Source organism: Salmo salar, chromosome ssa24 (genome assembly GCF_905237065.1).
Source record: "Salmo salar chromosome ssa24, Ssal_v3.1, whole genome shotgun sequence".
Classification (NCBI taxonomy): domain Eukaryota; kingdom Metazoa; phylum Chordata; class Actinopteri; order Salmoniformes; family Salmonidae; genus Salmo; species Salmo salar.
In genome coordinates, this window is record NC_059465.1 from 43,593,476 (window position 1) to 43,664,636 (window position 71,161).

General features: G+C 47.7%; 2 protein-coding genes and 1 long non-coding RNA gene across 6 annotated transcripts in view; 1 reads left to right on the top strand and 2 right to left on the bottom strand.

Annotated features, from left to right (window-relative positions):
• Positions 1 to 10,549: 10,549 nt before the first annotated feature.
• LOC106585938 (E3 ubiquitin-protein ligase KCMF1) lies at positions 10,550 to 50,905 on the top strand. Its single transcript, XM_045706998.1, has 8 exons — positions 10,550 to 10,709; positions 13,059 to 13,226; positions 15,446 to 15,585; positions 23,386 to 23,487; positions 24,830 to 25,010; positions 48,572 to 48,660; positions 48,934 to 49,148; positions 49,294 to 50,905. Exons 1-8 carry the CDS (start codon positions 10,694 to 10,696, stop codon positions 49,565 to 49,567), a joined length of 1,185 nt encoding a protein of 394 aa, XP_045562954.1. The 5' UTR covers positions 10,550 to 10,693; the 3' UTR covers positions 49,568 to 50,905.
• A 1,203-nt stretch (positions 50,906 to 52,108) lies between these two features.
• LOC123730410 (uncharacterized) lies at positions 52,109 to 60,280 on the bottom strand. Of its 2 annotated transcripts, XR_006761804.1 has the most exons (3): positions 56,145 to 60,279; positions 55,706 to 56,104; positions 52,109 to 55,647 (listed from the first exon to the last, which is right to left on the bottom strand). It is a non-coding gene; the product is annotated as an uncharacterized lncRNA (long non-coding RNA). The 2 variants fall into 2 exon arrangements; XR_006761803.1 differs by having other exon boundaries at positions 55,706 to 60,280.
• A 1,478-nt stretch (positions 60,281 to 61,758) lies between these two features.
• Positions 61,759 to 71,161, bottom strand: part of LOC106585937 (sodium-dependent phosphate transporter 2) — a 120,923-nt gene continuing 111,520 nt past the window's right edge. The window contains exons 10-11 of one of the 3 annotated variants that reach the window (XM_045707000.1): positions 70,165 to 70,249; positions 61,759 to 62,253 (exon numbers count right to left, since the gene is read on the bottom strand). In XM_045707000.1, the coding sequence (XP_045562956.1) occupies positions 62,089 to 62,253; positions 70,165 to 70,249 (250 nt within the window). In that variant the 3' untranslated portion in view covers positions 61,759 to 62,088. Of the gene's footprint in view, positions 62,254 to 70,164; positions 70,250 to 70,688; positions 70,774 to 71,161 lie in introns of all 3 variants that reach the window. The other 2 variants (XM_045706999.1, XM_045707001.1) reach the window with 2 other exon arrangements.

The following is a 71,161-nucleotide window of genomic DNA, read 5'->3' on the forward strand; positions in this document are numbered from 1 at the left end:
CTGTCACAGTGTGTAGTAGAGTCCTGTCACAGTGTGTAGTAGAGTCCTGTCAGAGTCCTGTAAGAGTTTGTAGTAGAGTCCTGTAAGAGTTTGTAGTAGAGTCCTGTCAGAGTCCTGTCTGTGTGTAGAGTCCTGTCAGTGTGTAGAGTCCTGTCAGAGTGTAGAGTCCTGTCAGTGTGTAGAGTCCTGTCAGAGTGTGTAGAGTCCTGTCAGTGTGTAGAGTCCTGTCAGAGTGTGTAGAGTCCTGTCAGAGTCCTGTCAGAGTGTGTAGAGTCCTGTCAGTGTGTAGAGTCCTGTCAGTGTGTAGAGTCCTGTCAGAGTGTAGAGTCCTGTCCGAGTGTGTAGAGTCCTGTCAGACTCCTGTCAGTGTGTGTAGAGTCCTGTCAGTGTGTAGAGTCCTGTCAGTGTGTAGAGTTCTGTCAGTGTGTAGAGTCCTGTCACAGTGTGTAGTAGAGTCATGTCACAGTGTGTAGTAGAGTCCTGTCAGAGTCCTGTCTGTGTGTAGAGTCCTGTCAGTGTGTAGAGTCCTGTCAGAGTGTGTAGAGTTCTGTCTGTGTGTAGAGTCCTGTCAGAGTGTGTAGAGTCCTGTCAGTGTGTATAGTCCTGTCTGTGTGTAGAGTCTTGTCTGTGTAGAGTTTTGTCTGTGTGTAGAGTCCTGTCAGAGTGTGTAGTCCTGTCAGAGTGTGTAGAGTCCTGTCAGTCTGTAGAGTCCTGTCAGTGCGTAGAGTCCTCTCAGAGTGTGTAGTAGAGTCCTGTAAGAGTGTGTAGTAGAGTCCTGTCAGAGTCCTGTCTGTGTGTAGTGTCCTGTCAGTGTGTAGAGTCCTGTCAGTGTGTGTAGAGTCCTGTCAGTGTGTAGAGTCCTGTCAGAGTGTGTAGTAGAGTCCTGTCAGAGTCCTTTCTGTGTGTAGAGTCCTGTCAGAGTGTGTAGAGTCCTGTCAGAGTCCTGTCTGTGTGTAGAGTCCTGTCAGAGTGTGTAGAGTCCTGTCAGAGTGTGTAGAGTCCTGTCAGTGTGAAGAGTCCTGTCACAGTGTGTAGTAGAGTCCTGTCACAGTGTGTAGTAGAGTCCTGTCAGAGTCCTGTAAGAGTTTGTAGTAGAGTCCTGTAAGAGTTTGTAGTAGAGTCCTGTCAGAGTCCTGTCTATGTGTAGAGTCCTGTCAGTGTGTAGAGTCCTGTCAGAGTGTAGAGTCCTGTCAGTGTGTAGAGTCCTGTCAGTGTGTGTAGAGTCCTGTCAGTGTGTAGAGTCCTGTCACAGTGTGTAGTAGAGACCTGTCAGAGTCCTGTCTGTGTGTAGAGTCCTGTCAGTGTGTAGAGTCCTGTCAGAGTCCTGTCAGTGTGTAGAGTCCTGTCAGAGTGTGTAGAGTCCTGTCAGAGTGGGTAGAGTCCTGTCAGAGTGTGTAGAGTCCTGTCAGAGTGTGTAGAGTCCTGTCAGTGTGTAGAGTCCTGTCAGTGTGTAGAGTCCTGTCTGTGTGTAGAGTCCTGTCAGAGTCCTGTCAGTGTGTAGAGTCCTGTCAGAGTGTGTAGAGTCCTGTCAGAGTGTGTAGAGTCCTGTCAGAGTCCTGTCTGTGTGTAGAGTCTTGTCTGTGTAGAGTCTTGTCTGTGTGTAGAGTCCTGTCAGAGTGTGTAGAATCCTGTCAGAGTGTGTAGAGTCCTGTCTGTGTGTAGAGTCCTGTCAGTGTGTAGAGTCCTGTCAGAGTGTAGAGTCCTGTCCGAGTGTGTAGAGTCCTGTCAGAGTCCTGTCAGATTGTAGAGTCCTGTCAGTGTGTAGAGTCCTGTCAGTGTGTGTAGAGTCCTGTCAGTGTGTAGAGTCCTGTCAGTGTGTAGAGTTCTGTCAGTGTGTAGAGTCCTGTCACAGTGTGTAGTAGAGTCATGTCACAGTGTGTAGTAGAGTCCTGTCAGAGTCCTGTCTGTGTGTAGAGTCCTGTCAGTGTGTAGAGTCCTGTCAGAGTGTGTAGAGTTCTGTCTGTGTGTAGAGTCCTGTCAGAGTGTGTAGAGTCCTGTCAGTGTGTATAGTCCTGTCTGTGTGTAGAGTCTTGTCTGTGTAGAGTTTTGTCTGTGTGTAGAGTCCTGTCAGAGTGTGTAGTCCTGTCAGAGTGTGTAGAGTCCTGTCAGTCTGTAGAGTCCTGTCAGTGCGTAGAGTCCTCTCAGAGTGTGTAGTAGAGTCCTGTAAGAGTGTGTAGTAGAGTCCTGTCAGAGTCCTGTCTGTGTGTAGTGTCCTGTCAGTGTGTAGAGTCCTGTCAGTGTGTGTAGAGTCCTGTCAGTGTGTAGAGTCCTGTCAGAGTGTGTAGTAGAGTCCTGTCAGAGTCCTTTCTGTGTGTAGAGTCCTGTCAGAGTGTGTAGAGTCCTGTCAGAGTCCTGTCTGTGTGTAGAGTCCTGTCAGAGTGTGTAGAGTCCTGTCAGAGTGTGTAGAGTCCTGTCAGTGTGAAGAGTCCTGTCACAGTGTGTAGTAGAGTCCTGTCACAGTGTGTAGTAGAGTCCTGTCAGAGTCCTGTAAGAGTTTGTAGTAGAGTCCTGTAAGAGTTTGTAGTAGAGTCCTGTCAGAGTCCTGTCTATGTGTAGAGTCCTGTCAGTGTGTAGAGTCCTGTCAGAGTGTAGAGTCCTGTCAGTGTGTAGAGTCCTGTCAGTGTGTGTAGAGTCCTGTCAGTGTGTAGAGTCCTGTCACAGTGTGTAGTAGAGACCTGTCAGAGTCCTGTCTGTGTGTAGAGTCCTGTCAGTGTGTAGAGTCCTGTCAGAGTCCTGTCAGTGTGTAGAGTCCTGTCAGAGTGTGTAGAGTCCTGTCAGAGTGGGTAGAGTCCTGTCAGAGTGTGTAGAGTCCTGTCAGAGTGTGTAGAGTCCTGTCAGTGTGTAGAGTCCTGTCAGTGTGTAGAGTCCTGTCTGTGTGTAGAGTCCTGTCAGAGTCCTGTCAGTGTGTAGAGTCCTGTCAGAGTGTGTAGAGTCCTGTCAGAGTGTGTAGAGTCCTGTCAGAGTCCTGTCTGTGTGTAGAGTCTTGTCTGTGTAGAGTCTTGTCTGTGTGTAGAGTCCTGTCAGAGTGTGTAGAATCCTGTCAGAGTGTGTAGAGTCCTGTCTGTGTGTAGAGTCCTGTCACAGTGTGTAGTAGAGTCCTGTCACAGTGTGTAGTAGAGTCCTGTCAGAGTCCTGTAAGAGTGTGTAGTAGAGTCCTGTCAGAGTCCTGTCTGTGTGTAGAGTCCTATCAGTGTGTGTAGAGTCCTGTCAGTGTGTAGAGTCATGGCAGAGTGTGTAGAGTCCTGTCAGAGTCCTGTCTGTGTGTAGAGTCCTGTCAGAGTGTGTAGAGTCCTGTCAGAGTGTAGAGTCCTGTCAGAGTGTGTAGAGTCCTGTCAGAGTCCTGTCAGAGTGTGTAGAGTCCTGTCAGTGTGTAGAGTCCTGTCAGTGTGTAGAGTCCTGTCAGAGTGTGTAGAGTTCTGTCAGTGTAGAGTCCTGTCCGAGTGTGTAGAGTCCTGTCAGAGTCCTGTCAGAGTGTGTAGAGTCCTGTCAGTGTGTAGAGTCGTGTCAGTGTGTGTAGAGTCCTGTCAGTGTGTAGAGTCCTGTCAGTGTGTAGAGTTCTGTCAGTGTGTAGAGTCCTGTCACAGTGTGTAGTAGAGTCATGTCACAGTGTGTAGTAGAGTCCTGTCAGAGTCCTGTCTGTGTGTAGAGTCCTGTCAGTGTGTAGAGTCCTGTCAGAGTGTGTAGAGTTCTGTCTGTGTGTAGAGTCCTGTCAGAGTGTGTAGAGTCCTGTCAGAGTGTGTAGAGTCCTGTCAGTGTGTATAGTCCTGTCTGTGTGTAGAGTCTTGTCTGTGTAGAGTCTTGTCTGTGTGTAGAGTCCTGTCAGAGTGTGTAGAGTCCTGTCAGAGTGTGTAAAGTCCTGTCAGTGTGTAGAGTCCTGTCAGTGCGTAGAGTCCTCTCAGAGTGTGTAGTAGAGCCCTGTAAGAGTGTGTAGTAGAGTCCTGTCAGAGTCCTGTCTGTGTGTAGAGTCCTGTCAGAGTGTGTAGAGTCCTGTCAGAGTCCTGTCTGTGTGTAGAGTCCTGTCAGAGTGTGTAGAGTTCTGTCAGAGTGTGTAGAGTCCTGTCAGTGTGAAGAGTCCTGTCACAGTGTGTAGTAGAGTCCTGTCACAGTGTGTAGTAGAGTCCTGTCAGAGTCCTGTAAGAGTGTGTAGTAGAGTCCTGTCAGAGTCCTGTCTGTGTGTAGAGTCCTGTCAGTGTGTAGAGTCCTGTCAGAGTGTAGAGCCCTGTCAGTGTGTAGAGTCCTGTCTGTGTGTAGAGTCCTGTCAGTGTGTAGAGTCCTGTCAGAGTGTGTAGAGTCCTGTCAGTGTGTAGAGTCCTGTCAGTGTGTAGAGTCCTGTCAGAGTGTGTAGAGTCCTGTCAGAGTGTAGAGTCCTGTCAGAGTGTGTAGAGTCCTGTCAGAGTCCTGTCAGAGTGTGTAGAGTCCTGTCAGTGTGTAGAGTCCTGTCAGTGTGTAGAGTCCTGTCAGAGTGTAGAGTCCTGTCCGAGTGTGTAGAGTCCTGTCAGAGTCCTGTCAGAGTGTAGAGTCCTGTCAGTGTGTAGAGTCCTGTCAGTGTGTGTAGAGTCCTGTCAGTGTGTAGAGTCCTGTCAGTGTGTAGAGTTCTGTCAGTGTGTAGAGTCCTGTCACAGTGTGTAGTAGAGTCATGTCACAGTGTGTAGTAGAGTCCTGTCAGAGTCCTGTCTGTGTGTAGAGTCCTGTCAGTGTGTAGAGTCCTGTCAGAGTGTGTAGAGTTCTGTCTGTGTGTAGAGTCCTGTCAGAGTGTGTAGAGTCCTGTCTGTGTGTATAGTCCTGTCTGTGTGTAGAGTCTTGTCTGTGTAGAGTCTTGTCTGTGTGTAGAGTCCTGTCAGAGTGTGTAGTCCTGTCAGAGTGTGTAGAGTCCTGTCAGTGTGTAGAGTCCTGTCAGTGCGTAGAGTCCTCTCAGAGTGTGTAGTAGAGTCCTGTAAGAGTGTGTAGTAGAGTCCTGTCAGAGTCCTGTCTGTGTGTAGAGTCCTGTCAGTGTGTAGAGTCCTGTCAGTGTGTGTAGAGTCCTGTCAGTGTGTAGAGTCCTGTCAGAGTGTGTAGTAGAGTCCTGTCAGAGTCCTTTCTGTGTGTAGAGTCCTGTCAGAGTGTGTAGAGTCCTGTCAGAGTCCTGTCTGTGTGTAGAGTCCTGTCAGAGTGTGTAGAGTCCTGTCAGAGTGTGTAGAGTCCTGTCAGTGTGAAGAGTCCTGTCACAGTGTGTAGTAGAGTCCTGTCACAGTGTGTAGTAGAGTCCTGTCAGAGTCCTGTAAGAGTGTGTAGTAGAGTCCTGTCAGAGTCCTGTCTATGTGTAGAGTCCTGTCAGTGTGTAGAGTCCTGTCAGAGTGTAGAGTCCTGTCAGTGTGTAGAGTCCTGTCAGTGTGTGTAGAGTCCTGTCTGTGTGTAGAGTCCTGTCAGTGTGTAGAGTCCTGTTAGAGTGTATATCCCTGTCAGTGTGTATATTCCTGTCTGTGTGTAGAGTCCTGTCAGTGTGTAGAGTCCTGTCAGAGTGTGTAGAGTCCTGTCAGTGTGTAGAGTCCTGTCAGTGTGTAGAGTCCTGTCAGAGTGTGTAGAGTCCTGTCAGAGTGTAGAGTCCTGTCAGAGTGTGTAGAGTCCTGTCAGAGTCCTGTCAGAGTGTGTAGAGTCCTGTCAGTGTGTAGAGTCCTGTCAGTGTGTAGAGTCCTGTCAGAGTGTAGAGTCCTGTCCGAGTGTGTAGAGTCCTGTCAGAGTCCTGTCAGAGTGTAGAGTCCTGTCAGTGTGTAGAGTCCTGTCAGTGTGTGTAGAGTCCTGTCAGTGTGTAGAGTCCTGTCAGTGTGTAGAGTTCTATCAGTGTGTAGAGTCCTGTCACAGTGTGTAGTAGAGTCATGTCACAGTGTGTAGTAGAGTCCTGTCAGAGTCCTGTCTGTGTGTAGAGTCCTGTCAGTGTGTAGAGTCCTGTCAGAGTGTGTAGAGTTCTGTCTGTGTGTAGAGTCCTGTCAGAGTGTGTAGAGTCCTGTCAGTGTGTATAGTCCTGTCTGTGTGTAGAGTCTTGTCTGTGTAGAGTTTTGTCTGTGTGTAGAGTCCTGTCAGAGTGTGTAGTCCTGTCAGAGTGTGTAGAGTCCTGTCAGTCTGTAGAGTCCTGTCAGAGTGTGTAGTAGAGTCCTGTCAGAGTCCTTTCTGTGTGTAGAGTCCTGTCAGAGTGTGTAGAGTCCTGTCAGAGTCCTGTCTGTGTGTAGAGTCCTGTCAGAGTGTGTAGAGTCCTGTCAGAGTGTGTAGAGTCCTGTCAGTGTGAAGAGTCCTGTCACAGTGTGTAGTAGAGTCCTGTAAGAGTGTGTAGTAGAGTCCTGTCAGAGTCCTGTCTGTGTGTAGAGTCCTGTCAGTGTGTAGAGTCCTGTCAGTGTGTGTAGAGTCCTGTCAGTGTGTAGAGTCCTGTCAGAGTGTGTAGTAGAGTCCTGTCAGAGTCCTTTCTGTGTGTAGAGTCCTGTCAGAGTGTGTAGAGTCCTGTCAGAGTCCTGTCTGTGTGTAGAGTCCTGTCAGAGTGTGTAGAGTCCTGTCAGAGTGTGTAGTGTCCTGTCAGTGTGAAGAGTCCTGTCACAGTGTGTAGTAGAGTCCTGTCACAGTGTGTAGTAGAGTCCTGTCAGAGTCCTGTAAGAGTTTGTAGTAGAGTCCTGTAAGAGTTTGTAGTAGAGTCCTGTCAGAGTCCTGTCTATGTGTAGAGTCCTGTCAGTGTGTAGAGTCCTGTCAGAGTGTAGAGTCCTGTCAGTGTGTAGAGTCCTGTCAGTGTGTGTAGAGTCCTGTCAGTGTGTAGAGTCCTGTCACAGTGTGTAGTAGAGACCTGTCAGAGTCCTGTCTGTGTGTAGAGTCCTGTCAGTGTGTAGAGTCCTGTCAGAGTCCTGTCAGTGTGTAGAGTCCTGTCAGAGTGTGTAGAGTCCTGTCAGAGTGGGTAGAGTCCTGTCAGAGTGTGTAGAGTCCTGTCAGTGTGTAGAGTCCTGTCAGTGTGTAGAGTCCTGTCTGTGTGTAGAGTCCTGTCAGAGTCCTGTCAGTGTGTAGAGTCCTGTCAGAGTGTGTAGAGTCCTGTCAGAGTGTGTAGAGTCCTGTCAGAGTCCTGTCTGTGTGTAGAGTCTTGTCTGTGTAGAGTCTTGTCTGTGTGTAGAGTCCTGTCAGAGTGTGTAGAATCCTGTCAGAGTGTGTAGAGTCCTGTCTGTGTGTAGAGTCCTGTCACAGTGTGTAGTAGAGTCCTGTCACAGTGTGTAGTAGAGTCCTGTCAGAGTCCTGTAAGAGTGTGTAGTAGAGTCCTGTCAGAGTCCTGTCTGTGTGTAGAGTCCTATCAGTGTGTGTAGAGTCCTGTCAGTGTGTAGAGTCATGGCAGAGTGTGTAGAGTCCTGTCAGAGTCCTGTCTGTGTGTAGATTCCTGTCAGTGTGTAGAGTCCTGTCAGAGTGTGTAGAGTCCTGTCAGAGTGTGTAGAGTCCTGTCAGAGTGTAGAGTCCTGTCAGAGTGTGTAGAGTCCTGTCAGAGTGTGTAGAGTCCTGTCAGAGTTTGTAAAGTCCTGTCAGAGTGTGTAGAGTCCTGTCAGAGTCCTGTCTGTGTGTAGAGAATAGGAGACAGGGTTAGACAGGATGGAACAGCAGAGGTTAGGGAGGAGGAGACAGTATGGAACAGCAGAGGTTAGGGAGGAGGAGACAGTATGGAACAGCAGAGGTTAGGGAGGAGGAGACAGGATGGAACAGCAGAGGTTAGGGAGGAGGAGACATTGTGTAGAATATGTGATGCCACCCTTGGATCACTACTCATAAAGAACATTACCACATGGGTCATAACTAAACATTACCATGTGGGTCGTAACTAAACATTACCATGTGGGTCGTAACTAAACATTACCATGTGGGTTGTAACCAAACATTATCATGTGTGTCGTAACTAAACATTACCATGTGGGTCGTAACCAAACATTACCACGTGGGTCGTAACCAAACATTACCATGTGGGCTGTAACCAAACATTACCATGTGGGCCGTAACCAAACATTACCACGTGGGCCGTTACTAAACATTACCACGTGGGTCGTAACTAAACATTACTACGTGGGTCATAACTAACATTACCACGTGGGTCGTAACTAACATTACTACGTGGGTCATAACTATCATTACCATGTGGGTCATAACTAAACATTACCATGTGGGTCATAACTAAACATCACCACGTGGGTGATAACTAAACATTACCATTTGGGTCATAACTAAACATTACCACGTGGGTTGTAACTAAACATTACCACATGGGTCATAACTAAACATTACCATTTGGGTCATAACTAAACATTACCATGTGGGTTGTAACTAAACATTACCACATGGGTCATAACTAAACATTTCCATGTGGGTCATAACTAAACATTACCACGTGGGTCATAACTAAACATTACCATGTGGGTCATAACTAAACATCACCACGTGGGTCATAACTAAACATCACCACGTGGGTCATAACTAAACATCACCACGTGGGTCATAACTAAACATCACCACGTGGGTCATAACTAAACATCACCACGTGGGTCATAACTAAACATCACCACGTGGGTCATAACTAAACATTACCACGTGGGTCATAGCTAAACATCACCATGTGGGTCATAGCTAAACATCACCATGTGGGTCATAACCAAACATTACCACGTGGGTCATAACTAAACATTACCACGTGGGTCATAACTAAACATTACCATGTGGGTTGTAACTAACATTACCACGTGGGTTGTAACTAACATTACCACGTGGGTCATAACTAATCATTACCATGTGGGTTGTAACTAACATTACCACGTGGGTCATAACTAAACATCACCATGTGGGTCATAACTAAACATTACCATGTGGGTCATAACTAACATTACCACGTGGGTCATAACCAAACATTACCACGTGGGTCATAACTAAACATCACCACGTGGGTCATAACTAACATTACCACGTGGGTCATAACTAAACATCACCACGTGGGTCATAACTAAACATCACCACGTGGGTCATAACTAAACATCACCACGTGGGTCATAACCAAACATTACCACGTGGGTTGTAACTAAACATTACCACGTGGGTCATAACTAACATTACCACGTGGGTCATAACTAAACATTACCATGTGGGTCATAACTAAACATTACCGAAACAATAATGACAGTACTAAAGTTCAATCCAGACTCACACACGGTAGGAGCATGGAGATTCTCATGGCTTTCTAAATTACAGGAGTCGCTGTTGGAATTATAATTCTTGACAGAGTACTGGCTGGAAGTGGGCGCATCTAGACCATCTAGACCGGCAGGACCAGCAGGACCATCTAGACCGGCAGGACCAGCAGGACCATCTAGACCGGCAGGACCAGCAGGACCATCTAGACCATCTAGACCGGCAGGACGGGCAGGACCATCTAGACCGGGAGGACCATCTAGACCGGCAGGACCGGCAGGACCATCTAACCGGGAGGACCATCTAGACCGGCAGGACCGGCAGGACCATCTAGACCGGCAGGACCGGGAGGACCATCTAGACCGGGAGGACCATCTAGACCGGCAGGACCGGCAGGACCATCTAGGCCGGGAGGACCATCTAGACCGGCGGCAGGACCAGCAGGACCATCTAGACCGGCAGGACCAGCAGGACCATCTAGACCGGCAGGACCGGCAGGACCATCTAGACCGGCAGGACCAGCAGGACCATCTAGACCGGCAGGACCGGCAGGACCATCTAGACCGGCAGGACCGGCAGGACCGAGTTTGGGAAACCCTGATCTAGAACATTGTCTGTCCTCGTACCAGATGTAGGTGGGGTTGGGGTTGTCACTCATGTAAAATGTATGTTTATTCAGTATTTTCTGGTTGTACCCAGAACACCAAAAATACAAAAGTAGTTTAAATCAATGTATTATTTTTTAAATCAGCTGATTCAGAACTGAACAATACAACCTTAGTGATAGTAATAACACGTGTGCATGTCATGTTCCCATGAAACAGTATCTTGGAAACAGTCCTTGCACATCACTGGACCATTCCTATGAAAACGTTAGGTAGTGACCTAATGCGACTCTTAAAGGGAACATTCTCTAAAGTTGTGGGAACGCTTGTTGTTAACTGTGTAGGCAAGGCAAGGCTGTACGTTGCAATATGAATGTTCAATACACACAATAGACTGACTGGAAAGTTGATATTCCCACAGTTAACGTTCCATAATAAGAGCTACAATGCTAATATTTGTGAAAACTCCCCAGAGTAGGCTGATACCCCATTTCATGAACCCCAAAATCCATAGGTAAGGCTGTGTACGTTGCAATCAATATAAGTATGCCCCCAATGCAATTCTGAAGTACATATATCCCATAGTGTGATTTCAACAGATATTTTTGTTTGTTGTGTGTGCGTCAAATGAACGGATTATTATTATTTTTTTAAATTGAATTTATATAACAACATTCCAACTTTGTTTAACACTTTCTGGTCCAATTGCGGGATGTTTTCATCTGGTTTGCGTCAGTTTCAAAATGTGGAACTTTTATTTTGGAAAGACGAACCACCGATTCCACTATTGTTTCTCACAACACTTCTCCGCCGAGCCCCAGACCGGATCCTCCATGAAGGGGGAGAGGTCCCGGTAGAGGTCCCGGGGAGAGACAGCTAGGTTGGCTGGTTCAAGCTAGAGTGAACCCGTGTTTAGTGTCCATAGGATGTCCCGTCATGAAGGTAAGAAGTAAACTCGGATAAAAAAAAAAGAGACCGGCGGCGAAGCGATAGCTGCCGGTTTAGTTACATGGAGGGTTTTTCATGTGTTTTATATTGAACTGCATGATGGCGGACCCCTTTTACATTTCACCACTTTATCCAGCCCCCCCCCCCCCCCCCGGAGCTTCTGTAGTTAGCTAAAACAGCTTTCCAACAAATAAATACTTGTAGTTACCCGCAAGGACACTGCCAAAAGAAAGAAGCGAATATTTTTTTCCAGATTTAAATGAGTTACTATAGCTAGCTAACGTTAGTTCGCACGGTAGCAGCTAGCTACGCTAGTTACCACAGTAACTAAAAAATAAAGTTAGCGTTAGTTGACTTGCTAAGTTAGCTAGCTAACAACCATTTTTAAAACCTAACGTTAGCTAGTTTTATTAGGCTTAGGTAGGGCAAAAAAAAACAATTACAAATTGAAATGTATTTCGACACTTTGGCAAGGTTTTGTTGTTGTTTAATAACTTGCTTTTGTTTCACTTTTCCTTTGTATCTTGCCAAAGGTTACAGTCGCAGGTTGTGAATGAATGCACTGTCATCAAATTAGCCATGGACCAGGGCCCTGTAATGTCTTCACAGATAGATAGTTAGCTAGCTCAATTTAGCATGTCAAAAAAACAACTACCAGCTTAATGTACAAGTCCAAATGATTTCATTGGTTTTCTAAAAAAAAAAAAACAGATAATGGACAACCTTGCTGGCTCAGTTCTGACCTCTGCTAGTTAGGTACAGTATTGTTGACATGCTGTATTTGGCATAGCCTGGAGATCTGACGTTGGATTCAATGTATGGGCATCATTGAGAGAGTGGATTAGGAAAGTTAACTCTCACGACCTTTTTACAAGTCCATAATGTTTAATCAAATGATATTTTAACGTACTTTACCGTTTTTTGTTTTTTTTTGCAAGGAGGAATGAGATGGAACAATGTCCACAAAAGTATAACTATAAACTTTTCAAAGTGCTGGTTAGTGCAGTTAAAATGTCTTATCACCTGGAGGAAGGGGTCCCCAACCTAGGGTGTACAATATTTCGTGGGGGGTGCGGGACCCTTCTTGTTTTGAGGGGTACATTATTTAAAAAATGATTTACTATTCACGGTTGTTTATACCGATCATGCTTTAGTCTAGAAACAAGCAGTGAAATTGTCACGAGAATTTTCAATCCCAATGATAATAACTAACAATCAATAAGCTTTGACCAATCCCCGAGGTTTGTAAGAAACTGGGTTTAATAATAACTAGGCAAAGATTCAGCTTCTGCAAAAGGTTCGAACAGTTTATTCACGAGAACGTTCTGAAGTCCATAATACAGAGACATTCATTTTATAACTCACTCCCTATTTACGCACATACCTCCACACAAACAGTAGATATCCTACGCACATACATACATACATACACACAAACAGTAGGTGAGTTGTATCCACTGTTTATCACTACCAATCCGACAGTTCCATTCCCCTGAGAGTAGAGGAACCTTGAAAGGGCTTGATAAGGACTCCCTGTCCTATAATAAGTTTCTCAGAATTCTAGCCAGGTCGGGTCAAACACAGTTGAATTGTTCTCGGTATTTTCTTAGACACACACACATTTCTATCCCTCACCTGTCTCTACCGAACCTTATTGGACTTATGTTTAGTACTTTAATTATTCATTATACATGCTACATAAACTGATAATCACTAATTAGTTACGTTTCAGGGTGGAATATTTTAATCATTACCTTTTTTAAGCATATAATTCCCTTATCAGAAATCCAAATTCAACGTTGGATTTCCAGGCTGTTTGGGAATGTTTGGCTCGCTTTGCAAGCTAGCTAGCTTTTAACCCGACGTAGAAAGACGCCTGACAAGTTAGGTTGAAAATCTTGTATCCCTGAAAACCAGAAACATCCGCTTTCTACCAACGCCGCTCAGGGTGACTTTTTTTTTTTTTTAGCAAGACTGTTGTAGTCAATCAATTTCCTGCTGTCAAAGTTGGAAGTTCACATAGCTAGCTGGGTATAGCTAGCAGTCACTCTAGTGTTTCATAACGACGGCCATCAGTCCTTCACTGGCATTGTAGCAATGTTGGCTTTTGATAACTCATGTGGACCCTGGAAATGTGAACCTGCTATGTGTCTGTGTAGTAGGTTAGGTCAAGTGTGTTATGGCTAATTATGATGGATAAATTATGCAACATGTAGGCTTTGTGTGTGTGTGTGTGTGTGTGTGTGTGTGTGTGTGTGTGTGTTGTGGGGTTTGACCAATACCCTCTGTGCGTGTGTGGTGTTGGGTTTGACTCGGTCCTGTTTCTGTTGTGTTCTTCCCCAGGTGTGAGCTGCGACGCGTGTTTGAAAGGTAACTTTCGGGGGCAGCGGTACAAGTGTTTAATTTGCTACGACTACGACCTGTGTGCCTCGTGCTACGAGGGCGGAGCCACGACCACCAGACACACGGCGGAGCACGCCATGCAGTGTATACTAACCAGGGTCGACTTCGGTGAGTACACACAACTACACGCCACAAATCACCCGGTGTACTGCATACTTACCAGGGTCGACTTCGGTGAGTACACACAACCCTTTCAGACACACACACTTGCATATAAACCACAGACACACAACTACACGCCACAAATCACACGGTGTACTGCATACTTACCAGGGTCGACTTCGGTGAGTACACACAACCCTTTCAGACACACACACTTGCATATAAACCACAGACACACAACTACACGCCACAAATCACACGGTGTACTGCATATACTTACCAGGGTGGACTTCAGTACGTACATAGCTAATACAACCATACACCACAAGCAGACCCACTTTAATCAGACCACAAAACGCCGCAACTACAAACCCCGAGAACTGATTGTCTTAAGTCATATAGAGCGTTGATTCTGCCTGCACTGATTTACTGTCCTCTGTCCTTCCAGAGATCTGTTCCATCCAGTCTAATCCTGTCTCCTCCTCCCTAACCTCTGCTGTTCCATCCTGTCTCCTCCTCCCTAACCTCTGCTGTTCCATCCTGTCTCCTCCCTAACCTCTGCTGTTCCATCCTGTCTACTCCTCCCTAACCTCTGCTGTTCCATCCTGTCTCCTCCTCCCTAACCTCTGCTGTTCCATCCTGTCTCCTCCTCCCTAATCTCTGCTGTTCCATCCTGTCTCCTCCCTAACCTCTGCTGTTCCATCCTGTCTCCTCCTCCCTAACCTCTGCTGTTCCATCCTGTCTCCTCCTCCCTAACCTCTGCTGTTCCATCCTGTCTCCTCCTCCCTAACCTCTGCTGTTCCATCCTGTCTCCTCCTCCCTAACCTCTGCTGTTCCATACCGTCTCCTCCTCCCTAACCTCTGCTGTTCCATACCGTCTCCTCCTCCCTAACCTCTGCTGTTCCATCCTGTCTCCTCCTCCCTAACCTCTGCTGTTCCATCCTGTCTCCTCCTCCCTAACCTCTGCTGTTCCATCCTGTCTCCTCCTCCCTAACCTCTGCTGTTCCATCCTGTCTCCTCCTCCCTAACCTCTGCTGTTTCATCCTGTCTCCTCCTCCCTAACCTCTGCTGTTCCATCCTGTCTCCCTAACCTCTGCTGTTCCATCCTGTCTCCCTAACCTCTGCTGTTCCATCCTGTCTCCCTAACCTCTGCTGTTCCATCCTGTCTCCTCCTCCCTAACCTCTGCTGTTCCATCCTGTCTCCTCCTCCCTAACCTCTGCTGTTCCATCCTGTCTCCTCCTCCCTAACCTCTGCTGTTCCATCCTGTCTCCTCCTCCCTAACCTCTGCTGTTCCATCCTGTCTCCTCCTCCCTAATCTCTGCTGTTCCATCCTGTCTCCTCCTCCCTAACCTCTGCTGTTCCATCCTGTCTCCTCCCTAACCTCTGCTGTTCCATCCTGTCTCCTCCTCCCTAACCTCTGCTGTTCCATCCTGTCTCCTCCTCCCTAACCTCTGCTGTTTCATCCTGTCTCCTCCTCCCTAACCTCTGCTGTTCCATCCTGTCTCCTCCTCCCTAACCTCTGCTGTTCCATCCTGTCTAATCCTGTCTCCTCCTCCCTAACCTCTGCTATTCCATACCGTCTCCTCCTCCCTAACCTCTGCTGTTCCATCCTGTCTCCTCCTCCCTAACCTCTGCTGTTCCATACCGTCTCCTCCTCCCTAACCTCTGCTGTTCCATCCTGTCTCCTCCTCCCTAACCTCTGCTGTTCCATACCGTCTCCTCCTCCCTAACCTCTGCTGTTCCATACCGTCTCCTCCTCCCTAACCTCTGCTGTTCCATCCTGTCTCCTCCTCCCTAACCTCTGCCGTTCCACCCTGTCTCCTCCTCCCTAACCTCTGCTGTTCCATCCTGTCTCCTCCTCCGTAACCTCTGCTGTTCCACCCTGTCTCCTCCTCCCTAACCTCTGCTGTTCCATCCTGTCTCCTCCTCCCTAACCTCTGCTGTTCCATCCTGTCTCCTCCTCCCTAACCTCTGCTGTTCCACCCTGTCTCCTCCTCCCTAACCTCTGCTGTTCCACCCTGTCTCCTCCTCCCTAACCTCTGCTGTTCCACCCTGTCTCCTCCTCCCTAACCTCTGCTGTTCCACCCTGTCTCCTCCTCCCTAACCTCTGCTGTTCCACCCTGTCTCCTCCTCCCTAACCTCTGCTGTTCCATCCTGTCTCCTCCTCCCTAACTCCTGCTCTTTCCGTACTGTCTAACCATTACACCGTCCTCTTTCCATCCAGACCTGTATTATGGGGGAGAGTCCTTCTCGGTGGAGCAGCCCCAGGCTTTCACCTGTCCCTTCTGTGGCAAGATGGGCTACACGGAGACGTCTCTACAGGAGCACGTGACTGCAGAGCACACAGAGACCTCCTCAGAGGTGGTGAGTATACACGGAGTGGACAAAACATTAGGAACACTGGCTCATTCCATGACACCCTGACCAGTTAAAAGCTATGATCCCTTATTGATGTCGCTTGTTAAATCCTCTTCAGTCAGTGTAGATGAAGGGGAGGAGACGGGTTAACCTGTTGGGTCTAGGGGGCAGCATTTGCACGTCTGGATAAAAAAAATGTACCCGATTTAATCTGGTTACTAATCCTACCCAGTAACTAGAATATGCATATACTTATTATATATGGATAGAAAACACTCTAAAGTTTCCAAAACTGTTTGAATGGTGTCTGTGAGTATAACAGAACTCATTTGGCAGGCAAAACCCTGAGACATTTTCTGACAGGAAGTGGATACCTGATGTGTTGTATTGACTTTAAACCTATCCCATTGAAAAACACAGGGGTTTAGGAATATTTTGGCACTTCCTATTGCTTCCACTAGATGTCACCAGCCTTTACAAAGTGTTTTGAGTCTTCTGGAGGGAGATCTGACCGAACAAGAGCCATGGAACGATGATGGCCCATTAGACACCTTGCGCGCGAGTTCATGTTGGGTACCCTCGTTCCAATACGTTATAAAAGAGTATGCATTCGTCCACCTTGAATATTATTCATGTTCTGGTTAAAAAAGGCCCTAATGATTTATGCTATACAACGTTTGACATGTTTGAACGAACGGAAATATATTTTTTCCCCTCGTTCATGACGAGAAGTCCGGCTGGCTTACATCATGTGCTAACGAGACGGAGATTTTTGGACATAAATGATGAGCTTTTTTGAACAAAACTACATTCGTTATGGACCTGTGATACCTGGAAGTGACATCTGATGAAGAGAATCAAAGGTAATGGATTATTTACATAGTATTTTCGATTTTAGATCTCCCCAACATGATGTCTAGTCTGTATCGCAACGCGTATTTTTCTGGGCGCAGTGCTCAGATTATTGCAAAGTGTGATTTCCCAGTAAGGTTATTTTTAAATCTGGCAAGTTGATTGCGTTCAAGAGATGTAAATCTATAATTCTTTAAATGACAATATAATATTTTACCAATGTTTTCTAATTTTAATTATTTAATTTGTTACGCTGACTTGACTGCCGGTTATTGGAGGGAAACGATTTCCTCAACATCAATGCCATAGTAAAACGCTGTTTTTGGATATAAATATGAACTTGATAGAACTAAAAATGCATGCATTGTCTAACATAATGTCCTAGGAGTGTCATCTGATGGAGATTGTAAAAGGTTAGTGCATCATTTTAGCTGGTTTTATGGTTTTGGTGACCCTGTCTTTGACTTGACAAAACATTACACACAACTCTTGTAAATGTACTGTCCTAACATACTCTAAATTTATGCTTTCGCCGTAAAACCTTTTTGAAATCGTAAAACGTGGTTAGATTAAGGAGATGTTTATCTTTCAAATGGTGTAACATAGTTGTATTTTTGAAAAATTTGAATTTTGACATTTATTTGGATTCAAATTTGCCGCTCTTGAAATGCACCTGCTGTTGATGGAGTGCACCACGGGTGGCACGCTAGCGTCCCACCTAGCCCCAAGAGGTTAAAGAAAAAAATAAGATTTTTCAGCCTGGAGATAATTGAGATATGGATTGTGTATGTGTGCCATTCAGAGGGTGAATGGGCAAGACAAAATATTGAAATGCCTTTGAACGACCTATGATTATTATTATTTGACCCTGCTGGTCATCTATGAACGCTTGAACATCTTGGCCATGTTCTGTTATTAATCTCCACCCCGGCACAGCCAGAAGAGGACTGGCCACCCCTCATAGCCTGGTTCCTCTCTAGGTTTCTTCCTAGGTTCTGGCCTTTTCTAGGGAGTTTTTCCCTAGCCACCGTGCTTCTACATCTGCATTGCTTGCTGTTTGGTGTTTTAGGCTGGGTTTCTGTACAGCACTTTGTGACATCGGCTGATGTAAAATAGGCTTTATCAATAAATTTGATTGAGTATGGTAGTAGGTGCCAGGTGCACCGGTTTGTGTCAAGAACTGGAACACTGCTGAGTTTTCACGCTCAACAGTTTCCCGTGTCAAGAATGGTCCACCACCCAAAGGACATCCAGCCAACTTGACACAACAACGAGAAGCATTGGATTCAACATGGGACCAGCATCCCTGTGAAACACTCAACACCTTGTAGAGTCCCTGCCCTGATGAATTGAGGCTTTTTTTGAGGGCAAAAAAGGGGGTGCAACTCGATATTAGAAAGGTATTCCTAATGTTTTGTACACTGTGTATATTACTGTATAGTATTATATAAGGACACAGAGACTTCTCTACAGGAGCATGTGGCTACAGAGACCTCAGAGGTGGTGAGTGGACCACTAACCTTTTTTGGGGCCTTGGTCATAGCCATGAAAATAGAAAAGTCTTGAGTCTTTAGGCCAAGGACCGGGGTAAATCCCTACAGTGGAAAAGAGATATCAGTGTTTTCTCTAGATTATTTACAGGCGGGAGGGGAGGTGCAGAAAATGTCCACAAAGCAATCAAGGCCATGTTCAGTAAAACAGACGATCACCTATAAAAAGACAAGTCTGGTTGTAAGTTAAAGCAATCAAGGCCATGTTCAGTAAAACAGACGATCACCTATAAAAAGACAAGTCTGGTTGTCAAGGTTTCGTGGAACAGAAACTAAATATTTTCGAAGAACAAAATCAAACCCGTTAAGGAAAGTGATCTATACTGTTCCAGAACTGTTATTTTAAAAGCATGTGAACCGGTTAATAACGTTAATTTACGTTCCGGCCGTTGTTTTTTTGTTTTTATTTTTATTTTTGTGTACCAACAAAAAAAGTGTCTCTGCAAAGCCCTCACTCTGTCACTCAAACTTATTCCAGTGCCTGCCTGCCGGCTGAAAATCTTTGCCTGTTTGTGCACGATAGGGCTGACCCCAATTAGCCGACTGGTCGACCAAGATTTTTGTTTTGTTGAGCACTAGCAAATATATATAAACGCAGCAAAAAATGAAACGTCCCTTTTTCAGGACCCTGTCTTTCAAAGATAATTCGTAAAAATCCAAATAACTTCACAGATCTTCATTGTAAAGGGTTTAAACACTGTTTCCCATGCTTGTTCAATGAACCATAAACAATTAATGAACATGCACCTGTGGAACGGTCGTTAAGACACTAACAGCTTGCAGACGGTAGGCAATTAAGGTCACAGTTATGAAAACTTAGGACACTAAAGAGGCCTTTCTACTGACTCTGAAAAACACCAAAAGAAAGATGCCCAGGGTCCCTGCTCATCTGCGTGAACGTGCCTTAGGCATGCTGCAAGGAGGCATGAGGACTGCAGATGTGGCCAATAAATTGTAATGTCCATTACGGCTGGGTGATATATCAATAATTATCGAGGTAATTACTTCCCTCAATAACGATAAAAAAAACGCTTAGATTAATTTTCGATAATGTCGATATAGAATAATTAGGTACAGCAGTCCATTTCACCTCTGATGCAGCAGGAACGTGCGGAGAAGTGACTATGCACGTGGAGAGGTATACACCCACTAAAAACCACTTAGCACCTCGAGTGATGGAGTAGCTATTATTAACCACTAAATGAGTGATGGAGTAGCCACTATTAACCACTAAATGAGTGATGGAGTAGCCACTATTAACCACTAAATGAGGGATGGAGTAGCCACTATTAACCACTAAATGAGGGATGGAGTAGCCACTATTAACCACTAAATGAGGGATGGAGTAGCCACTATTAACCACTAAATGAGTGATGGAGTAGCCACTATTAACCACTAAATGAGGGATGGAGTAGCCACTATTAACCACTAAATGAGGGATGGAGTAGCCACTATTAACCACTAAATGAGTGATGGAGTAGCCACTATTAACCACTAAATGAGGGATGGAGTAGACACTATTAACCACTAAATGAGTGATGGAGTAGCCACTGTTAACCACTGAATGAGTGATGGAGTAGAAACTAACCACAAATGTGTAATGTAGGTGCAAACAGTGGCAGTGATCGCCATGGAGAAGGAGCAGCTTCCAACAAATAAATAACTGATAAAAAGGGTTAAACTGTTTCAGTAATTTGGAAGTGGTTCGGCTTTTTGAAGTCCGACAAAGAGCAGAGCAATGTTCGGTGCAAATTGTGCCGTAGACAGGTGGCTACAAAGTCTGGTAATTACGACAAACCTTTTTCAACATCTGAAGCAAAAATCACTCTTTGGAACATGCAGGAAGTTTGAGTTTGCACCACGGTATTGATAAACGCCCCTCAAGCACCAGCCAATCTAGGGATGTTTGCCCCGAAGCAGTCAACACGGACAGCGTTTATGCCCTACAAGCAAACATCGAAAAGACAAAAGACATCACAAATGCTATTATGCATTGCATTGCTAAGGACATGCTGCCAATTAGCACAGTTGAAAAGGAAGGTTTCAAGAGGCTTTCATTGACCCCAGGTACGTGCTCCCTGGCCGCAAACATGGAACAATGTTCCTTAAGGTATAATTTTATGTGTAGCTCACATAATAATAAAAAATGTAACCTTTATTTAACTAGGCAAGTCAGTTAAGAACAACTTCTTATTTACAATGACTAACTGCCTTGTTCAGGGGTAGAACAAGACCCTGACATGACCCTCCAGCATGGCAATGCCACCAGCCATACTGCTCGTTTTGTGCGTGATTTCCTGCAATACAGGAATGTCAGTGTTCTGACATGGCCAGCGAAGAGCCCGGATCTCAATCCCATTGAGTATGTCTGGGACCTGTTGGATCGGAGGGTGAGGTTCTAGGGCCATTCCCCCGAAGAAATGTTCGGGAACTTGCTGGTGCCTTGGTGGAAGAGTGGAGTAACATCTCACAGCAAGAACTGGCAAATCTGGTGCAGTCCATGAGGAGGAGATGCACTGCAGTACTTAATGCAGCTGGTGGCCACACCAGATACTGACTATTACTTTTGATGTTGACCCCCCCCCCCCATTTGTTCAGGGACAAATTATTCAATTTCTGTTAGTCACATGTCTGTGGAACTTGTTCAGTTTATGTCTCAGTTGTTGAATCTTATGTTCATACAAATATTTACACATGTTAAGTTTGCTGAAAATAAACGCAGTTGACAGTGAGAGGATGTTTATTTTTTTGCTGAGTTTATGTGTGTATGTATGAGATGTATTTGTATTTTTTTTTCACACGAGAGACACCTGTCTGATTCACATTGGACTAATCCATTGCCGGAGACCTTGTGGATGGCACCGTCTAAGAAGGGGAGTGTGACTAAAATGCACGTCTCTCCAGAATGTTCTCTCTCTCTCCCGCCAATTTGTGCCCCTCCATTGTTTCGTAACCTCATTGTGTGAATTGTTTGCCTTGGCTGTTAGTCTATCAATTCCCCATTTACATGTACCACCAGTAGTAACGTTTACCATTAATTCCTATCATTTCTAACCTACAATGTTTGTTTAGTTATGCTAATTGCTGTTAATGCATTCAATATATTATTATTATTCTAGTCTTTTACTGTTCTAATTGTCACAGAGTGTAGAAAGCTACCTGGCATATAAATGTCATGTTCTGATCGAGTGGAAACATCATAAAGTAGGTATACCTGATGAGGTCTTAGCCTTGCGTAAAATAGCCTACAGCTGTGTCTGTCCTGACCTCACTGGCTCAGGAAACTGAGGGCCCACGATATTTGATACAATGTTGCAAGTGTGCTAATGCAAGCTTCAGCTGGCACAAGTTGATCGTTGTTGCAAGTTGGTTGCAGACAGGCCATGTGTAGCCAATGTGATTTATAGGATATTCTATTTTTATCAGGATATTTAATTTTTTTACCAGCAGGCTGCAATGTTTTTATTTGTTGGCTTTATGTAGTTTATTTTTACATAGTTGGTAATGGCAATAGAAGTTACTTTTTAAGTTTATCATTTTTAATTTGGATAGAATTATGAGTCACACCACATGACAATGATTATGAAATACTCTTCCATGGAAAAATGTGAAAAAACCATGACTGGCACACAGATTTGGTAGAAATGGTAAGATATATTGGCGTCTCCTCGTGTAGTCTAATACCGGCAACTTCAGGAGAGCAATGGCAGAATCTGCGAAAGCCAGTAGGAGTGGGAGGAGGATGGTCTGTCAGGTTAAGATTTGTCTCTCTATTGGTTATCTTGATCTCTGGCTCCCTCTTGAGTCATTTGTCTTATTTCATCAAGCAGCACCAGACAAGCAGATAGTTGATTTTATTAAAACACATGATATATATACAGAGCATTCGGAAAGTATTCAGACCCCTTCCCTTTTCCACATTTTGTTACGTTACAGCCTTGTTTGAGGAAAAACATTTATTTAATCAATTTTCAATCTACACACACTACCCCATAACGACAAAGCAAATAGTTTTTTATTCGTTTTTGCTAATATTTATTTATATATATTTATTTATATATATATATATATATATTAAAAAAAAGAAACCTAATGTAAATAAGTATTCAGACCCTTTGCTATGAGACTTGAAATTGAGCTCAGGTGTATCCTGTTTCCATTGATCATCATTGAGATGTTTCTTCAACTTGATTGGTCCCCCTGTGGTAAATTCTATTGATTGGACATGAAATGGAAATGCACACACCTGTCTATATAAGGTCCCACAGTTGACAGTGCATGCCAGAGCAAAACCAAGCCATGAGGGCGAAGGAATTGTCCGTAAAGCTCCATGACAGGATTGTGCCGAGGTACAGATCTAGGGAAGGGTACCAAAAAATGTCTGCAGCATTGAAGATCACCAAGAACACAGTGGCCTCTTATCATTCTTAAATGAAAGAAGTTTGGAACCACCAAGACTCTTCCTGTAGCGGGCCGCCCGGCCAAACTGAGCAATCGGAGGAGAAGGGCCTTGATCATGGAGGTGACCAAGAACCCGATGGTCACTCTGACAGAGCTCTGCACCACTCCACCAATCAGGCCTTTATAGTAGAGTGGCCAGACAGGCCTGATTGGTGGAGTGGTGCAGAGCTCTGTCAGAGTGACCATCGGGTTCTTGTTCACCCCACTGAGGAGTGGCTTCATGATAGTCCACTTGGAGTTTGCCAAAAGGCACCTAAAGACACTCAGACCATGAGAAACAAGATTCTCTTGTCTGATGAAACCAAGATTGAACTCGTTAGCCTGAATGTCAAGCGTCACATCTGAAGGAAACCTGGCACCATCCCAACGGTGAAGCATGGTAATGACAGAATCATGCTGTGGGGATGTTTTTCAGTGGCAGGGCCTGGGAGACTAGTCAGGATTGAGGCAAAGTGGAACGGAGTAAAGTAGAGAGCTCCTTGAACCTCAGACAAAGCTCTAACCACTAGGATACCTGCCACCAGAACCTCATAGAAGCTGCTCCTCCGTAGGTACACTTCTGTGGGCCAGATAACGCATGTCATAACAACAAGATGCCCAGTGCTTCAAGTCAAGCCTTGTCTTCCACCCTTTCTCGCTCTTTTCCCACCCGCAAAAATTCATTTGCATCTAGTGCCCTACACTTGTCTGTCCAATGCATGTAAACTGCTTGCCCACTCCATAGCAAGCTGCTCTGTCTGCACTGATTGTTAGATCATTTTAATGTCGAGGAAACACTTTTTTCCCCTAACATTTACCGAGTTTTAAAAAAGGAATTATATAAAAGTTACTTTTCGGGTTCATAACTTCTTCAGAACATTTATTTTGCTGGTCGGAACAGGACAAACGATTGGAAAATAATTTTGGTTCCAACTCTTGGTTCTCTCTCTCTCTCCCTCTCCAGATCTGTCCCATATGTGCTGTGCTGCCTGGCGGAGACCCAAATCACGTGACGGACGACTTTGCTGCTCATCTCACACTTGAACACAGAGCACTCAGAGATTTGATATCCTTTACACTCAGTGTGTTTTCTCAATAACTATACTACCGTTCTCCCAGCATGAATCAGTCAGAGAATGAGTCCAAATCAAAGTATTCAAAATGGAGGCCTTTCTTGAATCCGTACTCCGCTTGGAAACATGTGTCGACGTAAGCTTCAATGAAAAGCATGGACATTAAAATATGATGTAACCACAAAACACAATGCAAAGTTTCTCTAAATCAGTGGCGAACATTGTTTGGGCTGAAGAGAGAAAATAAACTGACTTTGCCCATTCACATCTCATATCTTGCCTGCCTACAATATTAATGAATATTCTCTTGATATGTTAATAAATACACGGTGTTTCATTTTAGCATGTTTACCTGCCTATAATACCCACTGACGTGTGTAGATCACAACCCCATAGTAAGTCAATAGGGCTGGCTAGCTAGCCAGCCACTAAGAATTGGTCGGTTTTTCGCGTCCCGACTCCCGCCCTCACACTTCAAAAAAAATGTAATCTGACAGAGAGGATGGCGACCAGCAAACCACAACTGAACTGTAGTCATTGGGAAGATGTGTGTGTAAACTGAACAAAAATATAAATGCAACAATTTCATAAGGAAATCAGTCAATTGAAATAAATTCATTAGGCACTAATCTATGGATTTCACATGACTGGGAATAAACATATGCATGTGTTGCTCACGGACACCTTAAAAAAAAAAAAAACATGGGCCTCATCTCGTCACGTTATCTCTGTGCATTCAAATTGCCATCGATAAAATGCAATTGTTTGTTGTCCGTAGCATATGCCTGCCCCATACAATAACTGCATCGCCACAATGGTGCATTCTGTTTACAACATTGACATCAGCAATCCACTCGGCAACACGACTCCATACGCGTGGTCTGCGGTTGTGAGGCATGTTGGACCTACTGTCAAATTCTCAAAAAAAAAAATTATATAAATATAAAACACGATGTTGGAGGCGGCTTATGGTAGAGAAATGAACATTAAATTCTCTGGCAACAGCTCTGGTGGATATTCCTGTAGTCAGCATGCCAATTGTGTTGTGGCACAACTGCACATTTTAGTGGCCTTTTTATTGCCCCCAGCACAAGGTGCACCTGTGTAATGATCATGCTGTTTAAATCAGCTTCTTTAATGTGCCACATTTGTCAGGTGGATGGATTATCTTGGCAAAGGAGAAATGCTCACTAAACAGGGATGTAAATAAATCTGGGCACAATATTGATAAAGTCTGTGCGTATGGAACATTTCTGGGATCTTTTTATTTACAAGTTGCGTTTTATGTGTATATTTATGACATGTCCATGATGTTCCTTGACGGTGTTGCTCCACGATGAGTCGAGCGGGGTGCGGCACGTGCGTCGGATGATCCACCCGGGTCGGGGTCTGGGGGGCCAGAGGGCCCGTCGATCCAACATGCAGTTCACCTCGTCAACCTCCGGGGGGAGCTCTACCACACAGACCTCTACACAGAGCTCCAACTACAACAGGGAGGATATGGATCCTATAGGAGGTAGGACGGGACGGGGGGAGGGGACGGGGGCTGGTTTGGAGATGTGACACAGCCTAATACAGAAGCATGTCTGTTCTACAAAATATAATATTTACAATGCCTTCAGAAAGTATTCACACCCCCTTTGACTTTTTCCCCACATTTTGTTACATTACAGCCAGAATTTAAAATGGATTGAGTCCACTGGTCTACCCACAATACACCATACTGTCAAAGTGGAATTATGATTTTAGACTTTTTTTTTTAACTTATTAATTACAAATGAAAACTTTAAATGTCTTGAGTCAATAAGTATTCAATTCCTTTGTTATGGCAAGCCTAAATAAGTTCAGGAGTAAACATTTTCTTAACAATTTAACATAATATGTTGCATGGACTCACTCTGTGCAATAAGTGTTTAACATTATTTATTTTCATTTGTTTATGACTACCTCATCTCTGTACCCCACACATACAATTATTTGGAAGGTCTCTGTCAAGTAGTGAATTTCAAACAACAGATTCAACCACAAAGACCAGGGTTTCCCAATGCCTCGCAAAAAAACAAACATTGAATATCCCTTTGAGCATGTTGAAGTTATTACACTTTGGATGGTGTATCAATACACCCAGTCACTACAAAGATACAGGCGTCCTTCCTAACTCAGTTGCCGGAGAAGAAGGAAACTACTCAGGCATTTTACCATAATGCCAACGGTAACTTTTTAAAACAGAGTTTAATGGCTGTGATAGGAGAGACTCAAGGGTGGAGCAACAACATCGTAGTTACTCCACAATACTAACCTAAATGACCGTGTGAAAGGGAAGCCTGTACAGAATACAAATATTCCAAAACATGTAGCCTGTTTCCAATAACGCACTAAAGTAAAACTGCAAAACATTTTGGCAGAGAAACTAACTATGTCCTGAATACAAAGCGTTACATTTGGGGCAAACAACAGCGAATCCTAAACTTTTCAAACTGACACTAAAACACAAGGCTAACCAAGACGACATTGAATGTTCCTGAGTGGCCTAGTTAGTTTTGACTTAAAAACCGGCTTAAATCTATGGCAAGACTTAAATGGCTATGACTTCCCCCCCTTTCTCTGCTGATAACTACTTTAAAATGTACAGTACATTCGGAAAGTATTCAGACCCGTTGACTTTTTCCACATTTTATGTTACAGCCTTTATTCTAAAATGTATTAAAGGAAAAGTTTTCATTCTACACACAATACCCCCATAATGACATCACAATACCCCACAATGACATCACAATACCCCACAATGACAAAGCTTAAATAGGTTTTACTTTTTTTTTTTCCCCTCGCACATTTATTAAAAATAGAAACTGAAATACCTTATTCACTTAAGTATTCAGACCCTTTGCTATGAGACTTGAAATTGAGCTCAGGTGCATCCTGTTTCCATTGATCACCCTTGAAATGTTTCTACAGCCGGATTGGAGTCCACCTGTGGTAAATTCAATTGATTTGGAATGGCACCCAGCTAAGGCTTTGCCGGTCACGAAATTTCGTCCTCCGGTTATTGTCAAGCAAATAACGGTCTGTCTCTATGGTAATTTACTTATTCAACAAACGCATTTAGCATCTCCGGGCTTCCACACATAGCCTACATGCCATTTTAAAAAGTCTAAATCCATGTACTATAGCCATTATTTATTTTAGACAGGTCTAAAGAAAATATAGTCTATTTCAGAATAAAAGAATAGCATACTCTGAGTTGTCCTGATGTGGCTATGCCAAATGGCTTTGGGGCAGCAGGTATCCTAGTGCTTAGAGCGTTGGACTAGTAACCGAAAGGTTGCAAGATCGAATCCCCGAGCTGACAAGGTAAAAATCTGTCGTTCTGCCCCTGAGCAATGGCAGTTAACCCACTGTTCCTAGACCGTCATTGAAAATAAGAGTTTGTTCTTAACTGACTTGCCTAGTTAAAGGTCAAATAAAAATAAAATGGCTGTGGGCTTACACTAGTTCATTTAGCAGACAAGTTCTGCTTCTAATTCTGTGGCATTATTTTATAGTATGAAGAATACAAATTGAACAAAGCTGAATAACATAAATATTTTCTCAATTATTTGATGGAGTGTGCACATTCGGCTATTCTGTATTTATTTAACTAGGCAAGTCAGTTAAGAACACATTGTTATTTACAATGACCACCTACCGGGGAACAATGGGTTAACACTGGGCAGAACGACAGATTTTTTACCTTGTCAGCTCGGGGATTCGATCCAGCAACCTTTTGGGTTACTGGCCCAACCCTCTAACCACTAGGCTACCTGCAACCCAGTGTTGAGCGGTTAAACAAAGAAATAGGTATTCCTATATGCTTCATTTAGTTATTTATGTAACTTTAATTGTTCTACAAATGTTGGTCTATATGTTTAGATGTTTAATACATTGTAAGGCTGCATGATGAGACTAATGATGATTTGAAAAAAGTCCCTTGAAAGGGATGAGCTCTGCTTTGTTTATTTGCGCAGGCTGTACACACTTCATCAGTCTCTCATTCACAATTTGACAAGCACTTGATAATACCTCGAATTTCACAGCGGCATCCCCTTTGTGGCCGTAATGCACCATTTAAAAAAAATATATAAATAAATAAAATCCATGCCCTTTGCGGCATTGTGACCACACTCCTCAGTAAAATGACGTAAATGTAAAAGGCACATGACAACCTGCTTGGAGTTTCCTTTATGTGCCTTTTAGCACTCTCAGAATTGAGGGAAAGATGAACGGAGAAAAGTACAGAGATCCTTGATGAAAACCTGCTCCAGAGTGCTCAGGACCTCAGACTGGGGCGAAGGTTCACCTTACAACAGGAGAACGACCCTTACCATACAACCAAGACAGGCTTTGGGACAAGTCTCTAAATGTCCTTGAGTGGCCCAGCCAGAGCCCGGACTTGAACCCGATCAAACATCTCTGGAGAGACCTGAAAATAGCAGTGCAAAGTGAGTGTCTACTAAAATGTAAATCAACCAGAATCATTTAAAGAATGTGCAAATATTGTACAAACCAGGTGTGCCAAGCTCTTAGAGACTTACCCAGAAAGACTCACAGCGGTGTTTGCATACATTTCTACAAACACGTTTTCACTGTCATTATGGGGTATTGTGTGTAGATGGGTAAAAAAAAATATATATATATTAAATCAATTTTGAATTCAGGCTGTAACACGGCAACATGTGGAATTACGTCCAGGGGTTTATGAATACTTTCTGAAGATTACGCCGTGTGTGATTGTTGCTAACACTGATTTTCAGTTGAAGAGTATTTAAATAGTCTTATCTTGGGCACCACCACAGCTCCCAACTCAAGCAGCAGTGTATAGCCTACTGTAGCTGCTGGTAAAGTCATTAAAATCCTCTACTTTATCACTCTGGATGGAACTTTCCAATGCTACTATTTTTTTGTTGTTGTTGCCAGGTAATGTTATTTAATACAAAATTAGACAACCCCCAGAGTACTATAGTTATTGACCTAGTCGACTTGTGTGTTCTGCGTGACAACTTCCTTTCCAGGCACATTCAAGTTGCGAGAGCTATAGAAGGGAAACAACGATTCTGACAAGCAGTCAAGGCACAAAAATCCTTAATGCAAATGGTGGGAAACACTTTTCAAAGCAGTTTTGTTTTTTAACAGAGAGGCATCCCAGTTTTCCATTGCTACCGTGTTTATTACGCTATTCCTACAATTGCGCACGTGGCCACCTAGGGCTGTGATAGTCATGGAATTTTGGATGGCGGTAAATGGTTAGCCACATGACCGTATTACTAATAACCCTTTGAATCAAACAAATGAAATCTATACATTTTCTCCTCTCTACTCCTGTCTGCATGTGCTGCAGGCTAGGTTGAAGGGGGGGGTTAGTACAAGTTCTGATTCCGTGTGAAAGCTTTTATAAAATAAACATATTCATGGGACGATCGTTTAGAATACTAGAATGGAAATGAAAACTTCTTATGATGGTCCATTGGTCAGCCATGTTGGTCAGGGAGTTGGTCAACCATGTTTGCCAGTGCTGTGATTTATTAAGATTTGGTGCAAAAACAATGAATGTGAAGAATTTATCTGCACTGTGTTTGTTGGCTAGCTAGCCAGATAGTTTAAGAGGAATTATTCCATACATTTTATTTTTTTTGCAATTTAACTGCCAATATTCCATTCAAACAACGCTGTCAATTCACAGCCATACACTGGCTGAAATCACTTGATTAGGACTAAGACAAGTTGGAAATACAACAAATTATTTCCAAAGAAAACAAAATCCAAGACAGTTATGGTCTTTCTACAGATGTTAAATTGGTATAAAACCTATAACTCGATTTATAATTATGACAAGATTTTAGGTTGTCTACAATTTCTGATACATTGCATGCTTTGTATTGTAAAAGCAGTACATGCCTCACCTACGCCTACTGCCATTCATTAATTCCAATTAAACTGGTTTTGGATTTGTCCGTGACCAAGATGGCTGCCACTTTCGCCCCATTATGTAACTAAGTGTTTTATGACATTTCCCCTCAAGTAATTTAATAGAATCTCTACAGGACTAGCACTGTTGCTAACTACCATTGCTAACTAGCATAGCTGGTCCCATTTCGTTTCAGAGTTATGGGATAATAGAATCCTCGTCTTAAACCTTTTGTCATCTTCAACCTAGGTTGCAGGGAAGGGTTAGGGGGTGTTGCCTAGGCAGCCCGAAGACTTTGTTTGCTATAACACCTTGCATGTTTCAGCGAGGAGTAAGGACGTTTCATCGCCTTGTAGAGTCCGTGTTACAGTAGAAATGGACGCGACCGCTCGAATGCCCGACCGTCCAGTCTTTATTTAGCTGTTCATTACACACACACACACACAAAAAAAGTGTGTAACTGCCAAAATAAAGGAAACACCAACATGTTTTTAGGGCATCGGGCCACCACGAGCCAGAACAGTTTCCAATGCACCTTGGTTGGCATAGATTATACCAGTGTCTGGAAGTCAAATTTTCTTCCATGAAAAATTCCATCATTTGGTGTTTTTTGTTGATGGTGGTGGGGGAAAAAAAATGCTTTCTCAAGGGCCAACTCCAGAATCTCCCATAAGTGTTGTATTTGGTTGAGCTCTGGTGACTGAGACGGCCCCAGGGCATATGGTTTATATAGTGTTCATGCTCATCAAACCATTCAGTGACCACCCCTGCTCTGTAGATGGGGGAATCTTAGCCATGGGAGCCAAAATAATGGCCTGCCCAGCAGTTTTATACATGACCATAAGTATGATTAGGATTTTAATTGCTTAATTAACTCAAGAACCACACCTGTGCGGAAGCACCTGCTTTCAATATACTTTGTATCCACCCGTTTACTCAAGTGTTTCCATTATTTGGGCAGTTACGCGTGTGTGTGTGTGTGTGTGTGTGTGTGTGTGTGTGTTTATCCACCCTGCTGCATCAGTTGGGCGACAGGAGATAATTCTTATTGCTTATAGCACATCTGATAATGTAGCCTATAATGCAATATGTCCAATATGTTACAAATAATTTATTCTAATATGTTATTTTTGCTCATTTCTTGAGGTCGAAGTTATATTTCGTCGTACTTTTTACTTTCATAAAATTTGGAGTAGAACACACGCACGAAACAGATTCTTTAAAAATAATGTGCAAAACACACCCTTAGTACATAACCCCCCAGGCCCTAATAGACCAGTCTAGACAGTAACCCCCCCCCAAGGTCCTAATAGACCAGTCTAGACAGTAACCCCCCCAGGCCCTAATAGACCAGTCTAGACAGTAACCCCCCCAGGCCCTAATAGACCAGTCTAGACAGTAACCCCCCCCAGGCCCTAATAGACCAGTCTAGACAGTAACCCCCCCCCAGGCCCTAATAGACCAGTCTAGACAGTAACCCCCCCAGGCCCTAATAGACCAGTCTAGACAGTAAACCCCCCCCCCAAGGCCCTAATACACCAGTCTAGACAGTAACCCCCCCAGGCCCTAATAGACCAGTCTAGACAGTAACCCCCCCTCCCCAGGCCCTAATAGACCAGTCTAGACAGTAACCCCCCCCCAGGCCCTAATAGACCAGTCTAGACAGTAACCCCCCAGGCCCTAATAGACCAGTCTAGACAGTAACCCCCCCCCCCAAAGGCCCTAATAGACCAGTCTAGACAGTAACCCCCCTCCCCAGGCCCTAATAGACCAGTCTAGACAGTAACCCCCCCAGGCCCTAATAGACCAGTCTAGACAGTAACCCCCCCCCAAGGCCCTAATAGACCAGTCTAGACAGTAACCCCCCCCAAGGCCCTAATAGACCAGTCTAGACAGTAACCCCCCCCCCAGGCCCTAATAGACCAGTCTAGACAGTAACCCCCCCCCCAGGCCCTAATAGACCAGTCTAGACAGTAACCCCCCCAGGCCCTAATAGACCAGTCTAGACAGTAACCCCCCCAGGCCCTAATAGACCAGTCTAGACAGTAACCCCCCCAAGGCCCTAATAGACCAGTCTAGACAGTAACCCCCCCCCCCAGGCCCTAATAGACCAGTCTAGACAGTAACCCCCCCAGGCCCTAATAGACCAGTCTAGACAGTAACCCCCCCACCCCAGGCCCTAATAGACCAGTCTAGACAGTAACCCCCCCAGGCCCTAATAGACCAGTCTAGACAGTAACCCCCCCAGGCCCTAATAGACCAGTCTAGACAGTAACCCCCCCCCAAGGCCCTAATAGACCAGTCTAGACAGTAACCCCCCCTCCCCAGGCCCTAATAGACCAGTCTAGACAGTAACCCCCCCCCCAGGCCCTAATAGACCAGTCTAGACAGTAACCCCCCCCCAAGGCCCTAATAGACCAGTCTAGACAGTAACCCCCCCCCAAGGCCCTAATAGACCAGTCTAGACAGTAACCCCCCCCCCAAGGCCCTAATAGACCAGTCTAGACAGTAACCCCCCCCAAGGCCCTAATAGACCAGTCTAGACAGTAACCCCCCCCAAGGCCCTAATAGACCAGTCTAGACAGTAACCCCCCCAAGGCCCTAATAGACCAGTCTAGACAGTAACCCCCCCCAAGGCCCTAATAGACCAGTCTAGACAGTAACCCCCCACCCAAGGCCCTAATAGACCAGTCTAGACAGTAACCCCCCCCCAAGGCCCTAATAGACCAGTCTAGACAGTAACCCCCCCCCCAAGGCCCTAATAGACCAGTCTAGACAGTAACCCCCCCCAAGGCCCTAATAGACCAGTCTAGACAGTAACCCCCCAAGGCCCTAATAGACCAGTCTAGACAGTAACCCCCCCCCAAGGCCCTAATAGACCAGTCTAGACAGTAACCCCCCACCCAAGGCCCTAATAGACCAGTCTAGACAGTAACCCCCCCCCCAAGGCCCTAATAGACCAGTCTAGACAGTAACCCCCCACCCAAGGCCCTAATAGACCAGTCTAGACAGTAACCCCCCCCCAAGGCCCTAATAGACCAGTCTAGACAGTAACCCCCCCCCAAGGCCCTAATAGACCAGTCTAGACAGTAACCCCCCCCCAAGGCCCTAATAGACCAGTCTAGACAGTAACCCCCCCCCAAGGCCCTAATAGACCAGTCTAGACAGTAACCCCCCCCAAGGCCCTAATAGACCAGTCTAGACAGTAACCCCCCCAAGGCCCTAATAGACCAGTCTAGACAGTAACCCCCCCCCAAGGCCCTAATAGACCAGTCTAGACAGTAACCCCCCCCCCCAAGGCCCTAATAGACCAGTCTAGACAGTAACCCCCCCCAAGGCCCTAATAGACCAGTCTAGACAGTAACCCCCCCCCAAGGCCCTAATAGACCAGTCTAGACAGTAACCCCCCCCCAAGGCCCTAATAGACCAGTCTAGACAGTAACCCCCCCCAAGGCCCTAATAGACCAGTCTAGACAGTAACCCCCCCACCCAAGGCCCTAATAGACCAGTCTAGACAGTAACCCCCCACCCAAGGCCCTAATAGACCAGTCTAGACAGTAACCCCCCCACCCAAGGCCCTAATAGACCAGTCTAGACAGTAACCCCCCACCCAAGGCCCTAATAGACCAGTCTAGACAGTAACCCCCCACCCAAGGCCCTAATAGACCAGTCTAGACAGTAACCCCCCCCCAAGGCCCTAATAGACCAGTCTAGACAGTAACCCCCCCCCAAGGCCCTAATAGACCAGTCTAGACAGTAACCCCCCCACCCAAGGCCCTAATAGACCAGTCTAGACAGTAACCCCCCCCCCAAGGCCCTAATAGACCAGTCTAGACAGTAACCCCCCCACCCAAGGCCCTAATAGACCAGTCTAGACAGTAACCCCCCCCCCCCCCCCAAGGCCCTAATAGACCAGTCTAGACAGTAACCCCCCCAAGGCCCTAATAGACCAGTCTAGACAGTAACCCCCCCCCAAGGCCCTAATAGACCAGTCTAGACAGTAACCCCCCCACCCAAGGCCCTAATAGACCAGTCTAGACAGTAACCCCCCCCACCCAAGGCCCTAATAGACCAGTCTAGACAGTAACCCCCCACCCAAGGCCCTAATAGACCAGTCTAGACAGTAACCCCCCCCCCAAGGCCCTAATAGACCAGTCTAGACAGTAACCCCCCCCACCCAAGGCCCTAATAGACCAGTCTAGACAGTAACCCCCCCCAAGGCCCTAATAGACCAGTCTAGACAGTAACCCCCCCCCAAGGCCCTAATAGACCAGTCTAGACAGTAACCCCCCCCCCCAAGGCCCTAATAGACCAGTCTAGACAGTAACCCCCCCCCCCAAGGCCCTAATAGACCAGTCTAGACAGTAACCCCCCACCCAAGGCCCTAATAGACCAGTCTAGACAGTAACCCCCCCCAAGGCCCTAATAGACCAGTCTAGACAGTAACCCCCCCCCCAAGGCCCTAATAGACCAGTCTAGACAGTAACCCCCCCCACCCAAGGCCCTAATAGACCAGTCTAGACAGTAACCCCCCCCCCAAGGCCCTAATAGACCAGTCTAGACAGTAACCCCCCCCAAGGCCCTAATAGACCAGTCTAGACAGTAACCCCCCCCCAAGGCCCTAATAGACCAGTCTAGACAGTAACCCCCCCCAAGGCCCTAATAGACCAGTCTAGACAGTAACCCCCCCCACCCAAGGCCCTAATAGACCAGTCTAGACAGTAACCCCCCACCCAAGGCCCTAATAGACCAGTCTAGACAGTAACCCCCCCACCCAAGGCCCTAATAGACCAGTCTAGACAGTAACCCCCCCACCCAAGGCCCTAATAGACCAGTCTAGACAGTAACCCCCCCCAAGGCCCTAATAGACCAGTCTAGACAGTAACCCCCCCACCCAAGGCCCTAATAGACCAGTCTAGACAGTAACCCCCCCCAAGGCCCTAATAGACCAGTCTAGACAGTAACCCCCCCCACCCAAGGCCCTAATAGACCAGTCTAGACAGTAACCCCCCCCACCCAAGGCCCTAATAGACCAGTCTAGACAGTAACCCCCCCACCCAAGGCCCTAATAGACCAGTCTAGACAGTAACCCCCCCACCCAAGGCCCTAATAGACCAGTCTAGACAGTAACCCCCCCCAAGGCCCTAATAGACCAGTCTAGACAGTAACCCCCCCAAGGCCCTAATAGACCAGTCTAGACAGTAACCCCCCCCCAAGGCCCTAATAGACCAGTCTAGACAGTAACCCCCCACCCAAGGCCCTAATAGACCAGTCTAGACAGTAACCCCCCCCCAAGGCCCTAATAGACCAGTCTAGACAGTAACCCCCCCCAAGGCCCTAATAGACCAGTCTAGACAGTAACCCCCCCCCCAAGGCCCTAATAGACCAGTCTAGACAGTAACCCCCCACCCCCAAGGCCCTAATAGACCAGTCTAGACAGTAACCCCCCCCCCAAGGCCCTAATAGACCAGTCTAGACAGTAACCCCCCCCCAAGGCCCTAATAGACCAGTCTAGACAGTAACCCCCCCCCCAAGGCCCTAATAGACCAGTCTAGACAGTAACCCCCCCCCAAGGCCCTAATAGACCAGTCTAGACAGTAACCCCCCCCACCCAAGGCCCTAATAGACCAGTCTAGACAGTAACCCCCCCACCCAAGGCCCTAATAGACCAGTCTAGACAGTAACCCCCCCACCCAAGGCCCTAATAGACCAGTCTAGACAGTAACCCCCCCCACCCAAGGCCCTAATAGACCAGTCTAGACAGTAACCCCCCCCCACCCAAGGCCCTAATAGACCAGTCTAGACAGTAACCCCCCCCCCAAGGCCCTAATAGACCAGTCTAGACAGTAACCCCCCCACCCAAGGCCCTAATAGACCAGTCTAGACAGTAACCCCCCCACCCAAGGCCCTAATAGACCAGTCTAGACAGTAACCCCCCCCAAGGCCCTAATAGACCAGTCTAGACAGTAACCCCCCCACCCAAGGCCCTAATAGACCAGTCTAGACAGTAACCCCCCCACCCAAGGCCCTAATAGACCAGTCTAGACAGTAACCCCCCACCCAAGGCCCTAATAGACCAGTCTAGACAGTAACCCCCCACCCAAGGCCCTAATAGACCAGTCTAGACAGTAACCCCCCACCCAAGGCCCTAATAGACCAGTCTAGACAGTAACCCCCCCCAAGGCCCTAATAGACCAGTCTAGACAGTAACCCCCCCCAAGGCCCTAATAGACCAGTCTAGACAGTAACCCCCCCCCCAAGGCCCTAATAGACCAGTCTAGACAGTAACCCCCCCCACCCAAGGCCCTAATAGACCAGTCTAGACAGTAACCCCCCCACCCAAGGCCCTAATAGACCAGTCTAGACAGTAACCCCCCCCCAAGGCCCTAATAGACCAGTCTAGACAGTAACCCCCCCCACCCAAGGCCCTAATAGACCAGTCTAGACAGTAACCCCCCCACCCAAGGCCCTAATAGACCAGTCTAGACAGTAACCCCCCCACCCAAGGCCCTAATAGACCAGTCTAGACAGTAACCCCCCCCCAAGGCCCTAATAGACCAGTCTAGACAGTAACCCCCCCCCAAGGCCCTAATAGACCAGTCTAGACAGTAACCCCCCCCCCAAGGCCCTAATAGACCAGTCTAGACAGTAACCCCCCACCCAAGGCCCTAATAGACCAGTCTAGACAGTAACCCCCCCCAAGGCCCTAATAGACCAGTCTAGACAGTAACCCCCCCCCAAGGCCCTAATAGACCAGTCTAGACAGTAACCCCCCCCCCCAAGGCCCTAATAGACCAGTCTAGACAGTAACCCCCCCCCAAGGCCCTAATAGACCAGTCTAGACAGTAACCCCCCCCCAAGGCCCTAATAGACCAGTCTAGACAGTAACCCCCCCCAAGGCCCTAATAGACCAGTCTAGACAGTAACCCCCCCCAAGGCCCTAATAGACCAGTCTAGACAGTAACCCCCCCCACCCAAGGCCCTAATAGACCAGTCTAGACAGTAACCCCCCCCCCCCAAGGCCCTAATAGACCAGTCTAGACAGTAACCCCCCCCCAAGGCCCTAATAGACCAGTCTAGACAGTAACCCCCCCACCCAAGGCCCTAATAGACCAGTCTAGACAGTAACCCCCCCACCCAAGGCCCTAATAGACCAGTCTAGACAGTAACCCCCCCCACCCAAGGCCCTAATAGACCAGTCTAGACAGTAACCCCCCCCCACCCAAGGCCCTAATAGACCAGTCTAGACAGTAACCCCCCCACCCAAGGCCCTAATAGACCAGTCTAGACAGTAACCCCCCCCCCAAGGCCCTAATAGACCAGTCTAGACAGTAACCCCCCCCCCAAGGCCCTAATAGACCAGTCTAGACAGTAACCCCCCCCACCCAAGGCCCTAATAGACCAGTCTAGACAGTAACCCCCCCACCCAAGGCCCTAATAGACCAGTCTAGACAGTAACCCCCCCCACCCAAGGCCCTAATAGACCAGTCTAGACAGTAACCCCCCCACCCAAGGCCCTAATAGACCAGTCTAGACAGTAACCCCCCCCCAAGGCCCTAATAGACCAGTCTAGACAGTAACCCCCCCAAGGCCCTAATAGACCAGTCTAGACAGTAACCCCCCCCCCCACCCAAGGCCCTAATAGACCAGTCTAGACAGTAACCCCCCCCAAGGCCCTAATAGACCAGTCTAGACAGTAACCCCCCCCACCCAAGGCCCTAATAAACCAGTCTAGACAGTAACCCCCCCCCACCCAAGGCCCTAATAGACCAGTCTAGACAGTACCCCCACCACCCAAGGCCCTAATAGACCAGTCTAGACAGTAACCCCCCCCAAGGCCCCAATAGACCAGTCTAGACAGTAACCCCCCCCCCAAGGCCCCAATAGACCAGTCTAGACAGTAACCCCCCCCAAGGCCCCAATAGACCAGTCTAGACAGTAACCCCCCCCAAGGCCCTAATAGACCAGTCTAGACAGTAACCCCCCCCACCCAAGGCCCTAATAGACCAGTCTAGACAGTAACCCCCCCACCCAAGGCCCTAATAGACCAGTCTAGACAGTAACCCCCCCCAAGGCCCTAATAGACCAGTCTAGACAGTAACCCCCCCCCAAGGCCCTAATAGACCAGTCTAGACAGTAACCCCCCCCAAGGCCCTAATAGACCAGTCTAGACAGTAACCCCCCCCAAGGCCCTAATAGACCAGTCTAGACAGTAACCCCCCCCAAGGCCCTAATAGACCAGTCTAGACAGTAACCCCCCCCACCCAAGGCCCTAATAGACCAGTCTAGACAGTAACCCCCCCCACCCAAGGCCCTAATAGACCAGTCTAGACAGTAACCCCCCCAAGGCCCTAGTAGACCAGTCTAGACAGTAACCCCCCCCACCCAAGGCCCTAGTAGACCAGTCTAGACAGTAACCCCCCCCACCCAAGGCCCTAATAGACCAGTCTAGACAGTAACCCCCCCCAAGGCCCTAATAGACCAGTCTAGACAGTAACCCCCACCCCCAAGGCCCTAATAGACCAGTCTAGACAGTAACCCCCCCCCCAAGGCCCTAATAGACCAGTCTAGACAGTAACCCCCCCCAAGGCCCTAATAGACCAGTCTAGACAGTAACCCCCCCCAAGGCCCTAATAGACCAGTCTAGACAGTAACCCCTCCCCCAAGGCCCTAATAGACCAGTCTAGACAGTAACCCCCCCCACCCAAGGCCCTAATAGACCAGTCTAGACAGTAACCCCCCCACCCAAGGCCCTAATAGACCAGTCTAGACAGTAACCCCCCCCACCCAAGGCCCTAATAGACCAGTCTAGACAGTAACCCCCCCACCCAAGGCCCTAATAGACCAGTCTAGACAGTAACCCCCCCACCCAAGGCCCTAATAGACCAGTCTAGACAGTAACCCCCCCCACCCAAGGCCCTAATAGACCAGTCTAGACAGTAACCCCCCCACCCAAGGCCCTAATAGACCAGTCTAGACAGTAACCCCCCCCAAGGCCCTAATAGACCAGTCTAGACAGTAACCCCCCCCAAGGCCCTAATAGACCAGTCTAGACAGTAACCCCCCCACCCAAGGCCCTAATAGACCAGTCTAGACAGTAACCCCCCCACCCAAGGCCCTAATAGACCAGTCTAGACAGTAACCCCCCCACCCAAGGCCCTAATAGACCAGTCTAGACAGTAACCCCCCCACCCAAGGCCCTAATAGACCAGTCTAGACAGTAACCCCCCCCAAGGCCCTAATAGACCAGTCTAGACAGTAACCCCCCCAAGGCCCTAATAGACCAGTCTAGACAGTAACCCCCCCACCCAAGGCCCTAATAGACCAGTCTAGACAGTAACCCCCCCAAGGCCCTAATAGACCAGTCTAGACAGTAACCCCCCCCCCACCCAAGGCCCTAATAAACCAGTCTAGACAGTAACCCCCCCCCACCCAAGGCCCTAATAGACCAGTCTAGACAGTACCCCCCACCACCCAAGGCCCTAATAGACCAGTCTAGACAGTAACCCCCCCCCAAGGCCCCAATAGACCAGTCTAGACAGTAACCCCCCCCCAAGGCCCCAATAGACCAGTCTAGACAGTAACCCCCCCCAAGGCCCCAATAGACCAGTCTAGACAGTAACCCCCCCCAAGGCCCTAATAGACCAGTCTAGACAGTAACCCCCCCCCCCACCCAAGGCCCTAATAGACCAGTCTAGACAGTAACCCCCCCACCCAAGGCCCTAATAGACCAGTCTAGACAGTAACCCCCCCCCCCAAGGCCCTAATAGACCAGTCTAGACAGTAACCCCCCCCCAAGGCCCTAATGGACCAGTCTAGACAGTAACCCCCCCCAAGGCCCTAATAGACCAGTCTAGACAGTAACCCCCCCCCCCAAGGCCCTAATAGACCAGTCTAGACAGTAACCCCCCCCCCAAGGTCCTAATAGACCAGTCTAGACAGTAACCCCCCCCACCCAAGGCCCTAATAGACCAGTCTAGACAGTAACCCCCCCCACCCAAGGCCCTAATAGACCAGTCTAGACAGTAACCCCCCCAAGGCCCTAGTAGACCAGTCTAGACAGTAACCCCCCCCCACCCAAGGCCCTAGTAGACCAGTCTAGACAGTAACCCCCCCCCCACCCAAGGCCCTAATAGACCAGTCTAGACAGTAACCCCCCCCAAGGCCCTAATAGACCAGTCTAGACAGTAACCCCCCCCCCAAGGCCCTAATAGACCAGTCTAGACAGTAACCCCCCCAAGGCCCTAATAGACCAGTCTAGACAGTAACCCCCCCAAGGCCCTAATAGACCAGTCTAGACAGTAACCCCCCCAGGCCCTAATAGACCAGTCTAGACAGTAACCCCTTCCCCCAAGGCCCTAATAGACCAGTCTAGACAGTAACCCCCCCCCAGCCAAGGCCCTAATAGACCAGTCTAGACAGTAACCCCCCCCAGCCAAGGCCCTAATAGACCAGTCTAGACAGTAACCCCCCCCCAGCCAAGGCCCTAATAGACCAGTCTAGACAGTAACCCCCCCACCCAGCCAAGGCCCTAATAGACCAGTCCAGACAGTAACCCCCCCCCACCCAAGACCCTAATAGACCAGTCTAGACAGTAACCCCCCAAGGCCCTAATAGACCAGTCTAGACAGTAACCCCCCCAAGGCCCTAATAGACCAGTCTAGACAGTAACCCCCCCAAGGCCCTAATAGACCAGTCTAGACAGTAACCCCCCCCCTGGCCCTAATAGACCAGTCTAGACAGTAACCCCCCCCACCCAAGGCCCTAATAGACCAGTCTAGACAGTAACCCCCCCCACCCAAGGCCCTAATAGACCAGTCTAGACAGTAACCCCCCCACCCAAGGCCCTAATAGACCAGTCCAGTCAGTAACCCCCCCTACCAAAGGCCCTAATAGACCAGTCTAGACAGTACCCCCCCCCACCCAAGGCCCTAATAGACCAGTCTAGACAGTAACCCCCCCCCACCCCCAGGCCCTAATAGACCAGTCTAGACAGTAACCCCCCCACCCAAGACCCTAATAAACCAGTCTAGACAGTAACCCCCCCCAAGGCCCTAATAGACCAGTCTAGACAGTAACCCCCCCCAAGGCCCTAGTAGACCAGTCTAGACAGTAACCCCCCCCACCCAAGGCCCTAATAGACCAGTCTAGACAGTAACCCCCCCCCCCAAGGCCCTAATAGACCAGTCTAGACAGTAACCCCCCCCAAGGCCCTAATAGACCAGTCTAGACAGTAACCCCCCCCAAGGCCCTAATAGACCAGTCTAGACAGTAACCCCCCCCAAGGCCCTAATAGACCAGTCTAGACAGTAACCCCCCCAAGGCCCTAATAGACCAGTCTAGACAGTAACCCCCCCAAGGCCCTAATAGACCAGTCTAGACAGTAACCCCCCCCCACCCAAGGCCCTAATAGACCAGTGTAGACAGTAACCCCCCCCCACCCAAGGCCCTAATAGACCAGTCTAGACAGTAACCCCCCCCACCCAAGGCCCTAATAGACCAGTCCAGTCAGTAACCCCCCCTACCAAAGGCCCTAATAGACCAGTCTAGACAGTACCCCCCCCCACCCAAGGCCCTAATAGACCAGTCTAGACAGTAACCCCCCCCAGGCCCTAATAGACCAGTCTAGACAGTAACCCCCCCCCAGGCCCTAATAGACCAGTCTAGACAGTAACCCCCCCACCCAAGGCCCTAATAGACCAGTCTAGACAGTAACCCCTTCCCCCAAGGCCCTAATAGACCAGTCTAGACAGTAACCCCCCCCACCCAAGACCCTAATAAACCAGTCTAGACAGTAACCCCCCCAAGGCCCTAATAGACCAGTCTAGACAGTAACCCCCCCCCCAAGGCCCTAGTAGACCAGTCTAGACAGTAACCCCCCCCACCCAAGGCCCTAATAGACCAGTCTAGACAGTAACCCCCCCCCAAGGCCCTAATAGACCAGTCTAGACAGTAACCCCCCAAGGCCCTAATAGACCAGTCTAGACAGTAACCCCCCAAGGCCCTAATAGACCAGTCTAGACAGTAACCCCCCCCCAAGGCCCTAATAGACCAGTCTAGACAGTAACCCCCCCCCCACCCAAGGCCCTAATAGACCAGTGTAGACAGTAACCCCCCCCCACCCAAGGCCCTAATAGACCAGTCTAGACAGTAACCCCCCCCACCCAAGGCCCTAATAGACCAGTCCAGTCAGTAACCCCCCCTACCAAAGGCCCTAATAGACCAGTCTAGACAGTACCCCCCCCCACCCAAGGCCCTAATAGACCAGTCTAGACAGTAACCCCCCCCCCAGGCCCTAATAGACCAGTCTAGACAGTAACCCCCCCCACCCAAGGCCCTAATAGACCAGTCTAGACAGTAACCCCCCCCACCCAAGGCCCTAATAGACCAGTCTAGACAGTAACCCCCCCCACCCAAGGCCCTAATAGACCAGTCCAGTCAGTAACCCCCCCTACCAAAGGCCCTAATAGACCAGTCTAGACAGTACCCCCCCCCCACCCAAGGCCCTAATAGACCAGTCTAGACAGTAACCCCCCCAGGCCTTAATAGACCAGCCTAGACAGTAACCCCCCCCCAGGCCCTTTAGGCCAGTCTAGACAGTAACACCCCCCCCAAGGCCCTAATAGACCAGTCTAGACAGTAACCCCCCCACCCCCCAGGCCCTAATAGACCAGTCCAGACAGTAACCCCCCCCACCCAAGACCCTAATAAACCAGTCTAGACAGTAACCCCCCCAAGGCCCTAATAGACCAGTCTAGACAGTAACCCCCCCAAGGCCCTAATAGACCAGTCTAGACAGTAACCCCCCCCAAGGCCCTAATAGACCAGTCTAGACAGTAACCCCCCCCCCGGCCCTAATAGACCAGTCTAGACAGTAACCCCCCCCACCCAAGGCCCTAATAGACCAGTCTAGACAGTAACCCCCCCCCACCCAAGGCCCTAATAGACCAGTCTAGACAGTAACCCCCCCACCCAAGGCCCTAATAGACCAGTCCAGTCAGTAACCCCCCCTACCAAAGGCCCTAATAGACCAGTCTAGACAGTACCCCCCCCCACCCAAGGCCCTAATAGACCAGTCTAGACAGTAACCCCCCCCACCCCCAGGCCCTAATAGACCAGTCTAGACAGTAACCCCCCCCCACCCAAGACCCTAATAAACCAGTCTAGACAGTAACCCCCCAAGGCCCTAATAGACCAGTCTAGACAGTAACCCCCCCCCAAGGCCCTAGTAGACCAGTCTAGACAGTAACCCCCCCCACCCAAGGCCCTAATAGATCAGTCTAGACAGTAACCCCCCCCCCCAAGGCCCTAATAGACCAGTCTAGACAGTAACCCCCCCCCAAGGCCCTAATAGACCAGTCTAGACAATAACCCCCCCCAAGGCCCTAATAGACCAGTCTAGACAGTAACCCCCCCCAAGGCCCTAATAGACCAGTCTAGACAGTAACCCCCCCAAGGCCCTAATAGACCAGTCTAGACAGTAACCCCCCCCACCCAAGGCCCTAATAGACCAGTGTAGACAGTAACCCCCCCCCACCCAAGGCCCTAATAGACCAGTCTAGACAGTAACCCCCCCACCCAAGGCCCTAATAGACCAGTCCAGTCAGTAACCCCCCCTACCAAAGGCCCTAATAGACCAGTCTAGACAGTACCCCCCCCCACCCAAGGCCCTAATAGACCAGTCTAGACAGTAACCCCCCCCCAGGCCCTAATAGACCAGTCTAGACAGTAACCCCCCCCCCCCAGGCCCTAATAGACCAGTCTAGACAGTAACCCCCCCACCCAAGGCCCTAATAGACCAGTCTAGACAGTAACCCCTTCCCCAAGGCCCTAATAGACCAGTCTAGACAGTAACCCCCCCACCCAAGACCCTAATAAACCAGTCTAGACAGTAACCCCCCCAAGGCCCTAATAGACCAGTCTAGACAGTAACCCCCCCCCCAAGGCCCTAGTAGACCAGTCTAGACAGTAACCCCCCCACCCAAGGCCCTAATAGATCAGTCTAGACAGTAACCCCCCCCCCCAAGGCCCTAATAGACCAGTCTAGACAGTAACCCCCCAAGGCCCTAATAGACCAGTCTAGACAGTAACCCCCCCAAGGCCCTAATAGACCAGTCTAGACAGTAATCCCCCCCAAGGCCCTAATAGACCAGTCTAGACAGTAACCCCCCCCCACCCAAGGCCCTAATAGACCAGTGTAGACAGTAACCCCCCCCACCCAAGGCCCTAATAGACCAGTCTAGACAGTAACCCCCCCACCCAAGGCCCTAATAGACCAGTCCAGTCAGTAACCCCCCCTACCAAAGGCCCTAATAGACCAGTCTAGACAGTACCCCCCCCACCCAAGGCCCTAATAGACCAGTCTAGACAGTAACCCCCCCCCTGGCCCTAATAGACCAGTCTAGACAGTAACCCCCCCCACCCAAGGCCCTAATAGACCAGTCTAGACAGTAACCCCCCCACCCAAGGCCCTAATAGACCAGTCTAGACAGTAACCCCCCCACCCAAGGCCCTAATAGACCAGTCCAGTCAGTAACCCCCCCTACCAAAGGCCCTAATAGACCAGTCTAGACAGTACCCCCCCCCCCACCCAAGGCCCTAATAGACCAGTCTAGACAGTAACCCCCCCCAGGCCTTAATAGACCAGCCTAGACAGTAACCCCCCCAGGCCCTTTAGGCCAGTCTAGACAGTAACACCCCCCCCAAGGCCCTAATAGACCAGTCTAGACAGTAACCCCCCCACCCCCCAGGCCCTAATAGACCAGTCTAGACAGTAACCCCCCAAGGCCCTAATAGACCAGTCTAGACAGTAACCCCCCCAAGGCCCTAATAGACCAGTCTAGACAGTAACCCCCCCAGGCCCTAATAGACCAGCCTAGACAGTAACCCCCCCCCAAGGCCCTAATAGACCAGTCTAGACAGTAACCCCCCCACCCCCCAGGCCCTAATAGACCAGTCTAGACAGTAACCCCCCCCCCCAAGGCCCTAATAGACCAGTCTAGACAGTAACCCCCCCCCCAAGGCCCTAATAGACCAGTCTAGACAGTTACCACCCCCCCCCAAGGCCCTAATAGACCAGTCTAGACAGTTACCACCCCCCCCCCCAAGGCCCTAATAGACCAGTCTAGACAGTAACCCCCCCAAGGCCCTAATAGACCAGTCTAGACAGTACCCCCCCCCCACCCAAGGCCCTAATAGACCAGTCTAGACAGTAACCCCCCCCACCCCCAGGCCCTAATAGACCAGTCTAGACAGTAACCCCCCCACCCAAGACCCTAATAAACCAGTCTAGACAGTAACCCCCCAAGGCCCTAATAGACCAGTCTAGACAGTAACCCCCCCCCCAAGGCCCTAGTAGACCAGTCTAGACAGTAACCCCCCCCACCCAAGGCCCTAATAGATCAGTCTAGACAGTAACCCCCCCCCAAGGCCCTAATAGACCAGTCTAGACAGTAACCCCCCCCCAAGGCCCTAATAGACCAGTCTAGACAATAACCCCCCCCCAAGGCCCTAATAGACCAGTCTAGACAGTAACCCCCCCAAGGCCCTAATAGACCAGTCTAGACAGTAACCCCCCCAAGGCCCTAATATACCAGTCTAGACAGTAACCCCCCCCCCACCCAAGGCCCTAATAGACCAGTGTAGACAGTAACCCCCCCCACCCAAGGCCCTAATAGACCAGTCTAGACAGTAACCCCCCCACCCAAGGCCCTAATAGACCAGTCCAGTCAGTAACCCCCCCTACCAAAGGCCCTAATAGACCAGTCTAGACAGTACCCCCCCCCACCCAAGGCCCTAATAGACCAGTCTAGACAGTAACCCCCCCCCCCCAGGCCCTAATAGACCAGTCTAGACAGTAACCCCCCCCCAGGCCCTAATAGACCAGTCTAGACAGTAACCCCCCCCAAGGCCCTAATAGACCAGTCTAGACAGTAACCCCTTCCCCCAAGGCCCTAATAGACCAGTCTAGACAGTAACCCCCCCACCCAAGACCCTAATAAACCAGTCTAGACAGTAACCCCCCCAAGGCCCTAATAGACCAGTCTAGACAGTAACCCCCCCCCCCAAGGCCCTAGTAGACCAGTCTAGACAGTAACCCCCCCCCACCCAAGGCCCTAATAGATCAGTCTAGACAGTAACCCCCCCCCCCCAAGGCCCTAATAGACCAGTCTAGACAGTAACCCCCAAGGCCCTAATAGACCAGTCTAGACAGTAACCCCCCCAAGGCCCTAATAGACCAGTCTAGACAGTAATCCCCCCCAAGGCCCTAATAGACCAGTCTAGACAGTAACCCCCCCCCACCCAAGGCCCTAATAGACCAGTGTAGACAGTAACCCCCCCCCACCCAAGGCCCTAATAGACCAGTCTAGACAGTAACCCCCCCACCCAAGGCCCTAATAGACCAGTCCAGTCAGTAACCCCCCCTACCAAAGGCCCTAATAGACCAGTCTAGACAGTACCCCCCCCACCCAAGGCCCTAATAGACCAGTCTAGACAGTAACCCCCCCAGGCCCTAATAGACCAGTCTAGACAGTAACCCCCCCCCACCCAAGGCCCTAATAGACCAGTCTAGACAGTAACCCCCCCCCCACCCAAGGCCCTAATAGACCAGTCTAGACAGTAACCCCCCCACCCAAGGCCCTAATAGACCAGTCCAGTCAGTAACCCCCCCTACCAAAGGCCCTAATAGACCAGTCTAGACAGTACCCCCCCCACCCAAGGCCCTAATAGACCAGTCTAGACAGTAACCCCCCCAGGCCTTAATAGACCAGCCTAGACAGTAACCCCCCCAGGCCCTTTAGGCCAGTCTAGACAGTAACACCCCCCCCAAGGCCCTAATAGACCAGTCTAGACAGTAACCCCCCCACCCCCAGGCCCTAATAGACCAGTCTAGACAGTAACCCCCCCAAGGCCCTAATAGACCAGTCTAGACAGTAATCCCCCCCCAAGGCCCTAATAGACCAGTCTAGACAGTAACCCCCCCAGGCCCTAATAGACCAGCCTAGACAGTAACCCCCCCCCAAGGCCCTAATAGACCAGTCTAGACAGTAACCCCCCACCCCCCAGGCCCTAATAGACCAGTCTAGACAGTAACCCCCCCAAGGCCCTAATAGACCAGTCTAGACAGTAACCCCCCCAGGCCCTAATAGACCAGTCTAGACAGTAATCCCCCCCAAGGCCCTAATAGACCAGTCTAGACAGTAACCCCCCCCCCCACCCAAGGCCCTAATAGACCAGTCTAGACAGTAACCCCCCCCCACCCAAGGCCCTAATAGACCAGTCTAGACAGTAACCCCCCCCCACCCAAGGCCCTAATAGACCAGTCTAGACAGTAACCCCCCCCCCACCCAAGGCCCTAATAGACCAGTCTAGACAGTAACCCCCCCCACCCAAGGCCCTAATAGACCAGTCCAGTCAGTAACCCCCCCTACCAAAGGCCCTAATAGACCAGTCTAGACAGTACCCCCCCCCACCCAAGGCCCTAATAGACCAGTCTAGACAGTACCCCCCCCCACCCAAGGCCCTAATAGACCAGTCTAGACAGTAACCCCCCCCCTGGCCCTAATAGACCAGTCTAGACAGTAACCCCCCCCACCCAAGGCCCTAATAGACCAGTCTAGACAGTAACCCCCCCCCCCACCCAAGGCCCTAATAGACCAGTCTAGACAGTAACCCCCCCCACCCAAGGCCCTAATAGACCAGTCCAGTCAGTAACCCCCCCTACCAAAGGCCCTAATAGACCAGTCTAGACAGTACCCCCCCCCCACCCAAGGCCCTAATAGACCAGTCTAGACAGTAACCCCCCCCCAGGCCTTAATAGACCAGCCTAGACAGTAACCCCCCCAGGCCCTTTAGGCCAGTCTAGACAGTAACACCCCCCCCCAAGGCCCTAATAGACCAGTCTAGACAGTAACCCCCCCACCCCCCAGGCCCTAATAGACCAGTCTAGACAGTAACCCCCCCAAGGCCCTAATAGACCAGTCTAGACAGTAACCCCCCCCCAAGGCCCTAATAGACCAGTCTAGACAGTAACCCCCCCCAGGCCCTAATAGACCAGCCTAGACAGTAACCCCCCCCAAGGCCCTAATAGACCAGTCTAGACAGTAACCCCCCCCACCCCCCAGGCCCTAATAGACCAGTCTAGACAGTAACCCCCCCCAAGGCCCTAATAGACCAGTCTAGACAGTAACCCCCCCAGGCCCTAATAGACCAGTCTAGACAGTAACCCCCCCCAAGGCCCTAATAGACCAGTCTAGACAGTAACCCCCCCCCCCACCCAAGGCCCTAATAGACCAGTCTAGACAGTAACCCCCCCCCCACCCAAGGCCCTAATAGACCAGTCTAGACAGTAACCCCCCCACCCAAGGCCCTAATAGACCAGTCTAGACAGTAACCCCCCCCCCACCCAAGGCCCTAATAGACCAGTCTAGACAGTAACCCCCCCCACCCAAGGCCCTAATAGACCAGTCCAGTCAGTAACCCCCCCTACCAAAGGCCCTAATAGACCAGTCTAGACAGTACCCCCCCCCCACCCAAGGCCCTAATAGACCAGTCTAGACAGTAACACCCCCCCCCCACCCAAGGCCCTAATAGACCAGTCTAGACAGTAACACCCCCCCCCCACCCAAGGCCCTAATAGGCCAGCCTAGACAGTAACCCCCCAAGGCCCTAATAGACCAGTCTAGACAGTAACCCCCCCCACCCAAGGCCCTAATAGACCAGTCTAGACAGTAACCCCCCCCCCAGGCCCTAATAGGCCAGCCTAGACAGTAACCCCCCCCAGGCCCTTTAGGCCAGTCTAGACAGTGTTTGTGTCGGTGTTGCCATGACACATTCCCGAGTTATCCTAATCCTGTTTTTAAACCTGAATTTAATCCATTTGGTTCAATGCCTACCACGGCTGTGTTTTAATGGCTGGGCACCGGCCCAGACAGACTGCCACATGGACAGACTGCCACATGGACAGACTGCCACATGGACAGACTGCCACATGGACAGACTGCCACATGGACAGACTGCCACATGGACAGACTGCCACATGGACAGACTGCCACATGGACAGACAGAGGGCTGGTTAAGGTCAAATAATTACATTTTTATTTAACCCCCCCTCCCCTCTTCCTTCCGCCTCGCAGAGCTGCTGTCCCAGTTGTCAGGGGTGCGTAGGTCGGCGGGCAGCCAGCTGAGTTCAGGTCCTTCAGCCTCCCAGCTACAGCAGCTCCAGGTTTGTAGTCCAGAGGAGGGTCAGCAACCAGAGGGTCGACGGTTCGAATCCCGGCTCCGACGGAGAATCCCAGAGCCCTCCGGTTGTTGGTATCAGTAGCCTGGAATCTATGATGCCATTATGCCTTTGGGTGAAGCACTTAACCCCTTCATTGTCTTCTACGACTTCTTGTTCCTCACTTCCACCTCCCTCCGTCCCTCTCCTCTGCTTCCCTCTCTTCTCCTCATCCTCCCACTTCTCTGTCTTCATCGTCCTCATCTCGTCGTCCTGTAGATGCAGCTCCAGGTGGATTGGCAGCAGACCCAGGCTACCAGGCAGCAGTTGGAAACGTCCCGGAACACCTCTCAACGCGGCAGCCGCACCTCCAACCACGCAGGAAATCACAACGCCAACCCTGGCACCAACTCCTTCTTCAACAACCTTAGTCCCAACCCGGAGCAGCAGGAGCCCAACACACAGAGCAGCACCTCCCAGTTCCTTCTCAACAGGTTGGCAACTGTCTCCTACACTTCATTTTTAAACTAGTTATTCTCTTGAGCGAGAGACTTGTTCTTAGGCTTGTCTGCCTGTTACATGTGGGGTGATGGATTGTTTTTGTAATAGAGCTCCATCCTGTCCCTCCCCTTCCTCCAGACTGAGTGAGCCGAGGTTGTCCGAGGCAGAGCGTCAGCTATGTGAGGGCCAGTGGGCCGACCGCTCTCTCTTCGTCACGGAGCTCCTCCTCTCCACCCTGATAGCCAATCCCGACCGCAGCGAAGACGACGATCTCCGTGACTACCACCACGACGCCGTGACGCGAGGCTCGGATGCCTTCGAAGACACGGGGGTCATGACCTTAGACGTGGCGCTGAAGAACCTCAACCTCCGAGAACTGAAGAATGAGCAGCATCCCCCGGCGTCGCCGTAGCTACCGCTACGAAGTTTAAAACCGCCAACCGCCGTTACGTGTCAAACCGCCAACGGAGAAAGAAAATACTTCAGATCTTTCTCTTTTTCTGAGTTGGGGGGGGAATTGTCATCTCATCTGTCCCCCCCCCATTCTATTACAATGTGTACATGACAGGACACAGAGTGAATGTGAACGTGAGAGAGCGAGTGTTGTGAGCAAGAGGAATTTATAATACATCTATATAAATGTTTATGAAAGAAAGCGGATAATGAAGTCCACATGAAGCCGTGTTTGACTGCTTGCCCCCCCCCCCACCCCCAGCAGGTGAACGTAGGTCAGATAGATGGGTAGGTAGCAGCTTGATCATTTATTATCATCAAGAAGTAGTCCATAGACACAGGAAGAGGACAGACAAGACAGCGGGAAGATCTCTCAATTGCATACTCCTTGTCTCCTCAAAACCCATTGGATAAGAAGGCCAGAAGTCCCTCCAATGGGTTTTAAGGGATAAGGGGGGCGTCTTCCCAGACTCTCTCCTCCTAAACTGCTGTGTTCCTGGATATTTATTTAAACCTACTTTTGATGGTTTGCCACGTCCAGATTGTTTACCACTATGTGCCCCCCTTCTCAACTACAGTCACTGTTCCATATTAAACAGTTATCACAAATGGGGGAGTCGGGTTTCATCACAGCGATGTCTTTGGTCCTATAGGATGACCTCTGGGTAATCTTCCTAACCTGCTCTGGCAATTATAAAGGGGGTGTTGTTTTTTTAGTTCTACACAAATAATTCTCTCCTCAGGAGACTGATTTGAATGGCTTAGTTCCTACCACGTATAACATCACTTATGGTGCCATGTGACCTTTTGCTTTATGCCAACTGAACTGTGGCTCAGTTTTTGAGTTGCATATGCAGAGAGAAGCTTCATACAGTATGCATAACACTACATAAAGAGGTAATTAGACATGTTACACAGGAGGACCGTAGAAGATCCACAAGACTGGTATAAAAAGGAGTTTTTATAATTTTTTTTCTAAAAGCGGGTCTGAAAGTAGGGAGTGTTTGCTATAGAATCACTTTGAGCTTTTACATCACAATGGTTGATTTATATGGACAGACATGGGGGAGGGTTGCTGTACTTTATGACACCGTGCCAGTTTACGCCCCCCCCCCCACTGACGGTGTTCCTCTCTATTGCAGAGATGCTAATCCAACAGAGTGACTGGAGAGAATCCTATACTACCTTTAACAAATGCAATGTATGATTACATGTTTTGGAAAATGCTAAAAGACAGGGTAAAACTGTTCAACTTGGGGAGGACAATAAAATAGTTTTGGATGTAAAATGAACTACACCGTCGCTGTCTAGAGACTCCTAAATGTGATATCCCCATCACTAATTCTGAAAGAAAAGAGGTAGCGTAGCGGTTAAGAGCATTGGGCCAGTAACCGAAAGGCCGCTGGTTCGAATCCCTGAGCTGACATTGGTGAAGAAGAAAAAAAAAAAATCTGTCTGTGCTGTTGAGCAAGGCACTTAACCGTAATTGCTCCTGTAACTCTCTGGATAAGAGCGTCTGCTGAACGACCACACTAGAAAGAATGATAGGAGAACTAGGCCTGGATTGAAACTAACCATACAGTAGGTATTGGGTTATAATCTTCATCCCTCACACTTGTTATTGTGAAAGTGCCAGCATACCTATGAGGGGAGTGTTAGTAGGTGTAGGTTTCTATACGGTGTCTAGCTATAAAGAGCAGTCTGAATGTATAAGACCGTGGGGTGGGTAAGGGGGGACTGCGGCATGGTCAATTCATTATTATTTAACCAGGTGAGTGTAAAGAACAAATTCTACTTTACAATGATGGCCTGGGGGACAAGACTAATGGCCACTTGGTGAGAGTGAGAAATAATGAGATTCCCCTCTTGTCTGCATGCGCTCCAAGTGGCACCGTATTCTCTATATAGTGCCCTACTTTTGATCGGAGTACTATGGGCCCTGACCAAAAGTAGGGCACTATAAAGACAATAGGGTTCCATTTGGGACGTTTCCCTTTGTGACGCTCCCTCTTCGCTCTGCAGTGGTGTGACTACACCAGCAGTCCATGCTGTTATCATAGGGACACTAATGAGAGAAATAAAACGTATTTTAATGTGAGGGTTAATTCAGCACTATATATTAATAAACACATCAAACGGGTGTCCCACGGGTGGAAAAAAATGTATGCATTCACTACTGTAAGTCGCTCTGGATAAGAGCGTCTGCTACATGACTAAAATGTGTCCATTCTAGGGCTGCCATTGCAACGAAACTAAATAACCTCTTCTCTTTTTCACATCAACATTAGAGCAAAGTAATTAACATTTTTACTGTCAGGACACATAAGCCCAAGTAGAACCTAAAAGGAAATGGGTTGTTTCTATTTAAACCAGGGTTGTATTAATGAACCACCAAACAGGGAGGCACAACGTACCCTTTAAAGAAAACCATTATGCGTCGTCATAAAACACAACAAAAGAAAACATTTCATAAAGACACGATTAGTCTATAGACCTTGCATTTCAATTAAAACCCTTTATTTTAAACAAGGCAAGTCAGTTAAGAACAAATTGTTATGTAAAATGACGGTCTATCCCGGCCAAACCCGAACTGATACAGCTGGGGGACTCTGTGATATGACGCGACCATGAAAAGTGATGGAACTACAGATGTTGTCGAAAAATATACAATCAATTGTTGGTAGTAGACCTTACCTCGGTCAGTGCAGTTATGGACGTGCCATAAAGATGGCGTGTGATCGTTGTGTGACAACAAACGTAGTCGTTCCACCGTTTATATCGGTTTATATCCATATCGCTGAGCTTTTATAATGGTTTAAATAAAATACCAATTGAATACTATGCCACACCCTCTTAGCTCAGACCACACCTACAACAGACAATAACCACACCCACAACATGCTGTTTGGTTTGCTTTGTAATTTTAATTCCCGTAATTTCATTTTGTTTTTAAATGCAGACACATTTTTTTTTTTTTCCACAAAAAAAACAACATTTAAACTAAAAACTTTACGGTACAATTATTATGCAAGTCAGAAGAGCTTTAGTCTTAGCTGAAGCTCAGGCTTGGAGGAGGGACAGATTATCAAACGGGTTAAACAGTGAAGCAGTATAAAGACGACATCGAGCAGTAGACAGCTAGCGCTACCTAGTGGACAAAAGCCCTGTCTGCACCCTCAGTAGAGACAGCTAGCGCTACCTAGTGGACAAAAGCCCTGTCTGCACCCTCAGTAGAGACAGCTAGCGCTACCTAGTGGACAAAATGAGGACTGGAACCGTTTTATCCTCGGGAGCAGCAGCAGTGCTCGCCTGGAAATCCAACCTGAATTCAGCTCCCTTTATTACAGTAGTGAAACAATTCTAAAACGTAGCGTGATTCAGTCTGTCTTTCTGGGCTAAAGCAACAGCGCCACCCTGTGGGGAGACAATACCATTACAGCCATCCACCCTGAGAAGAACAGTGTCTCTACAGAGAGGGAGACAGACAGCGGTGCAGTCACACCTTCACAACAAGCAGCTTGATCTAATATTACATTCAGAAAATAAACCCTTTGTCACATTCTGTTCCGTTCCCGCAGAACACCTGAGAGGGGTTGGCTGTCTGCTATCACACATCGGCATGGTAACAACACAATGTCTGGAATGGATCAAACACCTGGAAACCACGTGTTTGATGTATTTGATACCATTCCACTTATTCCGCTCCAGTCATTACCACTAGCCCGTCCTCCCCAATTAAGGTGCCACCAACCTCCTGTGGGTAACAAACTATCACCAACTCCCAATTGGCAACTACATCAGCCATTGGTTATTGTTTTGATTGATGATCGGTAGCTAATATTGATTGATTAAAATGCGGTCCCTCTCTACCTTGAACGGTGCATCCCCTGTCAGCCTATCAGGACTGAGAATGCATGAAAATAAGAATGACCAAGTGTGTTCCAAAGGGACTCAATCTATGGAAGGAGATTAATGCCAAAAATGTTGGCAGGAATAAGCCTTCATAGCCCCCAGATCAACTCAGTGTTTGTCAAAGGAAAAGGAACATGAGCTGCTAAAGCGGAATTCGCCTCCGGCAAAAACCCATTTCAGATAATCTCCCGTCTACAGACCTATTCTGAGAAGAGCTGATTTGAGACCAGCCCTTAAGTGTTACCAGTCTAAGCTCTGTCCTTAGTGATACTGATTTCAGGCCTGCTGTTAACTTATGGGCCAGACATGGATGGTAAAAAAAACAGTGTAATATATAGGCTTTCTGTTTCCATTTCCTACTTTTCAACAAGTGAGCCCAGTCTGGCCGCTCATCAAAGCGGGAAACAAAATTACAAAGTGTTTTTATCTAAAATAAAAATGGTAATTTAAAAGTCTCCATCTATATCGGCAAACGGACACGCCATCTACCGTAAGGAGAGAGCACGCTGGGTTACAGTAAAACCGTGGCCAATCGCGTTGCGACGGAGGAGATTGTTTTCCCGTGTCGACGTTGGCAACGTGACGACCACTTCCTGGTTACAGGTTAGGTTTAAAATAACAAAGGTTAAGACAATAGGATGCTAATATTCAGTAAGTCTTTGTATAAATACGGAACAAGTCTAAACGATGGGACTAGCAATGTGAGCAAAAAAAATGACAAAGTTAATGTTCGCAGTAGCCTATAGAGAAAGTTTGCCATCAAAAGTGGAAAAATAAACACAATCGTAGTGAATTTCAGCTAACTACTCAGCCAACACATCGGATAAACTGTACATTTTTATATATATATATATATATATATATATATATATATTTTTTTTAAAAACTGTTTTACTGTTATTCTATTCATTTTTAACATTTTTCAAATGATCAACAGTCTTTACTTGATTTTCCCGACCGCTAATCCTGTAGAATCATCAACGGTGCTGATGAATGAACTTATTTTATTACACGTTTCACATTGAAATGTTTACGTTGTCTTAACCTTTGTTACCTAGGTTACAGGCGACAGCGTCATAGCCTCAGACCCATTGGTTCCCAGCGCGTTCCCGCCACCCTTACGGTGTATGGGGAGTGCTTCACTCTGATGGTAGAAAAATATAGTCTATTTATTCTCTTCATTATTACATCGCAGCCATACATGTAGTGTTAACACAGCAGTGTTAGAGGCTTCAGGATAACTAACACTACTACAAGAGAAGAAGAAGAAGAAAAAACATGAGGGCAATGAGACGTTAGCAACTCTCCTCTAGACACTTCAGGTTATTTTGTCTTACTTGCACTTGATAATTCATGGTTAATAATAATAATAATAATTATAGTTGTCTTTTCATTGGCATTATTTGGCAACAAGTTTGTATATATATATTTTTTTTTTGTTGAGGTACTCTACAATATGGTTACGATGTAAATTCCACAGTACTTAGAAATTACTGTATCCATCACACAGTAAAACACTACTTTACAAGGCAAATGGCCACTTAAGAATAGATGTTTTCATGAGAAATAACACAGCACAAAGAAAGAAAAATACAAAATAAAATAACAGCAACTCCTCGCATTTGGGGGTTTGTTCAGATTTGAAAAACAAAGCCACACTTTCATTAATTTCTTCATTTACAAGTCAGGTGACTCTGATAAAAATGCTGGTGATGACCAATACAACTGAAAAAACCTCGATATAAACCAGAGTTGGACAGAGGGCTTACTTTCCACCAAACCCTGTTTTAACATGGGCAGAGACATTGATATGTGCCCTTTATCCAACTCTATGCCTCCATGTCTTGTATGAGCTACAGGTACCTCCATATTAGCCCCTGATATCAGACCTATCACCCTGATATCAGACCTATCACTCCTGATATCAGACCTATCACCCTGATATCAGACCCATCACCCTGATATCAGACCTATCACCCTGATATCAGACCTATCATCCCAATCCCTAATATCACTCCTGATATCAGACATATCACCCTGATATCAGACCTATCACCCTGATATCAGACCTATCACCCCCATCCCTAATATCACCCTGATATCAGACATATCACCCTGATATCAGACCTATCACCCTGATATCAGACCTATCACCCTGATATCAGACCTATCCCTGATATCAGACCTATCACTCCTGCTATCAGACCTATCACCCCCATCCCTAATATCACCCTGATATCAGACCTATCCCCCTGATATCAGACCTATCACTCCTGATATCAGACCTATCACCCCCATCCCTAATATCACCCTGATATCAGACCTATCACTCCTGCTATCAGACCTATCACCCCCATCCCTAATATCACCCTGATATCAGACCTATCACTCCTGATATCAGACCTATCCCCCTGATATCAGACCTATCACTCCTGCTATCAGACCTATCACCCTGATATCAGACCTATCACCCTGATATCAGACCTATCACCCGGATATCAGACCTATCACCCTGATATCAGACCTATCACCCTGATATCAGACCTATCACCCTGATATCAGACCTATTACCCTGATATCAGACCTATCACCCTGATATCAGACCTATTACCCTGATATCAGACCCATCACCCTGATATCAGACCTATCACCCCTCCTTAATGTCACTCCTGATATCAGTGTGGACTACTATAGTTTTGACAGAGGTGGATGGGGGACGGTGTGGGGACTACTATACTGTTCATCCACTTCCAAAACTTATCACTTCACTGGAATGAACAGACAACAGGAAATCTGAAACGAACAGACAACAGGAAATCTGGAACGAACAGACAGGGTGTTTCTCAATATGCAAACAGACAGGGTGTTTCTCAATATGCATACTACCGTTCTCCACTCTCATGCTCAGAGTGCATTCTCCGACCACGTTCTCTTGAGTACGTTCTTGTGAGGACAAAGTGTGGAGAATGTAAAAAAAAAACATTCCGTTTGAGAAGCACTCACTGTATTACCTCACGCTGCACCTCCCCATCCACTGACCCTTCTTCCAGCCAGGACAATGGCAACAACAGACAAAACAAGATATACATACACAAAGCAAACATTTTAGTTCATAACTTTCAGCTACATATGTGAATCGTAATAATGTAGCTAACCAGATAGTTTAACAGGCAAAACAATGACCTAAAACGGCGGAGCGTCGGAGATGTCAACTCTTCGTGGGTTAGCTAACTAACAATTCTTTGTGGCTATCTGGCTAGCTAACAGTACTAGTAGCTAGCCTGTTAGCCCTATTGACTTATTATGGACTAGCGATCTACGGTATGTAGGCAGGTAAACACGGCAAGATTAATACAGCATGCATTTACTGATTTATTAAGATATAATATTGTAGTCAGGCAACATTATATTCGGAAGTCGAGTCTCTCGCTTTAGCTCAAATAATGTCCGCCATCGATTTCAAGAAATGTTGCTTCATTTTTTTTTTTACGTGGTTTGCGTCATATTTTCTTGGATACTTTCCGTCGAAGCTTGCATCGATGAATGCTTCAAAATATATGTACAAATGGAGTACGCATTAGAGAAGTGCCATTCGTCGTCCGCTTCACATACTTTGATTTGGACTCCGACTCTGACCCTCCAGGGCTCGGAGCACGCTAGTATGCATATTGAGAAACACCCACAGAGTCACCCTGACTGGGTACATATGTGAAGTGGAGGGAGAGATGACAATTAGTTTAGGGAACCTCCAGCATTGGCTCTGAGAGTGCGTGTGTGTGTGTGTGTGTGTGTGTGTGACATCTGAATACTGGGGGGGTTTGCTGGAATAGGGGGCTTTTATAAAGGCGGTGTGTGTGTGTGTGTGTGTGTGTTTTGGCATGGTGTAACTCAGTGTTTCCCAAACTCAGTCCTTTGGTTTTTGCCCCTAGCACTACACAGCGGATTCAATTAGCCAACTTATCATCAAGCATTGATTATTTGAATCAGCTGTTCAGTGCTTGGGCAAAAAAACAAAACATTCACCCAGGGAGGGGGTGCACAGACTGCGTTTGGTGTAACTCACCCTGTTAAGCTATCCTAACCAACACACACACACACACCTCATATACTATACTTGCAGCACAAAAGAATGTGCAGTTTCCCAGAGAAAGGAAACTGTTTGATTATGATTAAATTGCTGCTGCAAATAGTCAAATTGATTTATTTTAAGTGACGGTTCAGAATACTGGAGCTGATAAAAAGGGTTCCTTCGTATCATTAGTAAAAAAAATATATATATATATATTATTCTGAAATGAGAAAAAAGCCCATGTACTCGATTTAAATGTCAAATAGTCGATTAAATAACGTAGTTCAGACAGAATGACTGGTGTGCGCTCTATGCCTCAGGCTCTGGGTCCAGGGTGACTCACACATGACATCATACCTCCGACGAGGACAGTGTTTACAGTACATATGACATTATAAAAACATTCAAATAGGGTATTTCATCTTTAAAATAGGCTATTTCATCTTTAAAATAAGGTATTTCATCTTTAAAACGTACAGGAACGCAGTTAAAATTTAGACATGATCTGCTGGTAACTGGTTTCTACGGTAACATCTGAATTTTTTGTTTAAATAAAGTAAATTAAAAATGAAAGCAGTCCCACCAGCCTGGGAGGATTTGAAGGTTGCCGCGGCAACAAGACCCTGTTATGTTCCAACCTTTTCTTCCAGGCTATCTAGCTAGCATGTTAGGGTGGTAATTATGAAATGGTCACTACAAAGGGTCATAGGTAACTATGAAGGGGCAGGGGGGGGGGGGGGGGTTGGTTGACCAGCCAAGCACACATCTTCTGTTTTAAAGCAAAGCTGCAGTACAACAAAAATCACACTCAAATAATACAATATGTAAAACATGTTCTTTTGGGTATTAAGTATAGCTACTAAACCGACTAATGCCGCTGCATCCTGGCAACTTGCAACTATTAACGCAATGAAATATATATATATATATTCATATACAACTTTAGGCATTTCGCATAGATGTTGTGCAAATGATTATTTTATGTTCAGTGTACGTGTGTTTGTGTGTCTATCTCTGTATCTGTGTCTGTGTGTGTGTGTGTGTGTGTGTGTGTGTGTCAATGTCTACTAGTGAGGACTGCGTTTTGTCTTTTTTCATATTTATATCACTGTGTAAAACACTACAGTGTCTTAACGTACAGTACAGCTCTATTCACACGGGACTAGTATTACCATAGAACGTCCGTTATGTAATTATCACCCCAGCAGGTCCGTTTTTCCAGTGGACGATTCGGACCGGATTAGTTTTACCAAACTGCCCCTGTAATATATATATATATATTTACCTCATTCACAATTGACCGATATTGTCAAATGAATAGAGAAACTGCCAAATCCGTCATTAAATATCTGCGTAGGTTACAGTTCATGGTTCTTATTGATATGGATTATAACGTTCTCCAAACTGGAGGCCATTAGGTCAATATTGGACTCTTCCTAGACATATGAAATATCTTCACGCCTAGAAGAGCCTCCAGGGCTTCTTTCATAATGGTACATTGTGAACAAGTGAAAAAAATATATTTTGTAAAACTAATCCTGTCCGAATCGTCCCTGACATGTGGTAATAATTACATAACCGACAGTCTATAGTAATACCAGTCCCGTGCGAAAAGGCCTTAATATGTAAATCTATAATATATAAATCTGTAATATGCATGTCTATAATATGTCAATCTGTAATATGTAAGTCTATAATATACGTCTGTGATATATGTACAATGCCTTTAAAGTATTCACACCCCTTGATATTTTCCACATTTTGTTGTGTTACAGCCTGAATTTAAAAATGGATTCAATTGAGATTTTTTTTGTCACTGGCCTAAATACAATTCCCCATCATGACATCACAATATCCCATCATGACATCACAATATCCCATCATGATATCACAATATCCCATCATGATATCACAATATCCCATCATGACATCACAATACCCCATCATGGCATCACAATACCCCATCATGGCATTACAATATCCCATCATGACATTACAATATCCCATCATGACATCACAATATCCCATCATGACATCACAATATCCCATCATGACATCACAATACCCCATCATGGCATCACAATACCCCATCATGGCATCACAATATCCCATCATGGCATCACAATATCCCATCATGACATCACAATACCCCATCATGACATCACAATATCCCATCATGACATCACAATACCCCATCATGACATCACAATATCCCATCATGACATCACAATATCCCATCATGACATCACAATAGCCCAGAATGTCAAAGTGGAATTATGTTTTTAGATTTTTTTTTACACATTAATTTAAAATTTTAAATTTAAATGCCTTGAGTCAATAAGTATTCAAACCCCTTTGTTACGGCAAGTCTAAATAAGTTCAGGAGTAAATATTTGCATAATTGCATGGATTCAATTGTATGTGTGCAAAAATAGTGTTTAACAAGATTTTTTAATGGCTATTAATCTCTGTACCCCACACATACAATTATCTGTAAGGTTCCTCAGTTGAGCAGTGAATTTCAAACACAAATTCACCCACAATAACCAGGGAGGTTTTCCAATGCTTTGCAAAGAAGGTTACCTATTGGTAGATGGGTAAAAATATAAAAAACAGACATTGGCTATCCGTTCGATCATGGTGAAGTTATTAATTACACTACTGGTGTATCAATACACCCAGTCCTTCCTAACTCAGTTGCCGGAGTGGAAGGAAACCGCTCAGGGATTTCACCATGAGGCCAATGATGACTTTAAAACACTTACAGAGTTGAATGGCTGTGATAAGAGAAAACTGAGGATGGATCAACAACATTGTACTTACTCCACAATAATAATCTAAATGACAGAGTGAAAAGAAGGAAGCCTGTTCAGAATACAAATATTCCAAAACATGCATCGAGTTTGCAACAAGACACTAAAGTAACACTGCAAAAATTGTAGCAAAACACTATACTTTTTGTCCTGAATACAAAGTGTTATGTTTGGGGCAAATCCAATACAACACATTACTGAGTATCTCTCTCCATATTTTCAAGCATAGTGGTGGCTGCATCATGTTATGGGTATGCTTGTAATCGTTAAGGACTGGGGAGTTTTTCAGGATAAAAAAGAAACGGAATGGAGCTAAGCGCTAAAGCTAAATCCTAGAGGAAAACCTGGATCAGTCTGCTTTCCACCAGAGACTGGGAGATTAATTCACCTTTCCACAGAACAATAACCTAAAACACAAGGCCAAATATACACTGGAGTTGATTACCAAGAAGACAGTGAATGTTTTCCTGAGTGGCCGAGTTACAGCTTTAACTTAAATCTACTTGAAAATCTATAGCAAGACCTGAAAATTGTTGTCTAGCAACGATCAATCCAGCTCTTAAAGACTCACCCAGAGGAGCTTCTACAAAATGCATAGGGGTGTGAATACTTACATAAAAAGAGACAATTCTGTATTTCATTTTCAATAAAATAGCAAACATTTCTAAAAACATGTTTTCACTTTGGAATTATGCAACATTGTGTGTAGATAGGTGAAATCCATTTTGAATTCAGGCTGTAAAACAACAATATGTGGAATAAGTCAAGGGGTACGAATACTTTCTGAAGGCATTGTACGTCTGTAATATGTAGCTACAGTATGTCTGTGATATGTACGTCTGTGATATGTACGTCTGTGATATGTACGTCTGTGATATGTACGTCTGTGATATGTATGTCTGTGATATGTATGTCTGTACAGCAGGTTTCTCTGTAAGATTTAACATGTTAGTTAAACACCATTTGTTTTTTTTTATGCAAAAATAATAAAAATAAAACACAATAGAAGGAAGTCAACGAGTCTCTGGACTAGAACCCAGGCAGCGTGTGATCTAACCCACTTCGGGACTAGAACCCAGGCAGAATGTGATCTAACCCTCTTCAGGACTAGAACCCAGGCAGCGTGTGATCTAACCCTCTTCAGGACTAGAACCCAGGCAGCGTGTGATCTAACCCACTTCGGGACTAGAACCCAGGCAGAATGTGATCTAACCCTCTTCAGGACCAGAACCCAGGCAGCGTGTGATCTAACCCTCTTCAGGACTAGAACCCAGGCAGAATGTGATCTAACCCTCTTCAGGACTAGAACCCAGGCAGCGTGTGATCTAACCCTCTTCAGGACTAGAACCACCTCTTCAGGACTAGAACCCAGGCAGAATGTGATCTAACCCTCTTCAGGACTAGAACCCAGGCAGCGTGTGATCTAACCCTCTTCAGGACTAGAACCCAGGCAGCGTGTGATCTAACCCTCTTCAGGACTAGAACCCAGGCAGCGTGTGATCTAACCCTCTTCAGGACTAGAACCCAGGCAGAATGTGATCTAACCCTCTTCAGGACTAGAACCCAGGCAGAATGTGATCTAACCCTCTTCTCCAGACAGTGTAATTAACCACTCCACCCCTCCATCTCTCTCCTCTCCCCCTAGCCCCATTCTTAACATCGAGGCCTCCCTCTCTCCTCTCTTCCTCAGACGTAAGGGAGGATGCCGTAGACGAACAGGGCCATGACCGCGGCGCTGAACAGCCCCGCCACCGGCACCGTGACGAACCACGCCAGGAAGATATTACGGAACAGCCGCCAATCAACCGCCTTCTTGGAGCGGATCCAGCCAACCGCTACCACCGAGCCCACCTGGTCGTCACGGCAACGCGCAGAGGAGAAAAACAAAACAGGAACCAATCAACAGCAGGATAAACCCTGGGTTACATTTCTATCAGTTGAACTAGTAGTCCTGGTACACCAAGTACGAGTTACTGCTCATAGACCTGACCTGAGAGTCAGGTGGGTTAGTGCAGGGATAGAACAAAAGCCTGCTGTGAGCCCAGCAGGACTAGGGTTGGTTGGTGACAGACTGTAAAGCTCCTAGGTTAGTAGTACCAGATGATTTTAACACATCTATTAGTAGCTTTCTTCAAATCACTTAGTTGAAGTCTGAAATTTGCAGTTTGGTTTTATATTTCACCCCCCCCCCAAAAAAAATGGAATTCTCCCAACTAGAATTCACCCAAATCAATAAATGCCAAACTATGTGTGATTGTGTGTATGTTTCCTTCAGTGTATACTTCTGCTAAATTCAGGCTTCCACAAGAACACATATCTAATCTAACATATTTACTCACCTTGTCTTCATCAAATATTTAATAGATCAAGCTAACAATAGAACAACTTGTAGTCCCCTCCCTCCCTCCCTCCCTCCCTCCCTCCCTCCCTCCATCCGTATCTCTGAGCGGGACTGCTCATATACGGCCAGTGTAACCCGAGCTAGCCACCCCTGTGATGAAGATAGCAGCATCTAAATTTGGTCTGCGTCAGGACGGACTGCCAATGTTTCCAGACCACTCTGACACAGATAAATTATCTGTGGTTACGTTTTCACAGGCAGCCCAATTCTGATCTTTTGCCTAATTATTGGCAAATAAGAGCTGATCTGATTGGTCAAAAGTCCAATTGGTGAAAAGAATATCAGAATTAAGCTGCCTGTGTAAACACTGCCAGTGTGGCCCGGAGAAACCAAGATGAAAGCTAGCGGGAACTTAACGTTGAGAGAATGGACACGTTCCAAACACATTAAATTGCAGTCGCGTTGAGCACTTCAACCAATGGCTGCTTGCGATGTCATCAACTGTGCAGTCAGGCATCAGATTGCTATATCATATGATGTGGTTAGCTGATATGTTAAATAAATCTTCAGATTGCTATTTCATCCGATGTGGTTAGCTGATATGTTAAAACACCTATCTAGGCGTTGTGAGCTCTGACAGGCGACTGCAATGTAGTCAGCCTGGAACGCGGCCCTTGTTTGATGCCGACTGAACGGGGCACATCTTCATCACCACTAGTTTATACACACCAACCAGGGTTGAAGGGTCCACTCGGTGATATATTAGCTTAATAAACGGAGTAGGGAATTTATGGTTAATAAACTGGGTTCACCCTGAATGGACCCCTAAACCCTGTACCCAAACACACTCTGAACCCTGTACCCAAACACACTCTGAACCCTGTACCCAAACACACTCTGAACCCTGTACCCAAACACACTCTGAACCCTGTACCCAAACACACTCTGAACCCTGTACCCAAACACACTCTGAACTCTGTACCCAAACACACTCTGAACCCTGTACCCAAACACACTCTGAACCCTGTACCCAAACACACTCTGAACCCTGTACCCAAACACACTCTGAACCCTGTACCCAAACACACTCTGAACCCTGTACCCAAACACACTCTGAACCCTGTACCCAAACACACTCTGAACCCTGTACCCAAACACACTCTGAACCCTGTACCCAAACGCACTCTGAACCCTGTACCCAAACACACTCTGAACCCTGTACCCAAACGCACTCTGAACCCTGTACCCAAACGCACTCTGAACCCTGTACCCAAACACACTCTGAACCCTGTACCCAAACACACTCTGAACCCTGTACCCAAACACACTCTGAACCCTGTACCCAAACACACTCTGAACCCTGTACCCAAACACACTCTGAACCCTGTACCCAAACACACTCTGAACCCTGTACCCAAACACACTCTGAACCCTGTACCCAAACACACTCTGAACCCTGTACCCAAACACACTCTGAACCCTGTACCCAAACGCACTCTGAACCCTGTACCCAAACACACTCTGAACCCTGTACCCAAACACACTCTGAACCCTGTACCCAAACACACTCTGAACCCTGTACCCAAACACACTCTGAACCCTGTACCCAAACACACTCTGAACCCTGTACCCAAACGCACTCTGAACCCTGTACCCAAACACACTCTGAACTCTGTACCCAAACGCACTCTACAGTGGACTTGAGGTGTTCCACCAGGGTCATGTTCATTAGGTACCAAACGGATGACAACAGACTAAGTTTCATCTTCCGTTACAAAAGAAAATAACATTTTTTTTGTTGCTACGGCATACCCTAATGAATACGACCCTGATCTCAGTTAAGCCCACTGACACGTCACACAACAAATGAATAAATCAACCAATCACCATATTGCAGGGACAATAAGGACACATTAATCAGAAATCATACAGCAGACATAGCTAGCTATTAGCATGTTAAAAAGGTAGTCCTACTGCTACCAAGGGAAGGGAGGAGGAGAAGGTGAGAAATCAAGAGAAATGGTTTGCATCAGGTCAGGTTGATTTTAGGGAAATGAGCCATTTTGAAATCGATTGAAAAGTCAGTTTTGTTTCTTGTGCATTTTCCCCCAGCAGATGTTGAATGTATTTAATACAAGGCAAATAAAGTTCAACTTTAACATTTTAAATAAAAGCTTGAATGTACCTAGAGGAGAACCCTGACCAAGCTTTCTGCTGAAATGTTGAATGAAGCAGTTGAGTCAGAGTCCTAAAGGGTCAGAGTCCTTCAGAGTCCTGGAGGGTCAGAGTCCTGGAGGGTCAGAGTCCTAGAGGGTCAGAGTCCTAGAGGGTTAAAGTCCTAAAGGGTCAGAGTCCTGGAGGGTCAGAGTCCTGGAGGGTCAGAGTCCTAGAGGGTCAGAGTTCAAGAGGGTCAGTCCTAAAGGGTCAGAGTCCTAAAGGGTCAGAGTTCTAGAGGGTCAGAGTTCAAGAGGGTCAGAGTCCTAGAGGGTCAGAGTCCTGGAGGGTCAGAGTCCTAGAGGGTCAGAGTCCTAGAGGGTCAGAGTTCAAGAGGGTCAGAGTCCTAGAGGGTCAGAGTCCTGGAGGGTCAGAGTCCTAGAGGGTCAGAGTCCTAGAGGGTCAGAGTCCTAGAGGGTCAGAGTTCAAGAGGGTCAGAGTCCTAAAGGGTCAGAGTCCTAGAGGGTCAGAGTCCTAAAGGGTCAGAGTCCTAAAGGGTCAGAGTCCTAAAGGGTCAGAGTCCTGGAGGGTCAGAGTCCTGGAGGGTCAGAGTGCTGGAGGGTCAGAGTCCTGGAGGGTCAGAGTCCTAGAGGGTCAGAGTCCTGGAGGGTCAGAGTCCTGGAGGCTCAGAGTCCTGGAGGGTCAGAGTCCTAGAGGGTCAGAGTCCTGGAGGGTCAGAGTCCTAGAGGGTCAGAGTCCTAGAGGGCCAGAGATCTAGAGGGTCAGAGTCCTGGAGGCAGAGTCCTGGAGGGTCAGAGTCCTGGAGGTTCAGAGATCTAGAGGGTCAGAGTCCTGGAGGAAAAGAGTCCTAGAGGGTCAGAGATCTAGAGGGTCAGAGATCTAGAGGGTCAGAGTTCAAGAGGGTCAGAGTCCTAGAGGGTCAGAGTCCTAGAGGGTCAGATATCTAGAGGGTCAGAGTTTTAGAGGGTCAGAGTCCTGGAGGGTCAGAGTTCTAGAGGGTCAGAGTCCTAGAGGGTCAGAGTTCTAGAGGGTCAGAGTTTTAGAGGGTCAGAGTTCTAGACGGTCAGTCCTAGAGGGTCAGAGTCCTAGAGGGCCAGAGATCTAGAGGGTCAGAGTCCTGGAGGCAGAGTCCTGGAGGGTCAGAGATCTAGAGGGTCAGAGTCCTGGAGGGTCAGAGAACTAGAGGGTCAGTCCTAGAGGGTCAGAGTCCTAAAGGGTCAGAGTCCTAGAGGGTCAGAGATCTAGAGGGTCAGAGTCCTAGAGGGTCAGAGATTTAGAGGGCCAGAGATCTAGAGGGTCAGAGTCCTGGAGGCAGAGTCCTGGAGGGTCAGAGCCCTGGAGGGTCAGAGATCTAGAGGGTCAGAGTCCTGGAGGGTCAGAGATCTAGAGGGTCAGAGTCCTGGAGGCAGAGTCCTGGAGGGTCAGAGCCCTGGAGGGTCAGAGATCTAGAGGGTCAGAGTCCTGGAGGGTCAGAGATCTAGAGGGTCAGAGTCCTGGAGGGTCAGAGATTTAGAGGGCCAGAGATCTAGAGGGTCAGAGTCCTGGAGGCAGAGTCCTGGAGGGTCAGAGTCTTGGAGGGTCAGAGTTCTAGAGGACCAGAGTCCTAGAGGGTCAGAGTCCTGGAGGGTCAGAGTCCTGGAGGGTCAGAGTCCTAGAGGGTCAGAGTCCTGGAGGGTCAGAGTTCTAGAGGGTCAGAGTCCTAGAGGGTCAGAGTTCTAGAGGGTCAGAGTCCTAGAGGGTCAGAGTTCTAGAGGGTCAGAGTTCTAGAGGGTCAGTTCTAGAGGGTCAGAGTTCTAGAGGGTCAGAGATCTAGAGGGTCAGAGTTCTAGAGGGTCAGTCCTAGAGGGTCAGAGTCCTAGAGGGTCAGAGTCCTAGAGGGTCAGAGTCCTAGAGGGTCAGAGTCCTAGAGTGTCAGAGTCCTAGAGTGTCAGAGTTCTAGAGGGTCAGAGTCCTAGAGGGTCAGATATCTAGAGGGTCAGAGTTTTAGAGGGTCAGAGTCCTGGAGGGTCAGAGTTCTAGAGGGCCAGAGATCCAGAGGGTCAGTTCTAGAGGGTCAGAGTTCTAGAGGGTCAGTCCTAGAGGGTCAGAGTTCTAGAGGGTCAGAGTTCTAGAGGGTCAGAGTTCTAGAGGGTCAGTCCTAGATGGTCAGAGTCCTAGAGGGTCAGAGTTCTAGAGGGTCAGAGTCCTAGAGGGTCAGAGTCCTAGAGGGTCAGAGTTCTAGAGGGTCAGAGTTCTAGAGGGTCAGTCCTAGATGGTCAGAGTCCTAGAGGGTCAGAGTTCTAGAGGGTCAGAGTCCTAGAGGGTCAGAGTCCTAGAGGGTCAGAGTCCTGGAGGGTCAGAGTCCTAGAGGGTCAGAGTTCTAGAGGGTCAGAGTTCTAGAGGGTCAGAGTCCTAGAGGGTCAGAGTCCTAGAGGGCCAGAGATCTAGAGGGTCAGAGTCCTGGAGGCAGAGTCCTGGAGGGTCAGAGTCCTGGAGGTTCAGAGATCTAGAGGGTCAGAGTCCTGGAGGAAAAGAGTCCTAGAGGGTCAGAGTCCTAGAGGGTCAGAGATCTAGAGGGTCAGAGTTCAAGAGGGTCAGAGTCCTAGAGGGTCAGAGTCCTAGAGGGTCAGATATCTAGAGGGTCAGAGTTTTAGAGGGTCAGAGTCCTGGAGGGTCAGAGTTCTAGAGGGTCAGAGTCCTAGAGGGTCAGAGTTCTAGAGGGTCAGAGTTTTAGAGGGTCAGAGTTCTAGACGGTCAGTCCTAGAGGGTCAGAGTCCTAGAGGGCCAGAGATCTAGAGGGCCAGAGATCTAGAGGGTCAGAGTCCTGGAGGCAGAGTCCTGGAGGGTCAGAGCCCTGGAGGGTCAGAGATCTAGAGGGTCAGAGTCCTGGAGGGTCAGAGTTCTAGAGGGTCAGTCCTAGAGGGTCAGAGTCCTAAAGGGTTAGAGTCCTGGAGGGTCAGAGATCTAGAGGGTCAGAGTCCTAGAGGGTCAGAGATTTAGAGGGCCAGAGATCTAGAGGGTCAGAGTCCTGGAGGCAGAGTCCTGGAGGGTCAGAGTCTTGGAGGGTCAGAGTTCTAGAGGACCAGAGTCCTAGAGGGTCAGAGTCCTAGAGGGTCAGAGTCCTGGAGGCAGAGCCCTGGAGGGTCAGAGCCCTGGAGGGTCAGAGATCTAGAGGGTCAGAGTCCTGGAGGGTCAGAGATCTAGAGGGTCAGAGTCCTGGAGGGTCAGAGATTTAGAGGGCCAGAGATCTAGAGGGTCAGAGTCCTGGAGGCAGAGTCCTGGAGGGTCAGAGTCTTGGAGGGTCAGAGTTCTAGAGGACCAGAGTCCTAGAGGGTCAGAGTCCTAGAGGGTCAGAGTCCTGGAGGGTCAGAGTCCTAGAGGGTCAGAGTCCTGGAGGGTCAGAGTTCTAGAGGGTCAGTTCTAGAGGGTCAGAGTTCTAGAGGGTCAGAGTCCTAGAGGGTCAGAGTTCTAGAGGGTCAGAGTTCTAGAGGGTCAGTTCTAGAGGGTCAGAGTTCTAGAGGGTCAGAGATCTAGAGGGTCAGAGTTCTAGAGGGTCAGTCCTAGAGGGTCAGAGTTCTAGAGGGTCAGAGTCCTAGAGGGTCAGAGTCCTAGAGGGTCAGAGTCCTAGAGTGTCAGAGTTCTAGAGGGTCAGATATCTAGAGGGTCAGAGTTTTAGAGGGTCAGAGTCCTGGAGGGTCAGAGTCCTGGAGGGTCAGAGTTCTAGAGGGCCAGAGATCCAGAGGGTCAGTTCTAGAGGGTCAGAGTTCTAGAGGGTCAGAGTCCTAGAGGGTCAGAGTTCTAGAGGGTCAGAGTCCTAGAGGGTCAGAGTTCTAGAGGGTCAGTTCTAGAGGGTCAGAGTCCTAGAGGGTCAGAGTTCTAGAGGGTCAGAGTCCTAGAGGGTCAGAGTCCTAGAGGGTCAGAGTTCTAGAGGGTCAGAGTTCTAGAGGGTCAGTCCTAGATGGTCAGAGTCCTAGAGGGTCAGAGTTCTAGAGGGTCAGAGTCCTAGAGGGTCAGAGTCCTAGAGGGTCAGAGTCCTGGAGGGTCAGAGTCCTAGAGGGTCAGAGTCCTAGAGGGTCAGAGTTCTAGAGGGTCAGAGTTCTAGAGGGTCAGAGTTCTAGAGGGTCAGAGTCCTAGAGGGTCAGAGTTCTAGAGGGTCAGAGTTCTAGAGGGTCAGTTCTAGAGGGTCAGAGTTCTAGAGGGTCAGAGATCTAGAGGGTCAGTCCTAGAGGGTCAGAGTTCTAGAGGGTCAGAGTTCTAGAGGGTCAGAGTCCTAGAGGGTCAGAGTCCTAGAGGGTCAGAGTTCTAGAGGGTCAGAGTCCTAGAGGGTCAGAGTCCTAGAGGGTCAGAGTCCTAGAGGGTCAGAGTTCTAGAGGGTCAGAGTCCTAGAGTGTCAGAGTCCTAGAGGGTCAGAGATCTAGAGGGTCAGAGTTCTAGAGGGTCAGAGTCCTAGAGGGTCAGAGTCCTGGAGGGTCAGAGTCCTAGAGGGTCAGAGATCTAGAGGGTCAGAGTCCTAGAGGGTCAGAGTCCTAGAGGGTCAGAGTCCTAGAGGGTCAGAGATCTAGAGGGTCAGAGTCCTAGAGGGTCAGAGTCCTAGAGGGTCAGAGTCCTAGAGGGTCAGAGATCCTAGAGGGTCAGAGTCCTAGAGGGTCAGAGTCCTAGAGGGTGCGGCTATACATGAGTTTCTTCCCTCAACGTGTCTGTATCGTGAATGGACAGCATAACAGACAATGAGTCCCACATGGCACCCTATTCCGTATATAGTGCACTAGTTTGGCCGGACCCTGTAGGCGCTGGTCAAAGGTAGTGCCCTATAAAGGGGATAGGGTGTAATTTAGGACACAGACTGAGTCAACCACTGAATAACAGATAACTGGAGTGCAGTGACTAATGGTCCATTTCATTCATTCAGGAACTAAGACTTCACTGAAATACCTCACGTCATTACTTACACAATCCCATTGAGCTACACAATCATTTTCAGAGACCTTGGGATGATTTGGGCATGTCGATACCAGGCAGGGTAGCTATATACCTATATATTACATATAATATATGTATATATTCAGTACGTCTGCTAAGTATTGTGTGAGACGGTAGAGCTAAAGACATCTCATCGGAGTGCTCACACCTCAACCAATCACCACCGGAGGAAAAGTGCACAAGGGGTCAAAGCTGCAACTCAGAGAGTTATGATTGGCTCAGATTCAGTCTAGTGAAGCTGATGGGAGGAGCTACACGGCTTCACTGACCAACCAGTACGCCAATACCTTGCAGTGGGTGGAGCTTATTGGGATGCCCACATTAGAGGCAATAAGCACTGACAGAGCACTCATTACTTCAACGCAAAACCCACTGTGAAGAGATGGAATAGAGAGAGAGAGAGAGAGAGAGAGAGAGACAGAGAGAGGGAGAGGGAGAGAGAGAGAGAGAGAGAGAGAGGGAGAGAGAGAGAGAGAGAGAGAGAGAGAGAGAGAGGGAGAGAGCGAGGGCAAGAGAGCGAGGGACAGAGAGAGAGAGAGAGAGAGAGAGAGAGAGAGAGAGAGAGAGGGAGAGAGAGAGAGAGCAAAATAGATGGAGGGGTACAAAAACACAGAGAAGAGAAGTGAGACAGGTAAAGGAAGAGTTTGAGGGTTGCATTTTGGGGAATGAGGCAGCCCAGCCTTCTGAGGCTTTCAGCAAACAGCACACCTGTGGGCACAAACACACCACACCTGCACACCACACCTACACACCACAACATGCCATGTGAGTGTAAGGGTGAGGTGTGGCGGTCCATCCGTCTCAGTCGTACCTTGCAGTGCGTGGTACTGACAGGGATTCCGATATTGGAAGCCAATACAACAGTGAGAGCTGAAGCCAGCTCTATAGTGAATCCGCTGTGAAGAGGACGAGGAAGGAGAGAGACAACCTTTACCGTCAGCGTTCTGCCTTTTTCACATCATCATCATCATCACACACACCTTCATAGACGTAAGAGTCACACACACACATAATACAACCTTTTAAGAGACCTCAGACTAGAACTTCCATGCAGGATAAGAAGGGGGGGGTTGTATGTCCTACAGTGGGGGGGTTGTATGTCCTAGAGTGGGGGGGGGTTGTATGTCCTAGAGTGGGGGGGTTGTATGTCCTACAGTGGGGGGGGTTGTATGTCCTACAGTGGGGGGGTTGTATGTCCTACAGTGGGGGGGGGGTTGTATGTCCTACAGTGGGGGGGGTTGTATGTCCTACAGTGGGGGGGGGGTTGTATGTCCTAGAGTGGGG

What these genes read in the sequence shown, in the direction of transcription:
- LOC106585938 (XM_045706998.1), top strand. An exon ending in ACAGAGCACTCAGAGATTTG is followed by an intron (nt 23,488 to 24,829) that starts ATATCCTTTACA and finishes GTGTTGCTCCAC; the next exon opens with GATGAGTCGAGCGGGGTGCG. An exon ending in GGATATGGATCCTATAGGAG is followed by an intron (nt 25,011 to 48,571) that starts GTAGGACGGGAC and finishes TCCGCCTCGCAG; the next exon opens with AGCTGCTGTCCCAGTTGTCA.